At 41.7% G+C, this 72,089-nt stretch overlaps 5 protein-coding genes across 5 annotated transcripts; 1 reads left to right on the top strand and 4 right to left on the bottom strand.

Moving 5' to 3' along the window:
- Nucleotides 1-3,343: 3,343 nt before the first annotated feature.
- On the top strand, nt 3,344-8,818 carry tacr1b (tachykinin receptor 1b). The gene is made up of 5 exons (XM_030768139.1): nt 3,344-3,735; nt 5,381-5,575; nt 7,639-7,789; nt 8,231-8,427; nt 8,542-8,818. The coding sequence occupies exons 1-5, from the start codon at nt 3,344-3,346 to the stop codon at nt 8,816-8,818; spliced, it is 1,212 nt and encodes a 403-aa protein (XP_030623999.1).
- Nucleotides 8,819-17,186: 8,368 nt separating this feature from the next.
- scarb1 (scavenger receptor class B, member 1) lies at nt 17,187-28,111 on the bottom strand. The gene is made up of 13 exons (XM_030769172.1): nt 27,992-28,111; nt 27,124-27,284; nt 25,358-25,499; nt 25,046-25,249; nt 24,804-24,899; nt 24,550-24,665; nt 24,227-24,393; nt 23,830-23,948; nt 21,137-21,210; nt 20,777-20,828; nt 20,532-20,678; nt 18,491-18,566; nt 17,187-17,216 (listed from the first exon to the last, which is right to left on the bottom strand). Exons 1-13 carry the CDS (start codon nt 28,109-28,111, stop codon nt 17,203-17,205), a joined length of 1,488 nt encoding a protein of 495 aa, XP_030625032.1. The 3' UTR covers nt 17,187-17,202.
- A 4,794-nt stretch (nt 28,112-32,905) lies between these two features.
- Nucleotides 32,906-35,138, bottom strand: ubc (ubiquitin C). The gene is made up of 2 exons (XM_030767330.1): nt 35,064-35,138; nt 32,906-33,703 (listed from the first exon to the last, which is right to left on the bottom strand). Exon 2 carries the CDS (start codon nt 33,694-33,696, stop codon nt 33,007-33,009), a length of 690 nt encoding a protein of 229 aa, XP_030623190.1. The 5' UTR covers nt 33,697-33,703; nt 35,064-35,138; the 3' UTR covers nt 32,906-33,006.
- A 1,510-nt stretch (nt 35,139-36,648) lies between these two features.
- On the bottom strand, nt 36,649-38,604 carry tpst2 (tyrosylprotein sulfotransferase 2). Its single transcript, XM_030768138.1, has 4 exons — nt 38,108-38,604; nt 37,258-37,575; nt 36,793-36,991; nt 36,649-36,699 (listed from the first exon to the last, which is right to left on the bottom strand). Exons 1-4 carry the CDS (start codon nt 38,602-38,604, stop codon nt 36,649-36,651), a joined length of 1,065 nt encoding a protein of 354 aa, XP_030623998.1.
- A 3,964-nt stretch (nt 38,605-42,568) lies between these two features.
- sez6l (seizure related 6 homolog (mouse)-like) lies at nt 42,569-62,852 on the bottom strand. The gene is made up of 17 exons (XM_030768137.1): nt 62,672-62,852; nt 59,327-59,764; nt 55,846-55,985; nt 52,345-52,540; nt 51,743-51,928; nt 51,332-51,503; nt 51,072-51,241; nt 50,759-50,953; nt 49,661-49,799; nt 49,195-49,391; nt 47,394-47,588; nt 45,356-45,547; nt 44,331-44,525; nt 44,191-44,226; nt 43,112-43,226; nt 42,883-42,988; nt 42,569-42,598 (listed from the first exon to the last, which is right to left on the bottom strand). The coding sequence occupies exons 1-17, from the start codon at nt 62,850-62,852 to the stop codon at nt 42,569-42,571; spliced, it is 2,883 nt and encodes a 960-aa protein (XP_030623997.1).
- Nucleotides 62,853-72,089: the final 9,237 nt, after the last annotated feature.

The raw sequence follows: 72,089 nt of genomic DNA, 5'->3' as shown, positions 1-72,089 counted from the left end.
TAATTCTGAGGAAGCCTGGCTTCCCCTGGCTGCAACTAGTAGTCGCCAATGGAATATAGAGGGTTAGATGTCAGCAAAACACACACACACAAACTTGAGAATCCAATGAAGCTTGTTATTTTCAAGCATATTTCAAAAATGCTTAAAGCAGCCTAACAAGACTCAGCCCTACCTGACTCAGTATGCCACCCAACTCCTGGTACAGGCCATGGTTATCTCTCGGCTCGACTACTGTAATGCCCTTCTAGCAGGTCTCCCAGCTTACACAGTGAAACCCCTACAGATGGTCCAGAATCCGGCGGCGCGTCTGGTTTTTAATGAGCCTAAGAGGGCGCATGTCACACCGCTACTTATCGACCTCCACTGGCTACCCACAGCCGCCCGAATCAAATTCAAACCACTAACGCTCACTTACAGAGTGACTTCTGCATCCGCACCCATCTACCTAAACTCACTAAACACGGGCTTATGCTCCTTCTCATCCACTGCGTTCCTCCAAGGAATGTCGTCTAGCCTTGCCACCCCTACACACAAGGCAGTCTCAGTACAGACTGTTTTTGCGTGTGGTTTCCCAATGGTGGAACAAGCTACCAACTGCCATCCAAGCAGGGGCGTCCCTCTCTATTTTAAAGAACTACCATCCGAGCAGGGGCGTCCCTCTCTATTTTAAAGAACTACCATCCGAGCAGGGGCGTCCCTCTCTATTTTAAAGAACTACCATCCAAGCAGGGGCGTCCCTCTCTATTTTAAAGAACTGCCATCCGAGCAGGGGCGTCCCTCTCTATCTCCAAGAACCTCTTGAAGACTCACCTTTTCCCAGAACACCTCCTCTCCTAACAACTAACACCTCTAACCCCCTAATACGCCTTACTCACACCTAAGGTGCTCTTCTCTATCTATTCTCCTGCCTCTATCTTGAGGGAAACTCGCACTTATTACTTATTGCTCGCACTTAGCGCCTACTCTCCAGTCTCTCGCTATCCTGGCGCTTGGATTGTTAGCTTTAGCTAGCTTTATCTAATGCTAACTAATCTTACTAACTGTAAATTATGTATTGGCCACAGACGCATTGAGGTTACCCTTTATAACAGTTTAAAAGTTGGCCAGTGTGAGTAAGATTCAGTGTGAGGGCACAAATATGGCATCGGATTTAATTTCTCATGAATGTTCATGCTTTTTTGAATGTTGTTCGTACAACAATATATTATAAAGACTAAAGTCTGTCTGTGTGTTTTTGTGTACAATATGCATTTTAAGACTATGAAGAGCTAATTTTTTCATTTAATGCTATTTAATAATGTTTTTATTTAATGCCATTTAGTAAACTACAGTACAGACCTACAAGAAATGAAATGCATGCAAACTCCCTTAAAACAATGGTGCACCGTAATCCCAATCGTTCAGATAAATTAATTCCATTACACTGTGTAAATTTAAAATGTCCTTATGAATTCTACTGACTTAAACTTTTAGTTGTTATAACACGTAATCAAATTTTTAGTTATGTCGACTAAGACCTTTTGATTAATTTCAAATCACTTCTTGATTAAGTAATATGAACTCCAGATTATTAAATCACTATAATTAAAAAATTTGGAGCTCCAACGTCCGATGTCAGCACCACGGTGTATTATGGGCAGTCTCCGCTTACATTCGACCTAGCAAACTCTCTACAACGATTGAAAAGAGTTTTTTAAAAAGAGAATGGTCACCACAGTCCTCATTACAACTGCTTTGCATTTAGTGCAGTGCTTGGCTGAGAAGCCAGAGGTGCAAAGCTACCATGTATGAGATGATGACTGAACGCCTCTGAGTGGGAATCTTGTACGTATGTAAAAGAATCATTTTGGGTTGTAGTATAAGAGGTTGTAAGTAATCCCTGCTACCCAACGCTCCTTTCATGTAGGAAAGCAAGGAAGCGATTGGGGAGAGGGGTCGTCAGCTCTTGGGAGAACGGGCATATCCAGCAATGACGATCTACTTCGGGGTACGGTCCTGTAGGCAATAACATTATATGTGGTTATATTAAATGAAAGTACTCGATGAAATCGTGTAAAATTAACAACATTTATGCAGTGAAATTAAATAAATCTGCTTGACTCATTTGGTAGGTACTGATTTTCACTAATCAGTTTCACACTATTTTTTTGAGGGACGCATTTAAAAATTACTCAAATAATTTGGGTCATTTTATGTGATTTATCTTGAGTGTATTTAAACACTATACACTTGCTTAATATTATTGCGTATAATATAGCTGCCTCACCTTTTGGAGTAGTTCCAGCATATAATTTTTTTACAGTGTAGCGTAAACTGACTATGATGTAAATCCCCGGTTCAATTTAATTCTGTTAATTTAATAGTCATGTATAACGATGTGTATGTTTTTCCTGTTTGTATTTTCAGTTCTACAACAAAAACATTGCTTCAGTAAAATCAATAAAAGTTATGTCTTTATTTGAAAATGCTTAGCTGTTCGTTAGCTGTCTAGCTACGCAGCATAGTAACGCACTTTGAGGGCAGAATACACACCACAGACAAGATGCTTTGACCACTAATTTACTCACCAAAGCAACAATGCTTTGAACATTCCTTTCATATATAAGTTTGAGTAAAATAGTATTACCCTTTAAATAACTGATTCCCCTAAATAAAAATTGAATGATTTTAATATATGCATTTGATTTTAAGATGGCAGCCTTTCCCTTCTGCTCCTATCCCAGATGTAAGAATTACATTTAAGAGTTTAAGAATATAAATTTAAGAGTGAAATTAGAAGTTATTTTAATCCACTTGGTGTTTAACATGAATGACATGGCTTGTCATTGCACTACTTTCCTGACACACTGTCTAACTAATCAGTTTAATGCAGTTCCAGACTGAATGCTACCCCTCATTATTCTCTGATTTTCAGATATAGGCCCTACCTACCGATGTGTGAAACAGAGCATGCGCCAGTTCACAACAGAAATGCTCCCAAACATGTAACTGTTCAATTTGTCAGTTCAAATTGACCACTTTCTATGATTAGTTTGAAATATGTTCTACTTATCTCATGATCTGCGTCAAGTGTGGATTGGGGGTGGTGGGGGTTTAGGGTGACAGCTGGGAGACGAGGGAGCGCGAGAGTGAACAGAACAGTCTGTAGCCTATGTGGTGTGCGTCCCTGTTTCTTGGAGTAGGCATTGCCTGTTATCACGAGGAGTTTTCAGTTTCAGATTAACTAAAGGATATCGTATTTCGTTAATAATTCTATAAAAAAACAGGCATTTTATTAATAATTTCAGGCAATTTTTTAATTTCATTTTTTGATAAGGAGAGGACTGGTATACCGAGCAAAATGATGGATCCCCTTTACGCAAACGGAAATTGGACCAATGATTCTCTTGCTAATGACACCATAGTAATTTCAAATCAGTTTATTCAACCAGTGTGGCAGATTGTTCTATGGGCAATCGCTTACAGCATGATAGTTATTGTGTCGGTAGTTGGCAACATCACAGTCATATGGATCGTTTTAGCACATAAACGGATGAGAACTGTGACCAACTATTTTCTGGTCAATCTTGCTTTTGCGGAGGTGTCGATGTCAGCGTTCAACACCGTTATCAATTTTGCTTATGCAGTGCACAATGAGTGGTACTTTGGGCTGGTATACTGCCGTTTCCACAACTTCTTTCCCATCGCCGCCGTCTTCGCAAGCATTTACTCTATGACTGCAATAGCACTGGACAGGTAAGTTATTCCAGTATGTCCGTGTTTAGACGTTTTTCCCCGACTTTTTTCCAGGAATCACAAAGGAGGTGTGTAGCAACTCGTAATGTAATAACTGCGCATAAGATCATGAAGGTAAGCCTACATAATGTAATTTAAAAAAATGTAATTAAAAACTCATAATGTAATAATATGCCTATAATGTAATAAAAATGTTGATCGCATAATGCAACATCTTTTTGCGCATAATGTAATACGTTATTACGTTATATGCCAGTTACTACATTATAAAGTGAGTTAGGGTTAGGGTTAGAGTTGGTAGAGCCTGTGTCTACCAACCCTAACCCTAATTCTAACCCAACATTTTTATTAGGCCTACATTATAGGCATATGATCATGAGTTTTATTACATTTTATTACATTATGCTCAGTTATTACATTATGAGTTGCTACAAGGTGCCATGAGCTGAATGGTCGTGTAGGCTATAGTTACACAAGCAGTAAACATATGCGTGCTAACTTTCGTGCCAAATCGTTGAAAGTAAGAACCCACAGTGCGTCTCGCATTGGTCGCTGCAGTGACTGTGCCATCCGAAAATTATATTTTACGGTTGCTCCTGTAAGGTTCTGTTCTGTCGGAGCCAGGCGAATGACGTTTTTAAAAATGACCGTAGGGATGTAAAGATGCAGACAGTTTCAGTGCATGTACATAAAATGCTTCAAGTCAGACTTTAACCCCGTGGCACCTCAAACCTCATCATTTTTACGCTTGCTTCGACCACAATACGCCACCGAACTGTGGGCTCAGTCACTGACAGGGGAGCAAAGCTTACAGCATATCCTGTGCTCATGTCAGAGCAAAACACATAACATGACCAGAATAATACATTCACCCATCAAATGATTGTTTGAAGGAGCAGCAGCAAATATCCAGTTCCCAGACTGTAACTAAGATTGATTAAATAATGTTAATGTTAATGTTAATTAAATAATAATGAAGCTGTGTCAGATTATCAACTGTCTCCATCCTTGGCAGTTTCTGTCATAGCCTGTCAGGGTCGTTTGGGAGTTGACTGGGTGTTAGATTTGAGTGAAAACAATTTTATCCTCCTTAATATTCTATCCTTGTAATTTTCATGACCAGTAAATATGAAGAAGTGATGTACACCTACATTCCATTGGTTAACATTGAGTTCACCCTAACCCTAACCCTAAACAAATACATTTAGTTAAGGATGTCGTGAAGAGTCTGCTGAATGCTAAAGAATTTCATTACATTTCTACACTGCTGTTAAACCCAAAACTGACCAGAACCTCTCAGAAGGGAAACATATCAGGCTCTCCTACACAATGGACATTAGGCGTAACAGCAAACCTCCCAAAAGAAGCATTATTGAAAACAAACAAACAAACAAACTGGTGGCTCCTGACAAACAAAAACAATTCAAAGAGGTAAAAATCTACTGTTGATACACATATAATAGAGTGTCACACCTGTAATGTCAGTATTACACGCCATGCTAATGGGGCATATAGGAGCCTTAACTTTCTTATCTTGCCATATTAGACTACATCTAAAGATGTCACAGCACTCACAGCAGTTTAAATCCAAGCACTTAAAGACATTCAGCTCAGCTTTAACTGTGCAGAATGTGTTCTTCCTTAGGTATATGGCTATAATCCACCCTTTGCAGCAGCGGCTGTCATCCACAGAGACCAAGCTGGTGGTGGGAGTGATCTGGGTGCTAGCTGCTCTCTTGGCTTTCCCTCAGTACTACTATTCCAGCACAGCCCAGCTGCCTGGGCGGGTAGTCTGCTACATTGACTGGCCTGAGTACACTCTATGGGACTTCAAAAAGATGTGAGTTGCTTATACACACCAGCCATGGATAACTTTATTGCACTAATTTGAATGAATGAGTTTATCCCATTGATAAGTTATCGATTTTGAAAAAGTACTGAGTGGACTGATAATTGTGACACTTTGTCAGAGTTCATACTAATGGGGTCATTTAAGTTGGGTTATTAATCCTCAATCGTATTAATCCTCAATCGCACATGGACTCTAATCTTTTTGAAGTGAGTTCAGACTATAGCAGGACTGGAGAATACCAGTTGGATGAGTTTACTCCCATCATACACACTGTGTCATATTAGTTGCCCTAAGACAGTCTCTCCTTGTAATGTTCTATTTATATTAGAGAGAGAGAGAGAGAGAGAGAGAAAGAGAGAGAGAGAGTGAGAGAGAGAGAGAGGGGGGGGGAGAGAGAGAGAGAGAGAGAGAGACAGAGAGAGAGAGAGAAAGAGAGAGAGAGAGAGGGGGGGGGGGGGAGAGAGAGAGAGAGACAGAGAGAGAGAGAGAAAGAGAGAGAGAGAGAAAGAGAGAGAGAGAGAGGGGGGGGGGAGAGAGAGAGAGAGAGAGTAAAAGAGGCGATATACAGTGGTAAAGAAAATCACAAATATGAAACCAATGACACAATGTTCATAGTAGACTGAAGCAAATATTCAAGAGCGGACTTTCAAAAAACAACATCAATGTCTAAAAATGTTTAACAAGTAGACTGACATGATCAAGATGAATACAATGAATAATTTTCAAATGCTTTTTTTTCCCTGTCTGGAACAAAACCCATTGCATTTGGTCTGACTGCGTCATGTCTGATGAAACCAAATTGGAGCAAAGACAATGTGTACCTCAAGCATCCATTTGATCTGGGTTTTTTCTATCTGTCTTTACTTGCTGTAAATTAACATTTGGTTTATCTGTACTCGTAACTTGTATTTCTTGCGTATAACTCAGCTCCTGTCTCACATATAGTGTCAGTGACCTCTCGGTGCAGTAGGGTGTCAGGTGTGCATAGAGTGGGCTTATTTTCATAAATCACTGAACCATTTTCCACTCAGTGCAATCAATCTTTCTGCTGGCTTAGTCTGGCCTTCAACTAAACGAATATGTTCCCCAGCAATCAGCTGATCTACATTATTTACAATATCTGATTGCATCTTAAATATTCTCTCAAAAAGATCCTCTGTCACTTTCATTACCATTTCCCAAGTTTTGTAAGCCTTTAAATAGGTATTTTGTGCAGCTGTCAGGAAAAAATCTATTTAAAAAAAGCTATAAAAAATTTATTACTAAAGCAGAATCTTGGGAAATATCCCTGAAGGGTATCGATACAAGATTAGGTATTAGATTTGGGGCCTTATTGACATAAATAGATCATTGTTCATGTGTGTGTGTGTGTGTGTGTGTGTGTAAGCCTCTCACCGTTACCTGCAGAAACACGGTTGGACTGAGATGCATAAACACTGTGAAATCTCTGTGAAAGAGGCATTTTCCTCATCTTCCTGGTGAAAAATTAAAACAACATTAAGAATGAAGAGGACATTGTATAAGGCTGACTGTTGAATATTTTGACTGTCCTTCCTGTAAGTCTAGAGTCCTCTGAGAGAAAGCGCCCAGCTGAATTTGCATGACTGTAGCAGCCAGTCAGTCTTCCAAACCAGTGATGCATGAACTTTTTAGTTTGCTTGTTTTTTCAAGAGATCCCAAACGCCAGAAAATGTAGTACTTATTTATGTTATCTGTTGCAGATCCCACCATTGTAGTCTATGCTTCCCCTCTTCGTCTATATGTCGCCATGCCGCAAATAAACGTCTTTTATACCAAGTACTGAGTCAGTTATTCATTAAATGTGGGAACAGACAGTAGCTCTGTTACAGTCAGATTCAAATGATGTTAAGCTTTTAATTATTAAACATAATCTACTGTAGAAGGGGATGATGTGTCCCTCTAGGAGCTTTAATCTGATCTAATATATAAATTTACCTGCTTTTGCTTAGCCCTGTTTGTCATACTCTCACCAAAGAGGTCTTTCTTTGTTTTTTCCTTTCTCTCTCTCTCTCTCTCTCTCTCTCTCTCAGGTACTACGTCTCTTTGGTAGTGTTAATCTACTCACTGCCTTTACTTGTAATGGGTTGTGCCTATTTGGTGGTGGGACTGAGCTTGTGGGCCAGTGAGATCCCAGGAGATTCCTCAGATCGCTACTGTGAGCAACTTGCTGCTAAGCGTAAGGTATCCACCTATGGTCCTCACGCCTCGTTTGTAGGTCCGGGGGTTGGACAGTTTGCAATGCCACACCAGTTTGGGAAGTTTATAAGACGATGTTTATACATAAATTTATCTACATATATGTCCTTTTTCACCAGTATTTATAAGTTTTGCTAACATGGTTCATGACATGAGCTGTCCTGTGGCTGTAGCTGCAATCTCCTATTTCCATTCTTGGGCAAAAGCACCAGTAAGACACATTACATGGTGCAAGAGTTGCAAAAGATGGCATAGTAAAAAGTCAGGAATGAAGTAGTTTTGCAAACCACACAGCATTGCAGTTTTACAGCTCCCCCTTAATCTGCTCTTCCTCTCTGATAATGTTAATGATATTCTTGTTTAGGCCATGAGCATTCAGCTGAACATTCAGCTCTTTGACTATCCTGCTTTACCTGTACCTCTCAGGTGGTGAAAATGATGGTAGTGGTAGTGTGCACCTTTGCTATCTGCTGGCTGCCCTTTCACATCTACTTCCTACTGCACCAGTTCTTCCCACACTTGTTTGAGGAGCGCTTCATCCAGCAGGTGTACTTGGGAATTATGTGGCTTGCCATGAGTTCAACTATGTACAACCCCTTCATTTACTGTCTCCTTAATGACAGGTATCACAGTTAGAAGGTCTTCACCTGTAGACCATGCTTTTTCACTCATAAGGTATGTATGGCTCTCATGTGTCACACTACTGCACATAGTCTGTGCTTCCTGTTCCATTGCAGGTTCCGTGCAGGCTTCCAGCGAGCGTTTGGCTGGTGTCCTTGCATCTCTGCAGGTTCATACGAAGGTTTGGACCTCAAGTCCACCCAACCTCTTCAGAGGCAAGTTAGCATGTACAGGGCTAGCCGCATGGAAACCACTGTCTCCACGGTGATACAGCCTGTCGGGGAGGATCTTCAGGGAAGCCAGAATCATCATTCCCTGGATTTGACCTCAAATGGCTCCTTGCACAGTGCATCTAAGACTGTTTCTGAGCCATCCAGCTTCTACCCCCAGTAACAATACAGTCTTTTAAGGGTGACAGCTGTGCCCGCGCTAACTTGAATCTAATGATGAGAGTGTGAACGCTACAAAACTCAAGATCTTCCAACTGAAGCAGTTAATGATAGTTCATGTCTGGCCTGGTCACAGTGCTGTCATTTTAGACTATGCCAGCTCACATTGTAAATGGGTTGAGTTAAGGACAGGTTTTATGCAATGTTAGACATATGTAGTTATATTTCTGTTTGAGTACAACTCCTATATGTGTTTAATTTTATATTTTATTGTATATTTACCACCTAAATCTGTAGTAAATCCCTTAACCTTCCTCGCCCCTTCACACAACAGAGTAGAGTGTAACACCATTTTCATCATTTCAAAATGGCAATTGTGCATATGTCAGACACTCTGAGCTGAACAGAGGGTACTACTGAAACAGTCATGGGTTAGGGTTAGGGTTAGGGAAAACTGAAACAGTCACGGGTTAGGGTTAGGGTTAGGGAAAACTGAAACAGTCTCGGGTTAGGGTTAGGGTTAGGGTTAGGGAAAACTGAAATAGTCACGGGTCTGCTACTCCTGCTTGGCAGCCGTTCAGTGACTCTACTGTGATACAGCTGACTCGGGGCTCCATTTGTAGTGTGGGAGGAAACTCAAACTTAATATGTCCTCATCAGTGGCCATCAATCATCAGTCACCTACCCAGACATTCTAAAACCTGCTGGGTTTGTTTGGGAAAACTCAGCCTTGTGCCTCCCTTAGCAACCACTCTCAGCTGTCCATCAAGGTTACTGTGGGTCATTGTGGACAGAACAGACAGAATGGTGGTGAGGAATGGGCTGCACCTGTTCTAACAGATCACTGAACTGTGGAGGTGACAATACGAGCATCAGACTTGACTGCAGGGTCATGGTATAAATAGCCAAGAAGGGAGGACAAAAGTTAGATAAAAAGAACATAGTGTCTCCTGCTGCTCCTTTAAAGTCTACAACACTAGGACAAACAGAGATATTCTACAGTCAATGTATGCTGTCTCTGTTTTAAAGGTATCTCTCTTTATAAGCTGTGTAGCAGTCTTTATGTCTCCGCTTGTGTGGTGGTAATGGTTCAGCCAGTCCATTTTTATAGTAGAAGTATGGCATTTGTAATGAAAAGTTTAGTCCATGCACAGAAACCCTTCCAGGTTCCCATCAACCTCGTTAACATATTGATCATATGGAGCCTAGAAGACCCCTTCACTTTACATCCTGTTGAGAAAGTCCCAAATGACTTAATGTGCATTTTTACTGTGAACAGATCCTTTAGACCCCAACTGCATTCGGATCACATGGATCTTTCTCAGCCATACTGCTTGGCATTCGTTATTACTGTACAGATCCGACATCCTTAAGATGACCTATGACATATAATAACTGTAATAATTAAATAATAACGATTTTCTGAGGTGCTCTTCTCCAGGAGAAGATGGTAGACTTCTATTTTAGATGAGATTACTAGCTCTTTCCTTATCAGATAAAGAGTTTCTATCAGTTGTATCAGTTTCCAGTGACAGTCTCGTCAACTTCGTACTAATTAAGCAAATATAAAACAAATATTTTCATCAGTACAATCTGTTATTGCCTCAGTAGCACAGCAGAGGCATTTGGTATAGGTGAATTGTTTGTTCTTCACAACAGACTGTTTCTGTGGATATCCTAATGAATATACATATAACCTATTCTTTCCATTCTATGTGTATGAATATACATATAACCTATTCCTGCTATTCTATGTGTATGAAAATACATATAACCTATTCCTGCCATTCTATGTGTATGAACTTTGTACATATACTGTCTGAATTACTAGTACATATAAGTTAATGCTTTCATTGTTGTCTCTTGGACATAGAGAGATCTGTATGTATATGCTTTGTCTGTACTTGTTTATTTGTGTGTGTTTGTGTTTGTAAGGCTCTCACAGCTGTTACAGCACAAATTATGGATTCTCTTCATCTGCTGGGCAGGTGTGAGTAATGCTTTGATCCTCACAATGGAACAGAAGGGGCACCATCGCAGCCGCACTGCCTCTGAGGGCAGATGCAGCCTTGTGAGAATCAGCCCCTGCTCTGTCTCACAGCTGTATTGGGGTCACCACAGCAAGACATTCCTGTCCTTAACTGATGTCTCTGGTATTATAGCATTAACAGAATAACAGGGATAGTGTGGACAAGTCTACTTGGACTGCTCTCAGTTGTCAGACTTGTGTTTGACCAGTTTGACCAGTGGAGTCTCTCCAGGCCTGGTAACTGGTAACTGCTATTTCCAAGCCCGTCATGCACCCAGCGCATTGAGTTTCTGTAAATTCACATAAATTGTAAATCATTTTCTGGAACAATTTCTGTAAGAAACCTACAGACCATGGCAGAACCAAAAGACCACTCGTTAACTGTTACTTACTCTTTAGTCATGAAAAAGATTTAGTCATTTGAACATGACTTTGAGAATTAGAATTGAGAATGGCTACGCCAACTATGAAAGACCTGTGGTCTACTGGGAATAGGTTATATGCTTCCACTTTGTGAATAAAATGCATGTTGTGGCTCATAAATGTCAATAAACCATTTTAAACCTTTTTTTATCATTGCTTTCAGCTGATAATGAGAATGAGAATAAACATGCACATACGTTCTCACAAACACACACACACACACACACACACACACATTCCCGAAAGTAAATTCAGCTGAAAGCTTAGAGTGACCAATACAAATTTTCTGGTAAACTATCAAACATACTGTGCGACAGTATGACAGTATGACTGGCTGTATGACAGTATGACAGTATGACTATATGTGTGTAGGACTGTTTGACTGTGTGATAGTACAACTGTATAACAGTATGACTATAAACATTAAGACTATATGTCTATAGGACAGTATGACTATAAATATTATGACTATATGTCAATAGCACAGTATGACTGTATTACAGTATGACTATATAACATTATGACTATATGTCAATAGCACAGTATGACTGTATTACAGTATGACTATATAACATTATGACTACATGTCTATAAGACAGTATGACTGTATTACAGTATGACTATATAACATTATGACTGTATGTCAATAGCACAGTATGACTGTATTACAGTATGACTATATAACATTAGAACTATATGTCTGTAGGACAGTATGACTGTATTACAGTATGACTATATAACATTAGAACTATATGTCTGTAGGACAGTATGACTGTATGACAGTATGACTCTATAACATTATGATTATATGTCTATAGGACAGTATGACTGTATTACAGTATGACTATATAACATTAGAACTATATGTCTATAGGACAGTATGACTGTATGACAGTATGACTATATAACATTAGAACTATATGTCTGTAGGACAGTATGACTATATAACATTAGAACTATATGTCCATAGGACAGTATGACTGTATGACAGTATGACTATATAACATTAGAACTATATGTCTATAGGACAGTATGACTGTATTACAGTATGACTATATAACATTATGACTATATGTCTAAAGGACAGTATGACTGTATTACAGTATGACTATATAACATTAGAACTATATGTCGATAGGACAGTATGACTGTATGACAGTATGACTATATAACATTAGAACTATATGTCTGTAGGACAGTATGACTGTATTACAGTATGACTCTATAACATTATGATTATATGTCTATAGGACAGTATGACTGTATTACAGTATGACTATATAACATTAGAACTATATGTCTATAGGATAGTATGACCGTATTACAGTATGACTATATAACATTATGACTATATGTCTATAGGACAGTATGACTATATAACATTAGAACTATATGTCCATAGGACAGTATGACTGTATGACAGTATGACTATATAACATTAGAACTATATGTCTGTAGGACAGTATGACTGTATTACAGTATGACTATATAACATTATGACTATATGTCTGTAGGACAGTATGACTGTATTACAGTATGACTATATAACATTAGAACTATATGTCTATAGGACAGTATGACTGTATGACAGTATGACTATATAACATTATGACTATATGTCTATAGGACAGTATGACTGTATGACAGTATGACTATATAACATTAGAACTATATGTCTATAGGACAGTATGACTGTATTACAGTATGACTATATAACATTAGGACTATATGTCTATAGGACAGTATGACTATATAACATTAGAACTATATGTCTGTAGGACAGTATGACTGTATTACAGTATGACTATATAACATTAGAACTATATGTCTGTAGGACAGTATGACTGTATTACAGTATGACTATATAACATTAGAACTATATGTCTGTAGGACAGTATGACTGTATGACAGTATGACTATATACAACATTAGAACTATATGTCTGTAGGACAGTATGACTGTATTACAGTATGACTATATAACATTAGAACTATATGTCTGTAGGACAGTATGACTGTATTACAGTATGACTATATAACATTAGAACTATATGTCTGTAGGACAGTATGACTGTATGACAGTATGACTATATATAACATTAGAACTATATGTCTGTAGGACAGTATGACTGTATTACAGTATGACTATATAACATTAGAACTATATGTCTGTAGGACAGTATGACTGTATTACAGTATGACTATATAACATTAGAACTATATGTCTGTAGGACAGTATGACTGTATTACAGTATGACTATATAACATTAGAACTATATGTCTGTAGGACAGTATGACTGTATTACAGTATGACTCTATAACATTATGATTATATGTCTGTAGGACAGTATGACTGTATTACAGTATGACTATATATAACATTAGAACTATATGTCTGTAGGACAGTATGACTGTATGACAGTATGACTATATAACATTAGAACTATATGTCTGTAGGACAGTATGACTGTATTACAGTATGACTATATGACATTAGAACTATATGTCTGTAGGACAGTATGACTGTATTACAGTATGACTCTATAACATTATGATTATATGTCTGTAGGACAGTATGACTGTATTACAGTATGACTCTATATAGCTTTCATAAAAAGGTGATCACTATTATTGTTTCCTCTCAGATTGCGGCCACTTCCCAATCTGAACATAATACTGTGCAGAGCAGGAGCAGCAAGAGCAGAGACCAGCTGAGGAGCACACCAGCAGAGACCTATTTATAGAAAGCTATGGGATAGCTTTCATATAGCTGAGCTATATTTTTTGTACAGTAACTGGTGGCTTACCTTACTACATGTTATAAGTAGCTTTCCCAACAGGGCAAATGGGTCACTTATTGGACACCATGTTGATACTGTTGATTGGAAAAGGAATGCCTGGATGTTTTATGGGCTTTTACTTCAGGCTGTGTATAGAAGGCTTTGACTCTGTGTTCACCCACTACAACAGACTGAAATATTCCATGTCACATAAATTTCCTTCAGGACATTTGACCAGGTGATGTCTGAGTCTCCAGGATTTTTTAAAGTGTTCAACAACGCTGACTTTACAAATTTAGGGAAGGTCCTCGTATTCAGGAATCCAGTGTAACTTTGGGTCCCAGTTAGTCTCTTCCATCATTATCCAACAGTGGGTTATCTAAAATTGAGACACCAACCATTTCGAACTCTGGGTGAGAACAGGCAGCCCAAATTGCTTTAGATGAGACAGTCACTGAACTTCATACTGACCCTAGTCCGTGCAGCCCCATTTTCACATATACGAGGACCTTCTGAGCCTCTTGGTTTTACCCACGGACAAACCTCAGATTATAAAAAACTCTGGGATGGACAAGACTGGACTTCTATAGAACTTGTATACTGGACTTGTGAACAAATATATCTTGTCATGTGACATTAGTCAGTTCACAAAGTCAACCAGCCTCAAACACACAAATTTGATAGAGTTAGCCCAGGACTCCTACCCACAGGTTTGGTTTTCTTGCGCTGCTACCAAGGTTTTTGTGGGTCGCTTTCAGCAAACTGGACTCTGTAAACTGTTTTAGTGCACATGAGCTCCTGAGTAATATTAGTACCACGATCAGATAATGCTAAAACAGTGTTAGTACCACGATCAGATAATGCTAAAACAGTGTTAGTACCATGATCAGATAATGCTAAAACAGTGTTAGTACCACGATCAGATAATGCTAAAACAGTGTTAGTACCATGATCAGATAATGCTAAAACAGTGTTAGTACCACGATCAGATAATGCTAAAACAGTGTTAGTACCACAATCAGCCAATAATGCTGTCACGGCGTGGAATGGTGCAGGACCCATGCGCAAGACACGAAGACTGAAGGTGACAAAAGGAGGACTTTACTTACAAACTAAAGATCAAAATACACGCGCAAACTGGAACAAAACCGATAACAAAAAGGTGCAGCCAAACAGTGTGCGTATAAACACAAACAATGATAGACAAAGGACAGGTGAAACACAAGGGCTTAAATACAAGAGGAAAACTAAACAGGGAAAACATGATTGGATAAACTTAACAAGGGGAGAACGAGGTTAATAAATGCAACAAACAGGATCAGGTGAGGGGTGGAAACACACATGGAAGAGGAGCACAAGACATTTCAAACTAAAAGTCCAAGGATGAGGTGCAGGCTGTGACAAATGCTGAAACAATTTTGGAGTAATAGCTGTGTGTAATGCCAGAAGTGTGTGTAAATATATAAAACATTATATAATATTAATTATACTATATTATCAGTTATTACAATTATATCAATTAACAGTTACATCATTATCAATTATAAAAATTATATCAATATTACATGTCCATGAACTGAAGCAGGTTTACATCAGATTTAAGATACTCTTTGAATCTGTGGCTGGAAGTCAGCATTCAATACCAACTGTACGACAAGCAAAACTGACCTCAGAGTAAGGCAGAGGAGGGTCACATGTACAGTAGGTAAATAATTGTTTGCTGACAAAGTGTGAAGAAGTAACTGACAATAAAAGTGTAATTGCCACAAGAGGAAGATAACTTGTTATTAAAGAAGTGCGTGCATATATGCAGATACAGAGTAGTAGAGTTTTATAAAGCTCAAGGCCATAGTGGGAGGACACCCTCACCTGACCAGACAAGAGAAATGAAGTTGAGATAATACAAAAATGAAATGCCAGAGATGGCACTGTAGATAGTAATAATAATAATTATTATTATTTTCGTTATTATGATTATTATTATTATTATTATTATTAAATAACAATAGTCTCTGTGAAACTGCTATGTGACCAATGGTCCACTAGAGGGCAACAGCTAACAATTCATACTCGAACATTGCGCTATTTTAACATTGGTGTCAAGGTATCTTTTTCTTTGTAAGCATACAACGCTCACCTCATTTTGCTTGAAGAAATATCTTGATATCTTGATAACTTTCAAATGTCCTTAATTTTTAATTTGTATTTCGTATTTTAATGTTGTGCAGGAAAACTATAGTTATGGAGAAAGAAATGCATAAAAAGAAAGGGACAAATGAGCATCAGTTTGCATAAATAATTATGAAACCAATTATTCATTGATAATATCATTTTAATAAACAGTCAGAGGAGAATGCCAGCAACAATGTTTTACATCCAATACATTCAAAATCTCATTTAGTGAAAATACAGCATGTGAATGTTCACCAAGTGTTCCAACAAAAATGTTCACCAAGATCACTTATATTTATCTGGTATTTAATTTGCTTCAGAAATTTTATCTTCTCACATTTCAATCAAACCACGGTTTAGAGCACGCGGGGGCAATTCTTTCAGAATAATATTCACATGTGTCAGTCATTCCTTTACTCTGGCAGGAAGGTTGTGCTAAAAACTTCACCCTTTCTCTCTTTCCTCTCAAAGGAAATCAGGGTCTCTGAAGCACGGAACAATAACAAAAACATTCTGTGCGTACAGTTCACTTTTCTGGTCTCTTTATGCAAGGCTGAAGACTGACCTGACTAGAGAAGGATCTTGATAAAGTGCAGATGAAGCAAATGGCACTTTAACACTACTCCAGCAATCCTGTAACACAGCACTTCAGACCCAACCCAACAGCTGTATCAGCCTCTCCACAGCCAGCATTGTCCAGACATTCTAAACTCCCACTCTGGAGGCTTTGGGAATCAAAGTCCACAAGATCATACGTCTACATTTATAATACACAGGCCCTAGAATTGTAAAACTCTATCCACCCCGTTTCGACCAGTGAGGGACTTAACAGCTATCAGAGCTGTGGTTCTTCCTGTCCAGGCCATAATGACAGAGGTCCAGAGTTGGAGTTAGTTTATAGTTTTAGTCAATCTCCTGTAACAGGGGGGTCTGTTCACATGCTGAGCTGCTTGGATCCACATCTGGGCAGGGTCTGGCCGCGTGATTACATCTGATCATCTGTGATGACATAGGGAATGACATCATATTGTTAGAATTTCTCTTTTTTTTTAAAAAAAAAAAAAAAAGTATCCTATGGGCTAGATTGGATAACCTCTTGCACTTGTAAAATAAATATAACATCACGTCCTGTGCAAGCCTTGGATCCTGAATGTCTTAAACCGCTCTCAATTGAAACATACCTCTCTGGAACATACTTAAAGCCCAGTGCACTTCTACTCTCTGTCTTTCTCTCACACTTCACCGAAGCTCCAGGAGGCCTCATATCACAGCTCAGCGTCACCGAGAGTCAAGCTGATACCCCAGCACTGACTGCCTTTCAGTTACATGTTGTTCTCCCAGTTATTGAATATGGTCAAACAACGAGCAGCACAAAATGTGATTCTGAAACCAGTGACACCAGTTGTGGTATTTTATTTGAAAAATAATTCATTAATATGGATCAGCTTCAGTAAGTCTGAGGATCAGACTAATAAACCCAATTGTATGACAGAAGTTAATCGTGTTAAAACCACATTTACTTTAGTCTCTATTTCTTCTCAGAGAAATGCACTGAAGTACAAACTCCTATCTCCACAGTCTACTAACATCTGCACAGCCTTTACATTCGTCCTGAAGGCACGGCACTGGGACAAAACCAAACACAACTGCATTCCACCACCACTCTGCATTCAAAAATGATACCACATTGTTCGTAACAAACAGCTCCTATTCCAAGTCAGAGGTCATACAACCATCACTGTTCCAGCAACATCCAAATGGAATTGAGAAAGAAAAGTTCTCTGGGCAAAACCAGTTTGACCTGACAACCCAGTTACCAGTTTAACTGGCCAACCCGGTAACCAGTTTAACTGGCAAACCCGGTAACCAGTTTAACTGGCAAACCCGGTAACCAGTTTAACTGGCAAACCTGGTAACCAGTTTAACTACAGAACTGGGACTGGGAGAAATTTAAATACCTAACAGGTTTTTTTTGTGCATGTGTCAAATGATCAAAATTTTGTTTGAGAATCAGCAGATATTTTCTCAGTATACATTCATTCAATGGGGCTTCCTGTTGAGCAGTGTAACCAGCATTTGATGTGAAAGAGCTATGAGAGGTGAGAAAAGTGATGTGACACTACATAAGAATGAGTGACTGAGAGTGAGGGGTGGGGGAGCATGTGTTGTTCCAGTGGCACCAAGAATCTTAAGTGGAGAAGAGGATATGGAATAAGCTTCCATTGGCTGAAAACAGGAGTTGGAGAGGAGACATGTATGAGCCAATGACCCACCTGTGCTGTTCATGATAAATTTTTCAGCTTGTCTCGCAATGGCACTTGGGTCGTTTTTAGTGTCTTTTATGTCGTCCTAAAAGATAATCAAACTTCTTTTAATACTTCAGGTCGGCAGAAACGGCTCTGATTGGCCATCACGCTGATTGGAATAGTTTCAGCCCCTCGGCTGTTCTTGGATTAGTTGTGTGTTAGGTGTTTGGTTTGGTTGCACATGCAGAATGTCTTTGAAATGAGGGATTATGAGAAACAAGAGCATGCGATTTCATTCAAGATCATGCAGTAGTTAATCACATGTCCTCTCAGAGATCCTTCTGATCATCATTTTCACTTGTGTAATTGTTTCCGGAGAGAATCAGATATATTTCTTATGCAACACAGCATCTTATCCTATCATTGCCTTTTTATAGTCTTCGAAAATCAAAAGAAGCATCGTTAAATGACTAATCTTACTCTGATTAGATTCAAATCGACTCTGAATGTTACAGATTCCTGTGACAGACTGAATCACTTCAGGACTTAAACTTGATCAGTATGTTGTCAAAATATGCAGACCTCATCGTCTTGTTTCTCGCTAAGAACTACCTGTCCTCTTGATCCCTGTAAAACAATTAAGCAACTTGTTTCCTAGTTTCCATCCAGAATACTGGAATAATGTCAATATGTACCTGCTGTTATATCATTAAAATGCTCAGTAGGCCTGAAGTACCATTAAAAAACAGACAAAAAGGAAGTGTGAGGTAATGAGAATATCCAGTGCAGTTTAGAGGCTTTGTTTTACATACAGTCACGCGCCACGTAACGGCCGTTCGGGCAACGTCTGATCGCATATATGTTCGTAGTCCCGTAAAGTTATAACAGAGTTCAGAAATCCCGATCGGAGAGCAAGATGTAGCGGATGTAACCGGACATAACGAACGCAACAGCTTCCGGCAGCCAACAAGTGTATTTCATGTCCCTTGTATACAAAGCGATTGCACTGCTAGGTGTATAATGGTACAGTACATATATAACTATAATACGTCTTGATAGTCATAATCAACGCCCATGTTATTGGCTTATGTATGTACTGTACTGTACTGTACTTTCTATCGTTGTTTTAATGTGAACTTTCCCTTCTTACAAATACAATGTTTACCGTATAGCAGCGTATGCTTCGACTTGTAGGCAGCAGCATCTTATCTCGTGTATCGCGCATTTCTTGAGTGCTGTAGCGCTACCTCTCTGTTTAATTTTCTTTTGAAAATATTACTGTGAAGTGCATCATAACTCCCAAACGCAGCTGTTTAGTCAATACAGGTGCACTGCAGTGTCCCATGTGACTGTGCTAAGTATATAAAGTGGCGTTCGCACAATGTCTAAATCACATAGCGTCCTATTTCACAGAACGTATTGTGGACGTCAAGTGACGCATGACTGTACTCAACATTTTTCACTACTTTTACACTGAAAAATTATGGTTGGGCTCTTATGGGCTGGGCTTAAAAGTTATGTCTTCAGACCTTCTTCATGGCATTCAACCTCAAATCCTAAAGCTATGAATCATGACACAGCTCTCGGGGATGAAAGTCTATGAATCCGTCACCACCCAATCCCAGGGTCCAGGGCCTTTGGTATTATTGTCATAAAGTAATAAGAAACCTGATCTCATTGTGTTATGTCATTCCTTCTGAGAATAAACTGGAATCCTTTGTCTTTCTATCTGTTTATGCAGCAAATGAAAACTGACTTGGTGACTTTCTCGTTAGTTTGATCCCTCATGTGCACTCGTGGTGAACTCTGCCCAGCTGAGTGCAATGCATGTGTTAGTGAATTACAGGGAAAACTGTAAAATGACACATTATTTATTCCAGTCATCTTAATTAGATATTTATCCCCTAACGAACACTGACCGTCTAATGCATGCGTGCCTGTCACCGTGCCATACAAAGACAGACAATTAAGGAATCTTTCTCCCTCTCAAACACACACACACGCACATGCACACATAGGCCAACCACACAAATAACATAAACATACACAAAAACACTTTACACCCTACCTTCTCCCACAGACTCAGAGCCACAGACAGCAGGATTGTGGCTAAGCCTAGCGCAATGAAAACATACTGCATATACTCCATCACTTTGGGTAAAACCACCAAATTTGTGTGGAAGGTTTTGAGGACAGGACCATCAATGTATCCACTCTAGCGAGATATGAGAGAGATAAGAGGTCAATCTTTTTGCTACTGCAGACATCTACAAACAATAAAGTTACGTTTTTAAAATGATTATTTATAGTTACCTCTCCGAACCATATCATCGGCATCACCACCTCAGAGATCTTCCCTGTTTCTCTGTCAGGAGACACCAAACAATTTCAAATAAGGAGTTCATTATCAGCAAAGAAAACGATACATTTATCAAAGCAAAAGGAACCCCAATTTAGTTTTACATTTTATCTCAGAGCTCAAAGTGATATTCAAATTCAACTTAGCTGCACCACTGGTGTAAGAACAGGTTTTTCAGGAGGGAAATTAGGGTAAGACAACACTGCAATGTGTTTCATTAGGAATACAGTAAGGAGAAATGCAGTTCCAGTTGGAGAGGACATGGCATTCCTGTTTGTCCAGTTGGGCTCAATCAGGAGGTGTCTGATACTCACGAAATCCCTGAGACTTTCTTCATAAGCAGGTTGAGCTGCAGTCTGATCGACACATTCATAGGAACCCCGGTCTCCTGTCATATAATTCACACAATAAATGCCTTACTGGATGTTTCAGGGCTGAAGAAAAACATTTAATGAAATGCATCACAAGTGCTTGGTGGCACAAAGTCTACAAATTCAAAAAAAAGATCTGCATCATTGGCACTTGAGTGTGAATCTGAGTGCACGTTTGCATTTCTCAATATGTAAAGAAAATAAATGCATCTTGGCTAATGAGGGTGGAGAACCCACTGACATGTGGAGAAGGAATCAGCCAATACGGGTAATTTAGGGTACGTCCTATTTAGGGCTTAATGTTTCCTCTCATGGTAGAAATATGTATTTGTTGTATGAATAGGTTTCAGTGAAGATAAGAATAATAATCAATTCAAATTTTCATATGAAATACCTGATTCCTATTACAGGAACACAGACCAGAACAACAGATGTATTTCATAAGATATGACCTATATGACTGTTTAATGCTACTGCCCTGGTGAACTTTATACTTTGGACTCTAGCATCATACTGTTAATGTTTGAGGAATACACTACACAGCCCTCTTCAGATATATGTAAGAAAAATGTAAACATGTTATATGCAACTGAAAAAAAATATAAAAAGAAATGCCATGGCTTAATTAGAGTCAGATGTGATGCTGGACTTCATGCACTGTTCAGCTAAACTGCACAAAAGATATTTGAAGCATTCCATATTTAACTAAACTGAACACATAACACACAATTTTTCACAAAAATATAATTATTCTGTCATAGAACACAAGCACTGGACTTTGATCAGTAATGATTTTGAGTGTCAAGGTCCTGTGCAGTCTGACCGAACAAACAGGGAAGATAAAGGCTTTTATCATCAGTGTCCATTAGCTAACTAAAGTATCATCAGAGACATCCATGTGAAGAAAAATTTGGCTTCCCTGACAAAACAAGATGAAGAGACATTTATCTTCCACGTAATGGTACAAATTATCCATAAAGAGTCCGTTCAAAAATGAAAAGCACACCCGTCATGGTTTTGTCAGTAACTCCTACCCATCCCAAACAGAGAACTTTTCCTTCATTTGTGAACCAAACATCATGGCTTTTCACCATATGCCGTATTTTCCCATAATTAAACAACGAAATGCAGAGGTGCTGCTGGATGAGTGGGCAGACACATATTTGGCTTGGGTAGATCTCACAGTTGTTTTCCTAAATTGACTCTCTTATTTGGCCTCTGGAACCAGATCTGGGATCAGTCACAGCAGAACAGAGGTCCCCAGAGGCCTATGTGGCGTCATGCAGTGAATTGGTCCCAGATGGACAATCCCTGCTGAGGAATTGCATAAGTTTCTGATTTTTGTGGCATAACCAGGCTCATGAGAGGACTGCTCAAGTTACTATTAGAGACAAACATCATTACAAAAATATTAGAGAACCTGGAGTCCTGATGAGCCACACGCGGAATCAACTGAATCAGGATTGCATAATTTAGTCCATTGTTTGAGCAGAGACCTTTATCTAAGCTAATAAGCCCTCATAAACAGACTTTATCTTATCACATTAAAAGCTCTCTGTGGCAAAAGGGTTTTTGTGACCAGCACTGGCACGAAGTCCTGACTAAACAGACACTTACACCTTACACACTGTCTCTCTCTCTCTCTTGTTCACACACACACACACACACACACACACACACACACACACACACACACACACACAGACTTCTAAATTATCAGATTACTCTGTCAGTCAATAAGCAAGCTAGGCTTTCAGCTGGTTATCAGCTGGGAATCCTATTCCTATAATCTGATTTCATGGGTAAAGAGGAGTCATGAGCAAAGTTTACTGCATTACCCAATCAGGCTGAGTTTTAAGAAACTCCAATGTGTTTATAATGGGTAATTTGTTTGGTGCTGTCATATAATCATCATAACAGCAATGATAACAGTTATCATATCGTGGTACTCACAGCAATTTCCAATTAGCTTATCAGATGCCCATACAGTTAAATTTTGGCATTATGAGTAACAAGCACCAATGTCAAAGCCTGATCAGTAACAATTTTACTGTGACTTCTCAGCCAGATGCACAAGTAAACTGTGTGACTGTTCACGTAACAAATTTAGATAAGACTAGTAAAGCCTCAACTTTACAACCCATCTGACAGATAAAACAGAGAGGACTCAGGGCCACACGGCCCACTCAACCTATGGCAAATAACCTTGAATGATAAAAACAAAGAACTCGACAAATTCCCTGAAGCATGACATGGAGTGCTGCTGACAGAATCCACTGCCTGGGCAACTCATACACGTTTTTTGGCCCTGATACCAAAACATGACAAAGAACTTGGCTATAAAATATAAAACCAAGGGGAGTCAACACTCAACCATGCCACTCTGTATCATAGATCTGCCCCCCCGTACGACAGATCTGCTCCTTTCTACTATGGCAGAACCGGCCCTGGAGGTCCAACTGAGCACTGCGCTCTGTGAAATGATGGATGGGTGCCAAAACACGTTTTATGCATAAAATGTAGCCCTAAATAAAATCAAATTAAACTAGATGAAAAAACTTACTGGATACCAGACCTCCAGGAGCTTATGACATGTGAGTGAAAGAGCATGTAAGTGAGTGGCTAGCATATTTTACCGGGTGAATGTCTATAAAGAGTCCGTGGTCACGTTCATTTGGGCTGAGTCCATTGACCGTGTTGAGCAGGACAGGATCGGCATTGTAGAAGTGTGGGTGAGAGATGAAGACTGGTGAGTCTGTGAACAGAAACATCCAAAATGTCTGAACAAGTCCAGTTTCCAGTGTAAGACTGAGCCGTGGATGTCCGACTGACTGACTGAAGTTTAGTAAGTTATACAACCAAAAGAACCATTTGTATCAAGAAATAGGTCGATGTCAGAAGACAGCAATCTTACTATAGAAAGATTTCATTTATTTTTTAAATATTTCCACATAGAGACAAATACTAGAGACCTTAAAAAGACTTAAACTAATTTGGCCCTAGTTTGCTACACCATAGCTTGTTGACACTGACTGTGTCTGCAGGTGCTGACGTTGAGCAGGCCGGACTCTCTGCAAGGGCAGAAGCCTTCATTGGGGGCGTAGTCTGAACCGTTAGCAAACAGAGTCTTTGGCGCAACAAAACGGTACACAGGGATCCCCCTCATCACCCCAGGCCTCTGATACACCAGCTCCATCGATCTGTAAACGCCAAGCGTATCAAACACAGCCGTCAAAGATGCAAACCTCAGCACTTATAGTAAGATTGCTTCAGTGAACACGTACTGAAGCTCCCTATAAAGTCAAAAGTAATAGTTTACCATGAAAGATGGGTTGTATCTGTAAGCATGTAGGTACCTGCAGGCGTCTGGGCTATAAAACGGCAAGGTGGATTCAGGGGTCATGAAGGGTGGCCACATCTGGCCCGCTGTACCATTGATCATATTGCACTGTTCAGTCCTCCAGTAATTCACCTGCAGTGCATTAGCGCATGGAATGGACGTCCATATAATTCAGTAGAGCAGATATTCAAATAGCAGAAAGCAATACACTCATACCGCAAAAAAAACTTCGCCCCACCCACCTCCCCCAACATGACTTAGTCAAATCACCTTTTTCAAGCCGTTCCATGAGTCCACCTTGTGAACATTCCTGATGTCATCTTGACCAGTGAACACCGTGAACAGCCCTGTGTTGGAGTTATTAAACTGGATTTGGACAAGAAAAGACAGAGTATGTCCAGTGATCCTCACAGAACTGAAGGCTAATTATTTCTCTCCTAATCCCATATACTATCTGTCTTAAATATTACTGTTACAGTAATATTTAGAGAACGAGAAATAAAGACACAAACCTCAGCAAACAAACCAAATTTTCCACTGGAGGGAAGCATTCCTGGCAGGAACGTGTTGAGGAAGTCAACCAGCTTGCTGTCATAGCCCCACATCAGTTCACCTACAGGTTTGGTGAGGAAGGCACCCTCTTTAAAAGTCTTAAAGGTGGCGCTGACCATTAACCGCACAGCATAGGGCATATTCTCCATCATTACAGCTGCACCCTGGTTTGGGATGGTGTAGACAGATTAATTATGATATATTACTTAAATGCATAAGATTTAGAATTATATCAAACTGTTGGCGGTGAAGTTCAAAGTGAAGCATCTTACCAACACCAGCATGTTGGGGATGGTGACCACATCAGACTCATCACCCACAGACATGCTCCTCTCAAAGAAATACTGACGATATTCACGATATGACACTGTGTTGTTGGCGTGAAATGTGATGTTGTCCTTCCAGCGTTTCTCACTGGACCAGCCCAATGTGAAGAGGGAGGAGAGAAAGGGAGTCCAGTCAAACAAAGTCTGTGTGAAGTCTTCGGTGTGAACTTGAACGTGGTGGGACTGTTTTTCATTTTATCATTTCATTAAGTTGATGCTCTTATCCATCCAAAGTGACTTAAACCTTTCTACTATGTCAGAGGTCACGAGTCACGGGATAAACCCTAGCGTAAAATGGCAGATCAGCATAAATCACAGTTTATTTTAGGAAAGATGCAGAATACACACATGACTTCTTAGCTTGCAGAACTAAAGCGCGTGATCAGAGGGGTTCGGTGGGGGTTAAAAACAGGGGAAACGAGGGGGGGGGGGCTTCCTAAAAGACATAACCTTCACTGAACCAAAATCAGGAAGCAATGACTCAATATTAGTGTAGAGTCAACCCATTTAACCAACAATAATCTTCACCTGGATTCTCAAACATATTAAAACATATAAATGTATATGTGTCCATGTTAAATAGCAAAACAACACAGGAATGAGTGTGGAGAGGTTTAGTGTCAGGTATATGTAACTCTTCTCAAAGACAAAAACAGTCCAACCCTTCCTCAGGGAATCCTTTTGATTAAGACTTTCTCTGGCCTACTGAGCATGGTCATTTTCAGGCTGATCAGTTTGACTAATTTCTCAGAATTTTTGCAAAATAGATCTGTGACTCATTGCAAGTTTGGATCAGAACAAACAGAACAGGGTGTCCTAGTCAATCAATATCCCCGCTCTAACACTGGGAACAGACTGGGGGCCAAAGCCAGAATTTCTGCTGCAAATCACCTCACTGTTTCAACATCCCCCACTGCTAAATGTCCCCCACTGCTCTGAATTTTTAACCGAATGTCGAAGAGGGAATTTTTTTTGTCTCTCAAGACATACACCAGGACATATGATGCAGGCACTGAATGCTGACTTCTTTACAGAGGGAATGGACTTCTATTTTATCTACCACACTTCTCCCACTGTCCTGCTGTGCAGAATGATGACTGAAGAGTGTTCCTCATCAGACCACTCAGGCAGGCCACAACAGGACTCCAAACATGCTCTTTTCTGGTATCTCAGTTATGTCGCCAATAGCCTACAGCTACCAGCAAATATGGACGACAACAATTTAACAAAGAACAGTCCTTTTCTTCGTAAGGTTCAAAAATGCCTCATCTACAGGTCCATCTCATCCCAAGCAGATTTCTGTTCAAGATTGTTATGCCTTCAGCTAATGGCAGGACCTGATCACAGCGGCTCTCAGACTTGTCTTCATTTCCATATGGTGCCAGGTCTGGGCAGCAGAACTCCAAAAAGTGGCCTTTGTAACATCTATGGAAGGCATGCTAAGCACTCATGACAAAGTCATCTCAGACAAATTTCTCTCTCTGAATTCTGTCTTCACAGGTACAGTTTGTGCATCTCAGCTCAGCGGGATTAAAGACAGCGTTATTGTTCATGCATTCTGAGCACAGACATATTCAGTGAGAGTTAAGTCTCACACTAGAGTCCAGACATCTCAGAGTATGGCTTTAAATACATATGGCCTATATTGGGGCATGATCGGAGAGTGTGCATTTACTTAACCTACAAACCTTGAGTTTACCTTGACTGCTTACCTGTAAACATAAGGCCCCTTTTGTTCAATCATGGGCTTTTCTCCTTTCAAAATTTCGTTGGGGTTGACGACGTTGAAAAAATACACAGACATGAAGAAGGGCACAGGGATGTCCCTCCACATCGTGTAGGAAAGGTCGTTCTTGGGGTTAATCTCTACATTCTGATGAAATGAGAGATAATGAAGTGGGAAACAGACATATGCAGGGACATACAGAGACTAATGAGATCATTTCATCACAATCCTAAGCACAGAATCCCATTCATTCATTTTATCCCCTGATAAAACACTCACTTTACTGCTTGTGGGACTGTGTAAGGAAAATATGATCCACTGAATCTCTATAAAATAGGGAGTTTTTTTAATAGTTTTTTTTAAAACTATACTCCAGTGCAAGTTTTTTTTCTTTTATCAGATAAAATAGTGTATTCTGTCAAGGGTCATTGGGACTGTTTGATTCAGTTCATTTGGAAATATGCAATTACAACAGATGACGCTCAGATGAAATGGGGCTTGGGGCCTCTTTAGGTTATCTTCCATTTCCTCCTCTCAATACTGAAGCAATAATTAACTGATTAAATTAAAAGAAAAGGTTTCCCGCATTAGTCTTCAGAGATGTACTGACCACACTATAAACTGAATGTAGATAAATATTCGCAGACAATCTTAATTAGACAACACAATTCTTTAAAAAAGAAAAAAGAAGAAGACGAAGAAAAGAAACAGACCAGGGTAACTAGGTCAAGTTTGTAAAGCCAAAGCGAAAAGTAAACCGACCCATGGCACCTTTCATATGACAAAGTGATTCGTGCTAATATGACATCCATCAACAGACATCATTCTATTACCCATAATCAACATTCACTTACCTTGACTATTTGATCGTCGATAATTATCGGTCCCACGAACACAAGCACAGTGCCAAATACCACCGTCAATATTCCAGCCACCAAAAGACCTACTGCTATTTTGGATTTTGATAAGGCCATTTTAATAACTTCGGAGTGAAATTTGACGAACAAGTACGAAATAAAGGTAATTTGTCCGGAAAAATGAATGACCGTGAACTGTTTGCAGATTTGTTCTGCTCAACATTCAGAAAATATCTACTCGGAAAGACTACAAACTCTGGTTGCCATTTAAGCTGACTGTGAAGTCTCGACGAAACAGGATGTCTGATGATTTAGATCAGCAGTACAATATTCTTGAAGTTCAAACCGTATCTGAAAGCGCACGAAGAGAAGTCCGATGTAATAAAGCCACAGAGTCATGTTTATGAGTCTACTATGACCCCACCTCCACAGCGGAGACTTATGGGGATTGTAGTTTAAATGCCTCCTCTCGTTCTTGCTCTCTACCGGTCCACAGTGCGCTCAAAACACAAAAACAGTTCACACTTAAGAACGATAAATCCTATCTTCAGATGTTAGAGACTGCAAAGCGTGAGATTTTTCTCAGACCAAGTGTAGACATAAAATGAAAATTTATGAAGGGGAGATTCAAGATTCAAGAATCAAGATTTTTATTTGTCACATACATAGAAAAAACAGTATACAATTGGTAGTGAAATGTAAAGATGAGAGAATTGTAAATATAGGGGTTAAACAGCAACCCGTTTGGCAGTTGAATACTGTCAACACAGTAACTAGGATTGAAAAACACCAATAAATTATATTGGAATGAATTGGTTATTGTTTGTATGCAATCTGACTGTAAACTCATTAAATTACAAAGTTATCACGTTAAACCGGAATGCATAGTACTAGCCTCAAGGGGTTTTGAGGTAGGGTTGGGTACAATGATGGGCTGAGTTGGGGTTCAGGTGGGTTTCAGAGGGAACAATAGGGTTGAGAGAGAATAGAGGGAGTGCTACAGAACACAGCCTTGCCCTCGAGCGGACAAAACTCTCTCCCTAAAACTCTCTCACTGAAAAAGTCTCCCTAAAACTCTCACTGAAAAAGTCTCCCTAAAACTCTCTCACTAAAACCCTCTCACTGAAACTCTCTCACTAAAACTCTCTCACTGAAAAAGTCTCACTAAAACTCTCTCACTGAAACTCTCTCACTAAAACTCTCACTGAAAAAGTCTCACTAAAACTCTTTCCCTAAAACTCTCTCACTGAAAAAGTCTCACTAAAACTCTCTCACTGAAAAAGTCTCACTAAAACTCTCTCATTGGAAAACATTTCAGTCCTGAACATTTTCACCTTTGGTATATTTGATATTAAATGATTTTACAAACAAAGAGAAAAAAATCAAAATTGCATCAGTATTTCGCTGCACTGCACATTCCTTAGATTTCACGGACATTTGAGAGCTTGCCTGAGCTTGCATTACAATGAAAATATCATTCACATTGTCCCTAAGCACTGGTCTGTCAGTCACACACACACACACACACACCCAAGCCAGGGCCTCCTGCCTTTCAGTTATTACATAAGCATGTTTCCACTCTTCCCATTTTCTCTTTCGAACTTTATGTTCCTGATTTAACTGATGATAAGACGGATAGTTAAAAATAAGATGGTAAGGAAATGAATCATTTATTCAGGAGAACATGGAGGATATCCATACATACCAGTCTCACCATCTCATCATTCATCAGGTGGTGCATATCATGGTCATTAACTAACTACCTGTTACTATCTAAGAATGTTCGACTGTTTGACTAACAGTCTGTGACTCAGTAAAACTTACCATTGACAATCATGTCATAAGTATTTCTGAGACCTGCCACTGTCAGTGACAGTTGTATCACCTATAAAACTTCAGATTTGGTCCAGGGTAGCTCTTGACTGACTACCCCACAAAAGACAAACCTGTAGAGGCTGCTTCACCAAGTCAACACAGGGTGTGACCAGTCTTCAGTTACCCCAAAAGCCAACTTCTTGACAGCAAATGATCACCAAGCATTTCTTGTGAGTGTTCCCACATTATTAATATCATTGACTGATGTGACTGTATGAGGGCTTTGTGCTCAGAGAGAGAGGAGACAAGGCTGGATGGGTTTAAAGTAGTTAGAAGACATAGTCCTAACCACAAAATGTTAAAAAGGAGAAAATCTGATTAAGATGAAAAATTCGAATCATATGCTGTATTCTCATATGATCATTAGCTAAATGAGGAATGAATTTGATTCAAACAGATGAACACTTGCTTATGGGAAATTATTCACCATTTTTAACCCTTGGGGTTCACTGCCCTTACATCACTGATAAGCCTCAAATTACATGTGATATTTGTAGCCGCTAACATCTTTCTCCTTGGACATGGCAGATGAAGTGAGACAGACTATTTCTTTTCAATCTCAAAACACATGATTCCCAGACACCCAGTCCAAAACCAAAGACCCCATCCTCAGGCCTCATCAGATGACCTTACTGTGAAATCTGTGGAGGCCCTGATCACAGTACTACTCATAAAATGTCAAGTCTTTGCTAATACATTTCATAAAAATCCAAAGAAATGACAGTTATATAACTATACTTGCACAGTTTGATTTCTTCACCAAAATAAAAGACCAACAGATTATTTTACAAATTATGGTACCTGTAAATATCAGCCAACCCTGTAAATATCACACTAATCCTATGAACATTAGACCTGCCTGGGGGCAAAGGTTGGGAACAGGCTCCCAGTATGAAGCTAAACGCAGATAAACCACACAGTTGCTAACAGCTCCATCAATTCAGCCTGGACTTTATCAATCTCCTGTTTTTTATTACACCTCGCTCATTCCAAGACATCCAGTGTTCCAGTGTTCCCTCCAGCCCGCATATTGTACGCAGACATTTGGCATTCTTGTGGATATGTACATGTAGATCTCTAATCCCCTGTAAATTAGGTCAACTTCAAGTAGGCGACATGTTTTAACCAAAGCAAACCTTAACCTTTAAGTGTGTGGCAGATACACTGAATCTCATTGTGCGTCATTTTCAGTTTGTCTGTTTGCAACTGTTCAAAAACCATACAGTAAGTAAGTATCTCATGTTGTATTCTCTCCTGTTGTATTCTGGATTTATGTCCTTGCAGTTGCATGACCCCAGGTTGTCGCCATGCCGTCAGGTGAGAGAGTGCGCGCGGTATGAGCCCCTGCACTTCTGATCACCAGGTCCATGTCCTGTGATATAAACATCACAGCGCATGACCACGACCTTCACTCTGCAGTTATCTAGGACCAAGTGACATAAAATCCTTTTTTGTTTAATAAAACCATTTTAACTTAATCAGCCGCATTTACTTCAGTGATTGTTTTCCAGCCTCACACGTTTTAATAGTCAAGTCGTGTTCAAATGTGTCGTAGACTGCGTTTATGCAAGTGCGATTTGTACTCGCTTCTTTCAAGCAGGTTTACACTAGCGCTTGGCGATCTCTAGCGGTATATGCCTATCTCTGAGATCTTTTGTGTCCATATGTTACCGTTAAGGACAACGCGTCAGGATACTTCCGTTTCGTTTAAAGTGTCATAGATTTATCAGCTTTTTATTCATCATTTTAAACCGACCCAATATGACGTGCACACACACACACACACACACACATATGACACGTCACAGAAACGCACTGAACAACAGTTAACTCCATGTATGTGGTTTTGATTAGGGCAGAACCTGACTTGGCTAACGGTCAAAATTAAAGCAATAGGTTGAAATATTTTAACATTGTACACAAGGGATGACTTCGGTGTGTTCTCAAGTCTGACTTGATTGTCGTGTAGAAGAATGACTCAAAACGACAGTACGTTCTGCAACGCCAGCGTATTCTGAAGATGAAAACGCAGATGAAACGCATATATATGTATGACGAATTACTTTAAAACATAATACTCTAAAATATTATCATACTTCATATGGAAGAAGTTACAGCATGAACGTAGTTAGTTAAGAACGCCGGGTTACTCTTTCTGACATTCTGTGACGTAGCCATATTTACTGTAGGCTGTTTATAGTGATGAATCCGCTAATGGGGTGCAGGGTTATATATTACCGAGACCTTGAAGGATGGGGTTCTTCCTAGTATGTACCGCAGTCGTGTGTAAATAACTGTATTCTCTTGTCAGAGTAACTGAAATAAGTATTGTTTGTGAGGAACTGGTGTTTCAAGGTTTACTCTTAATATAATGTGTATTAAACTAGCTTTGAAAAGACAAAGTTAGCTCAGTTTGAAAAGGGCAATATTCTCCACTTGCATTAAGTCACCATTCCAACCTGTGATATGTATGTATAGAGAGAGAGAGAGAGACAATGACCCCTACAATGACTATTTTTAGAATACCTGTAACACACACCTCAAAACTCCACAACTGTTTCTTTAAACAGACCTCCATCTTTCTACTCAACTTGTACTAAGTCAGCTTTTAAGATTGTCCTATTCCAACCCTTTTTGTCTTCCACATATCAGTGTAACGAACAGATTAATCTCACCACGCCCTGTAAATAAGCAAGAATCCACAAAGAACTTGTCTCACACTTTTGGTCTTAAAAACAGTTCTTCACCTACAGTGTCAGTAGCTGTACACACATTTCAACAATATAAGACAATAAATACCTCTGGATGTACAATTATTGAAGCAGGATTAAGTGGTGATTACTGAGGGGTTACTCTGTTTGTCTAGCAATAATTCCCTAAGTATGTAACTGTTCACAGAATGCTGTTTAACGTGGTTTTAGAGAGAATGCTAGTACTGACAAAACATCCCAACTCTAGCAAGACCTGGCATGACCTGCTATTGGCTGAGTAAAACATTGGCACCATTACTTAAGATGACACACACTAAGAGACAAGTAAATGAGGAATGCTTGAACTTTATTGAACAGGGAAAGGAACGAGGTATTGGTCATGGTTTAAGACATCTTTAAGAACAATACAGCTAATGACTAGGATAATTACACACCCCCACGCAGACGCAGGACAAGGTGGAGGGTGGATTCCTTCTGGATGTTGTAGTCAGAGAGGGTACGGCCATCTTCCAGCTGCTTCCCAGCAAAGATCAGCCTTTGCTGGTCTGGGGGAATGCCTTCTTTGTCCTGGATCTTGGCCTTGACATTCTCTATGGTGTCGCTTGGCTCCACCTCAAGGGTGATGGTCTTGCCAGTGAGGGTCTTCACAAAGATCTGCATACCACCTCTCAGACGCAGGACAAGGTGGAGGGTGGACTCCTTCTGGATGTTGTAGTCAGAGAGGGTACGGCCATCTTCCAGCTGCTTCCCAGCAAAGATCAGCCTTTGCTGGTCTGGGGGAATGCCTTCTTTGTCCTGGATCTTGGCCTTGACATTCTCTATGGTGTCGCTTGGCTCCACCTCAAGGGTGATGGTCTTGCCAGTGAGGGTCTTCACAAAGATCTGCATACCACCTCTCAGACGCAGGACAAGGTGGAGGGTGGACTCCTTTTGAATGTTGTAGTCAGAGAGGGTACGGCCATCTTCCAGCTGCTTCCCAGCAAAGATCAGCCTTTGCTGGTCTGGGGGAATGCCTTCTTTGTCCTGGATCTTGGCCTTGACATTTTCAATAGTGTCACTTGGCTCCACCTCAAGGGTGATGGTCTTGCCAGTCAAGGTCTTCACAAAAATCTGCATCTTTACGCTGGAGCATGCAGATGAAGAAATAAGCATTAGACCATAACAATACAGCAAACCATAAATTGCTACTTTAAATCATTCCGTCTTGTTTATTTACTTAAAACTGAAGTATTCAAGTAAAAACGATACAAAAACATTGAAATCACCAGTGAAAGTATTACTGAGATCAAACCGTGCAAGTATGAGTAAACCATTTCAAAGTGGCTTACAGGATATACTTTGTAAAGAAAATTGCACAAAGACCAACAAAAACTACCCAAATAAGAGAATTTTAAACAGACACTTCCCCCTTAATTTCCGACACAGTTTGCAGACTGCCGTCTTTTGAGCAACATTCGTTTTTTCAAAGCCAAACCACCTCCATGCGAGTGAGGATGATCCACGTCTTACAATTAAATCTAGCGTCGTAGACTGCGAGGCTGTTGGTGTCTGTATTTTGTCCCCTGGCGCTTTTTGCTGACTCATTTTTAACTTCAGTCGTGCATTTTTAGACAGCTACGCTGGCTTAATTTGTGGTGCGGCGAGGACGCCTATATTAGCACACTGCATGCAGTCTCAATGCGCACGCGCAGTAGCCTATCCTACTGAGCTACATGACGCAGTGAATGCGTGAACTCTCAAGGCGTGTTTTTTATTGGTTTTTGCAAAGTGAGTGACATACTCGATAATGTCAACTCACACATCGTTAAAACAACAGTTAAGATATTATCGTAGACGATACATATCGCACACTCCTGCTGCCCACCAATCAAGTTCAGAACATATTGAAAACATTGTGATTAAGACGTCAGTTCATGTCGAGACGCATCGTTTACCATCGATGTAGTCTGTTTACAACTCAGTAATGTGGTGAACCGTACTAGAAACAGAAATGGCGAGCTCATTCACCAAGGCCGAAGCTCCAAAAGGGTCCAATAAAGAGAAATCAGTTAATTAGTACAGCTTGTGCACGCTTGTTAAATTTTTAACTACCTATGGCAAGTATATGGGCTACATGGATAGCACCGTCCAAGACAAATCCATTTGCTCACAAAAACGGAACGGAAAAATGGACTGACGGTACCGCCCTGTACGCTGGGGAACTATCCATTACTACCTGTGCGCTGGAAACCACAGCAAATTGTCAAATTTAAGTCCATTTAAATAACAGAGGCTACATAAGACGGCAAACCGTCAATTCAAAGTCCGTTTCTTGTGCTACAAAAACAAACAACACACAAGACTGGTGAACTATAACGTACTGTGAGCTAGCCGAAAACGGCTAGTTATGTAGATGGTCAAAGAAGTAAGTAACAGGGGTTATCTACAAACAAATTCTCAAACCAACAACTGCTTCAAGTGTGTTCGTTCTGATAATTACTTACAAACAAATGTTCCTGTTTTGGTTGCGACAACTGGACCTCCTGATTTCTCTGCTCTCCTCCACAAACCGCTCAATGCTGGAAAAACAAAATGTTACTACGTTTATAACCTTAGTGTATCCTTCCACTGTTACGCCCGACGCACTATATTCGCTGGGTTCGACAAGTAAAATGGGGTTTTCACAATAAAGCTACTAATAATATTGAATTGCCCCGTCTCAGTTTAACCAATATAATGTACTAACCGTTTATTGTGATGATGAAACAAAGATGCAATGTGAATAACCGAAGTAAGGGAAAAATCACCGCGGAGTGATTCTGTTCTTGACAGTTGTGACTATTTTCAAGAATTCAATCATTTGGTTTTTAAACACAGAAATGAGGGGACTATGAGTGAATGATTTGCTTATTTGTCGACGTTATAGCACTAGGATGTTGTTTTTAATATTCAAGCCGTGACTGTTACGTATAGCTCTGAGAAACAAGTCGTTAATTACTTTTACTCAGTAATAAGGCCAACTCCGAGAACGCTGAGCGCTGTCTTTACTGAGAAGATAGATGGCACAAGGTTGTTTTTGTGTTCACCGTCCGAGTGAAAGCTATTTCGGACAAGGCTTCTCATTTATATTCTATGATGTAGAATTAGGATCAGACGTATTTACATGTAACCTGCTCCGACAACATACCACAACATGATTATTTGATTAGGACTGCGTATTTTATCAGACGCTATAGCATAAACTGTGAACACAACGACAGCAGAGCGGAGAGATGGCAATGGTTTCCCAGCCTAAATTTGAGAACTGTTCTGGGCACGTAGCAACATCTATTTGATTGGACAAGGACGCCTGAGTATGGTATAAAAATAGACAGAAACCCTTTTTGATTTTGAGTTGGCGTTTGGCAGTTGATTAGACTTATGTGGGTATGGGATGTAACATGCAAAATCAAAGAATCCTATAGGTTTACAGAGCAGTGTTATAAACAGCTTGAGCTGTGTGGCGCGCCTAAGCAAATGTTAATAGAACAAATCAACATAAATTCTTGAAATTCTCAGATTCTCATCTATATGATGAGACAAATAATTGAAATTACACCAGAATACTGAGTTGCAGCGAAACAAAAGTGAACTGATCTTTTTCGCGTGTGGCATACGTGAATGTGGCGTTGTGTTTAAGCACTAATCCGGCATCAAAAGTAGCTTCACCAACTCACTAATTTTATGTGCCATAAGTAAAGGAAATGACAAATTTCACATCATTCAACTTTAATTGAAAAAGGAACAGTTTGGTTCACATTTTATACAGTACCGAGCAACAATTGGTATGGAAGTGCGTGAATACAAACAACAGACGTATGGAGATCAAAGGTGAAACTCAAGAACCTGTATGAACCGCGTTCATGTACCGTATTCCTCGTATTGCGTTCATCAATATGGTCTGCAAAAGAAAATTGTGAGGACCTTATGAGCTGCAATAAACAGCAGTTTATACCAGTGCTAACCTCCAAGACTTGATCTTTATAATTCTTTGGTGCTTTTACCTATCTGTTGTGGAGATTTAAATATGAACTTCATTGGATACTTACATTAGGCTTCCCTTTTTAAATGTGTTGGGGCTTTGAAGTCTCCTCTTAATATCTGTGAGCAAGTAATATGCATGGGAAATGAGCCAGTTAATGCATGTAGTAATACGTATGAGGGCCACTTGTGTGTGAAATGCTCTTTAATTACCTTTTCAGTGTTTTTTAACACCTCAGGATCTGGTTGACCATAATCTGGGGGGTTGGCATTGGGATCATAGCCTAGCCTGCTAAGCATAGGGGCTATTAGCCCCATGTCTTCCAGCACATCTGCTGGAATGTGGCCGACCCAGCGTGTGAGTGCCTCCAGGTTAACTGGTTTGATAACCTGATCAGTAGAGCGCTCAATTCTGAAAACAGGAATGTTAAGACAGAGATGGGAAATGAGCTGGTAATCATGGCAGACTGTACAGTGCACAGGGAATAGTCTTTCTCGACATGCTCACTTGTAGGAACCGTAGTGTGTGTGGTTCCTGTGTGACAGCTGTAGTGTAAATAGGATACAGGGGGGAAATTTAAAGCCCTTTCATTAAAACATGGGAGTGGTAAGGTACATGATATCCAGACGTTGTTTCTGCATAAAGAAGCCGTTGTTTCTGTGCGTCAGAAGCCTCACCGAGACAGGGACACGCCTCCTGGCTGTCCTATGGCCTCTTCATGGTGTAGCACCCCTTCATGCCATGACACACCCAGGAAACGTAGTACATTCTGCATCGTAGTACGCGGTTGCAGCACCAGATCTTCATAGTGCACCATTAGACAGCGTTTCGATCCCACCACGGTACACTGAAATACCATTGACTCTATGGCCCGACTCCACTTGGTGAGACAGTCCCTGTAACTGGTCAGATCAAAGCCTGCGATTGTCACTCGCCTAGAGATCATAGAGTGTACAGATGCTCGACCATCTCTAACCATCAGTAAAAACTGTGACCTGGAAAGACATGTTCGGGGAGTGAGGTCAGAAAGAAACAATAAATATGAGAAAGGATGACGACAGAAAAAGATTTATGACAATAGCAGCAGTTTTTCTGATGGTAATGATCTGAAGGAAAGGACATTAATGGAGGTGAGTGGAGAGAAGGAAAGATGACACAGGACACAATGAAAAAAAAAACCCCTAACCCTAACCCTAAGTCTGACCAGACATAGGAAAGTACAAACTGGAATGTCTTAAAATGAAAATGAGAAAAGAACTATGACTATGAAAAAAGACTTGTTAACTTGTTAATCAGTTAAATCATTTAAAAAATGTATAAAAGGAAAAGTCTGGCATGACAATAGTGCCCAGTAATAAGAAGAAATAAGAGAGTGAAAAGGCCCGCCCAGCTTTAGTTAACAGGGCGGTGATTTAATAGGGCAGGAATTTAATAGGGCAGTAATTGTGAGCCCTGTTGCCTTTAGAAAATGTTTTCCTTCTGTTTGATTACACAAGCAACTTTAAAAGGAGCTATGTAAACGCGTACTTGGGGAAGATCTGGGACAGATAGATGGCGCTCTTCAGTGTAAAGGGATCTTTGTTACACAGCAGTGAGGCAGGCTCTCCGTGGCGGGAGATGACTTCCAGCAGGAAAGCAGTGAAGGCAGAGTCCAGAATCTCCTGACTGACTCCTTCCTCCTCCAGCTGCTGCCGCCCCTCACTGTCACGCGCCAGGCCCTGCCGCAGAGCCAGGAGCCTGGGGATTACCCTGGTCTCCTCCCCACAGCGGATGGCTGGGTGAGCGTCCAGCATGGCCCGCATTAAAGTGGTTCCTGAACGGGGCACCCCACCTACAAACACCAGCGGAGTCTCCTGGGTATAACGGTACTCCGTCCCATTCCTGTGCTGCACAAGCACAGAGACACTCCGGTGTCTTGCCCCTTTCCCCTGGCAAGCCAGTAGCTGCTCCAGGAGCCTGACCAAATTGTAGACCCCAATCAGGCACAGCAGAGCAAGGGCTCCCCGCCGGGCTGACAATCGCATGACTACGGCACTGCGTCCCCCCTCATCCTGTTTCAGTTAAAGAGACACACACAATTCATTTCCTTCATAAACTCTCTAAAACTGATTAGGAGTGCTGACATGGGACAGACCTGTCTGTAAATGGAGCACATTACAATATATGTACATGCAAACAGTAGAACGTCGTTCATATTTCAGCTCAGTTGCATCTAAGTGAATATCAAGAAAGATTAGTGTTAGTGCATGCACTGTGTTTGAGCTACAGCAGCTACAGGTCCCAGATTCTACAACATTAAAGCACATTCCACACTGTTACCATTAATACACTGCAGACAAATTCTACAACATTAAAACACATTCCACACTGTTACCATTAATATACTGCAGACAGATTCTACAACATTAAAGCACATTCCACACTGTTACCATTAATATACTGCAGACAGACTCTACAACATTAAAGCACATTCCACACTGTTACCATTAATACACTGCAGACAGACTCTACAACATTAAAGCACATTCCACACTGTTACCATTAATACACTGCAGACAGACTCTACAACATTAAAGCACATTCCACACTGTTACCATTAATATACTGCAGACAGATTCTACAACATTAAAGCACATTCCACACTGTTACCATTAATATACTGCAGACAAATTCTACAACATTAAAGCACATTCCACACTGTTACCATTAATATACTGCAGACAGACTCTACAACATTAAAGCACATTCCACACTGTTACCATTAATATACTGCAGACAGACTCTACAACATTAAAGCACATTCCACACTGTTACCATTAATATACTGCAGACAAATTCTACAACATTAAAGCACATTCCACACTGTTACCATTAATATACTGCAGACAGATTCTACAACATTAAAGCACATTCCACACTGTTACCATTAATATACTGCAGACAGACTCTACAACATTAAAGCACATTCCACACTGTTACCATTAATACACTGCAGACAAATTCTACAACATTAAAGCACATTCCACACTGTTACCATTAATATACTGCAGACAGATTCTACAACATTAAAGCACATTCCACACTGTTACCATTAATATACTGCAGACAAATTCTACAACATTAAAACACATTCCACACTGTTACCATTAATATAGTGCAGACACTGAACAGAGGAAGGGAAGGACTGCATGCAAATAAATGAATAAACAAATAAATAAAGGCGTGAATGAAAAACAGACCAAAAGATAAATAATTTCTAACGATGTTCAAATACTGAACAAACTTGTCAAAAATGTCTCTTAGTTACACAGGAAGGCACAGCAGAAGTCACATTTGACTCATACAAATACCTGCTCTCATTGTCTCCCCAGAAACATGACCTCTCAAGTTTGCTTCTTCACAAAACCTGTTTTTTTTGTGAATTCAAAATATGAAAGACAACATGTCATGTTGTTCTTTTTTTCTTTTCATCGTTCTCTCATTCACAGTAAATGTTACAGCATTAGACAGATACAGGAAATAGAGAGAAAACAGGAAGAGAAGTTTAAGACAAAAAAAAAACATAGAAAAGCAAATCAGCAAACACAGAACACCTGCAGATACACAACATAATTTACCAACATGAACATGTGAAATAAAGAAACAGACTGGCCGTACCTGCAGACCTGTGTTACAGGGCTCTAAATTCACACACACTCTGAGACCTCTGACCAGGAAGACGGAGAGAGACCACAACTTGCAAAGAGGAAGTCAAGGTGCTTTCACTTTCATTTTGCAACACGCATTTTAAGGCACTGAGACTCCACTGAAAGACGGCTTATAAAAAAGTTTCTCTAGTCACTGTGAATAGTTTCTGACAGAGCGTGAACTTTGTCTTAAGAAGTTTCCACTCTTTCAGACTGACCATGTCCCCAGTGTGTTTTCTAGGCACAGTTTTTCAATGTGTTCACACATACACATACTGTAATACTTCCACATGAATTTGGATCTATTTTTCTTTCATGTGTCATGCATGAGATGCTACTGATCTTTCTCAGACTATGATGCCAAAAACAAAAAAAAGCAACGTGTTTGCATAGGAGAGGGAGGAATGTTAACCCTAACCCTAACCCTAAACCTAACCACTGACATTCTAGTCATTGATTTCATTCCATTTATTCTCATTGTGTTTGAGACAGGACCTTGAGGACAATCAGGTGATCTACGACTAGACAAGCAAGTAGATGTCTGGACTGTGGGAGGAAACGTCTTTGTAAGTGAATGTGTGTGTGAGAATTTATCACTGTTTTCTATATGTCAAAGACATGCAGGTTAGGCAAATTAGAGACACTAAACTACCCCTAGGTATGACTGTGTGTGAGTGTGCTTGTCTGCGTGTCTGCCCTGCGATGGACTGGCGACCTGTCCAGGGTGTTTCCCACCTTTTGCCCTATGAGCGCTGGGATAGGCTCCAGCACCCCCGCGACCCTAATCAGGATAAGCGCCTTAGATAGTGAACGAGAGTGAGTGATTTCTAAAATACTTCAGTTCATCATAAGAAATGTTTTTCTTCAATATCAGTACATGATTGTTGCTAGGGCTGCCACTAACAACTATTTTTCTATCAATTAATCTTTCGACTAATTGAGGCATTTTCTAAAGGCTGTCCTTAGGCCACGGGGAAAAAGTCAGCAGTGGACTAACATAACAAATGTCATCACTATGTACTTGTTCTTAAAATACCTCTGTACTATGTGAAATATGTAGTACAGTAATACAGTTAAGAGGACGGTAATAACTGCCATGCAGTTGCCACACCAGTGCTTTACCTTTTACAGAAGGATTTATACTGAAATTTTAAGAGAAACTAATATACCATGATATATACCGTTAGTGATATATACCGTTAGCGATATATACCTGTGGCTCGCGAGCAGGGAATCTCAAAGTTGTGGTATGGATGGCATGAAAGCACCTGTGGAGGGATTTCATGACAATCTGTTCTTCACTCCTGATCAACTTATTAAAGTGTTTAAGGACAAATTGGTTTATGTCTTTATCTGTGCATCTGTTTTATGGCTGTGTTTGTGTTTGTGACTGAACCCTGCTGACATGCTGTCTCAATGGAAGACCACAGAGAACACCTGTCAGCTCTGCCCAGTCAGCTCCGCCCAGTCAGATCCATCCAGTTCGACCCTATCATTCACAGACAGCCTGAACCATTCATCCACACAAAACCATTTCAAAGATTTCACTGTCATTTTATTTTCATATTTTTTCAGCATTTCTTTAGGGAAATGAATTACATATTTCTTTTAATTTCAAAAATTAAATTACAGTAAGTACATTAATCTGCAGAAAACATCACATATACATCAAATTACATACATAATCTGATCTGCACTGTTTTATGATGCACAGGGAAAATCCTACTGTAAAACCTGTACTACAAATCATTTAGAGTACAAAGCCTATGGTAAAACCTGTACTACAAATCATTTAGAGTACAAAGCCTACGGTAAAACCTGTACTACAAATCATTTAGAGTACAAAGCCTACGGTAAAACCTGTACTACAAATCATTTAGAGTACAAAGCCTTAGAAGTGGCAGCAGGCAGGGAGTAGGGATGGTTCAAAGAGACAATTTCAGTTCATTAAAACTGAGGATAATCATTTAAAACTCTCTCTCTCTCTCTCTTTTTCTCTCTCTGTCATCTCACACACACACACACACTCACACACACACACACAGTGATACATGAGATCCTGCTGCTTTAAGTGCATTTATGTTTAAATCATATTTAATTTAGACCCATAATCTCCTCCCCCTCCACCCACGCTGCAGTCTTCACACCCCCGACCCCGTTGCTCAGGAGACTGGGTCCTCTGGACCTTGACTACGCTGCTCTGAGCAGCCTACACACATATGAGTGAGTTTGGGGAGGTGAAGAGGGAGTAACGGCAGCAGTTATCAGACTGCTCCTCTGAGGGTCACACGTCACTGGCTTCTCATATTGATACCTCATATTCTCTTGTGTCCTGAGAAATCAAAAATAAAATTTAAACTGATATTACCTCACTCTTAAATATACCTCCTTAAACAGACTAACTTACAATAAAATTAGGTTTCAGGTTTATTAAATTAATAAAGCATATAAAAAACAACAGCAGCATATATATATATATATATATATATATATATATATATATATATATATATATATATATATATAAAATATAATATAATACTAACAATACTACTCCTACTAATAATTACAGTACATGCTGGTCTTAATAATTTTAGGATTACTTTATAATCTTACCCCTCCTGTCTCATACAAAGGATTGTCAAACTCTGTCTCCACGGTGATTTGGCTGTAGGGGTGAGGGTACATCAAAGGCAGGCGCAAGTTGGAGTGATAACGGCACCTGAGATAAGAATACTGGAGACTATAATTCACCAATCACAATCCACGGCTATGGTCATGTTGTCTATGATTCACCAATCACAGTCCACAGCTGTGGTAATGTGCCCAAAGAAGAGGTACTGACCTGGTCATGTAGATATAGGCTCCTCCCAGCAGGACTGAAAGAAGAAGAACTAAGATAAATATGGTGATGGCCATACTACCACCATCCAGAGATGAATCTCCCGCTGCCTCTGCAACTAGCAGCACAGGGTAAAGAAGAGAGAAAAAAGGAGAGAGTGGAGAAAGGGAAATATATGTTAAAATATCAAAAATATGAACATGACCGTGAGACTGGAAAATTTGTTTTCTTAAAGCATTTCACCACCACTGTACTACACAGTGAAACCACTTGCCCTCTCTATAGAGCCTTAGACCTGTGGGCTGTGTTCATATATGTATAGAATACAGACTAGAGCCTTAGACCTGTGGGCTGTGTTCATATATGTATAGAATACAGACTAGAGCCTTAGACCTGTGGGCTGTGTTCATATATGTATAGAATACAGACTAGAGCCTTAGACCTGTGGGCTGTGTTCATATATGTATAGAATACAGAATAGAGCCTTAGACCTGTGGGCTGTGTTCATATATGTATAGAATACAGAATAGAGCCTTAGACCTGTGGGCTGTGTTCATATATGTATAGAATACAGAATAGAGCCTTAGACCTGTGGGATCTGTGTTCACGTATGTATGTTCTTCTTCTGCATTTTCTCCTTTTTCACCCAGTCTGGATGGACATTAGCATTCACCTCATTCTCCATCATCACAACACCCATGTGGGCCAGGGAAGACTCTTTTCATCAGATCACACAGGACTTCTACAGGAAACTGTGACATCTACAGCGGTTCACACTACCCAGGTCCATCCAGCGCTAATCTGGTGCCATATCCAATCCCACCCACAAACACCACCAGTTTCCTTTATGTATGTGCCCGGTCAACCCAGAAGCACCAGAGAGACCTGGACTCAAACCCAGGACTCCGCGGCAGCGAGCTAATATCTTTTCACTGCACCACGTGAGTGCTCTAGGTGAATGTTCTTTATGAATGTGATCGTGTATATTACTTCCATATCAACTAACCAGCAATCAACCAACCAATCAACAACCAATCAACCAACCAAACAACCGGGCAGCCTGAACCCAAAGACAGACTTACCTGCCAAGGCATGGTTGCCGAAGCAGTCATGGTTAGCTGTAAGAAACCATTCATTAGTTGTTTTGAATTTCTCAGGATCAGTGCTGATAAAAGATTCTGAAGTCCTCCAAAATATGTTTTAGAGTAAATTCTGGCCACACCTTTGCAGAGAGGTAATGGCCCACTCCAATAAGAAGGGTTTCCCATGATACACTTGATGGCAGCCTCTCCTATGAGCTCATAGCCTTGGTAACATGCGAAGGTGAGAGATTCTCCAGGCAGATAAAGCCTCTTTGACAGGATTTGGTAACCATTATCTGAGAGACCAGGATTCTCACAGGAGACAGACTCTTCCGCTGTTGCAGAGAAAGAGAGAAGGAGAGAGAGAGAAAGAGAGAGAGAGAGAAAGAGACAGAGAGAAGGAGAGAGAGAGAAGGAGAGAGAGAGAAGGGGGATGAGAGGAGAAGCATAATGTGAATACTATGATTACTGTGACATTTCATAAATACTGTAGGTCTTTACCACAGTGTGTTTATAAACTCTGACCACTACAGCGCTTCAGTTTGAACTCTGATTCTTTAAAGGTTGGTAATGTACAGCGCTTCAGTTTGAACTCTGATTCTTTAAAGGTTGGTAATGTACAGCGCTTCAGTTTGAACTCTGATTCTTTAAAGGTTGGTAATGTACAGCGCTTCAGTTTGAACTCTGATTCTTTAAAGGTTGGTAATGTACAGCGCTTCAGTTTGAACTCTGATTCTTTAAAGGTTGGTAATGAACAGCGCTTCAGTTTGAACTCTGATTCTTTAAAGGTTGGTAATGTACAGTGCTTCAGTTTGAACTCTGATTCTTTGCCGTTTTCCTGTCGTCTTGATTAAATCTTTTTTTTTTTTTAATTTTTTCTTTAAGTTTTTTCATGTTTATCGTTTTTAAATTTAGAACATGTCGCTGCAGGTTGGTTAGTCAGTTCAGTGACTGCTGCCATCTTACAAAACCAAAGCTGAAATGCCGACTGTTAGATACTTGGACTTGCTGAAGTGAAAGGAAAAAGACTATTCCGTGTCTATCAGAGGAAAAAATAGAATCAAAAGAGAGTATCAAAGATTCCTATGGCCATTGCCTTTCTGAGGAACGTAGCTGAAGAGCTGATGGAATCAGAGTTAGACACACTGAATAGGAGGTCACCCACAGACGCAGTGTGGCAGGCGTGACGTCCACACTGGGGTTCCTGGCTCTCGACCATAGCATGTCAGAGTGGCGCCGCCCTGCAGGATGAAGCCTGGACTGCAGGTATACTGGATTGTGGTCCCCACCAGGAGTTTGGGGTCAGACAGAGTGCGGGTGGAGTGCTCCACATGTCCTGGGTCTGAACAGTACATTACTGCGAGAGAAGAGAGAAACACAGCAAACACAAAACCAAACTTCATCTCTACCACAAATATGCAACTAAAGCAATGCCCTAATACAAAGACACACACACACACATACACACAACCAAAATGACTCCTACCACACACACGCGCACACGCGCACACGCACACACACACAAACACACACACATACATGCACACACACACAACCAAAATGACTCCTACCACACACACTCACACACACACAACCAAAATGACTCCTACCACACACACACACACACACACAACCAAAATGACTCCTACCACACACACACACACACAACCAAAATGACTCCTACCACACACACACACAACCAAAATGACTCCTACCACACACACACACACACAACCAAAATGACTCCGACCACACACACACACACACACAACCAAAATGACTCCTACCACACACACTCACACACACACAACCAAAATGACTCCGACCACACACACACACATACACAACCAAAATGACTCCTACCACACACACACACACACACAACCAAAATGACTCCTACCACACACACACACACAACCAAAATGACTCCGACCACACACACACACATACACAACCAAAATGACTCCTACCACACACACACAACCAAAATGACTCCTACCACACACACACACACACACACAACCAAAATGACTCCTACCACACACACTCACACACACACAACCAAAATGACTCCTACCACACACACACACACACACACAACCAAAATGACTCCTACCACACACACACACACACACACAACCAAAATGACTCCTACCACACGCACACACACAACCAAAATGACTCCTACCACACACACACACACACACAACCAAAATGACTCCTATCACACACACACACACACAAAACCAAAATGACTCCTACCACACACACACACACACACACAAAACCAAAATGACTCCTAACACACACACGTGCGCGCGCACACACATACACACACACAACCAAAATGACTCCTAACACACACACACACGCGCGCGCACACACACATACACACACACAACCAAAATGACTCCTAACACACACACACACACACACACACACACACACAACCAAAATGACTCCTTCCTCACACACGCACACACACACACCCCCGCAAGGACTCTCCTGCCAAACACACACACACACACACACACACACAACCAAAATGACCCCTACCTTACAAACACACACACACACACCCGCAAGGACTTTCCTGCCAAACACACACATACACACACAAAGAACCAAAATTACTCTCCCCCCCCCCCCCCACCCACACACACTCACACACACAGACACACACACACACACACACACACACACACAACCTAAACAACTCCTACCACATACACACACAAAAACACACACACACACACACACACACACAGAATCAAAACTGAATCCCCACCACACTCACACACACACACACACAACCTAAACAACTCCTACCACACACACACACAAAAAAACACACACACACACAGAATCAAAACTGAATCCCCACCACACTCACACACACACACACACACACACACACACAACCTAAACAACTCCTACCACACACACACACAAAAAAAACACACACACACACAGAATCAAAACTGAATCCCCACCACACTCACACACACACACACACACACACACACACAACCTAAACAACTCCTACCACACACACACACAAAAACACACACACACACACAGAATCAAAACTGAATCCCCACCACACTCACACACACACACACACACACACACACACACACACAACCTAAACAACTCCTACCACACTCACACACACACCCCTGAGCTCTTCTGATGGGACTGACTTTTCTCACAGAAGGGCGGCTGTGTGCTCCAGTTTAGATCCAGCTGACAGGTCAGAGTCTCTCTTCCCACCAGGTCGTATCCTGGGTCACACTGGTAGGTGATGTGAGTCCCCCGGACCAGGGCGGTGTGCGATGGGCTCTTCCAGCCATTCTGGATCTCGGGCAGGTCTGGGCATGAGTCGTTACGGGAAACCTCTGACACAAGGAGCCCAGACAGAAAGTCAAGCTCTTAACACTCTTAACACACAGTTTAATCTGCACTGCTGGCCATACTGTGAGTTCCTAAAGTGTAAAATTATACGATTATTATAAATTATAAGCCCTTTGCTCTTTTCTAATGTGTAAACGAAAAACAAGAGAGACGGAGAGACAGAGAGACGATAAGACAGACAGAGAGAGAGAGAGAAAGAGAGAGGAGAGTGGGACAGAGAGTGAGACAGACAGAGAGAGAGAGGGAGAGAGGGAGCGAGAGAGAGGAGAGTGAGACAGAGAGTGAGACAGACAGAGAGAGAGAGAGAGGGAGAGAGAGAGGGAGCGAGAGAGAGGAGAGTGAGACAGACAGAGAGAGAGAGAGAGGAGAGACAGAGAAAGAGAGAGAGAGAGGAGAGAGACAGAGAAAGAGAGAGAGAGAGGAGAGAGACAGAGAAAGAGAGAGAGAGAGAGCGAGAGAGAGGAGAGTGAGACAGAGAGTGAGACAGACAGAGAGAGAGAGAGAGAGAGGAGAGACAGAGAAAGAGAGAGAGAGGAGAGAGACAGAGAAAGAGAGAGAGCGAGAGAGAGGAGAGTGAGACAGAGAGTGAGACAGACAGAGAGAGAGAGAGAGAGAGAGAGAGAGAGGGGAGACAGAGAAAGACAGAGAGAGGAGAGAGACAGAGAAAGAGAGAGAGAGAGAGAGAGAGAGAGAGGGGAGAGAGACAGAGAAAGAGAGAGAGAGGAGAGACAGAGAAAGAGAGAGAGAGGAGAGAGACAGAGAAAGAGAGAGAGAGAGAGAGGAGAGTGAGACAGACAGAGAGAGAGAGAGAGAGAGAGGAGAGACAGAGAAAGAGAGAGAGAGCGAGAGAGAGGAGAGTGAAACAGAGAGTGAGACAGACAGAGAGAGAGAGAGAGAGAGAGGAGAGACAGAGAAAGAGAGAGAGAGAGAGAGAGACAGAGAAAGAGAGAGAGAGAGATAGAGAGAGAGAGGAGAGAGAGACAGAGAAAGAGAGAGAGAGATAGAGAGGAGAGACAGAGACAGAGACAGAGAAAGAGAGAGAGAGATAGAGAGGAGAGACAGAGAAAGAGAAAGAGAGAGAGAGAGGAGAGAGAGAGAGAGAGAGAGAGAGGAGAGAGAGCGAGAGAGAGAGAGAGAGAGAGAGAGAGAGAGAGAGAGTCTCTGGTGGTTGGAGTGAGGCAGATAAAAAGTGAGTGAATGAGGACAAAGAGGCTGTGAAAGTCAGAAGTGTAAGACATCTGATGCAGAGAAAGGCAACACTGTGGAGGAAGAGGAGACACAGAGGAGTAAAAAGAACAACATGTTATATTATTATTATTATTATTATTATTATTATTATTATGATTATCATTATTATTATTTGTAGTAGTAGTTATAGTAGTATTAACAAGTCAACACCATTAGTGCTACTACTAATAATGATAACTATTATACAGGTCATGTTTTGTTAAGACGTGTTTTGTAAGGACAGATTTTTGCTGCATGGTTCTCTCTCTTTCATATCTGTGGGTCTGTCTGTGCCCCTGTTCCCTGGATCGTTTTCATATTAGTTGGTTTGCCTGTGTCCCCGCTCCCTGTCTGTTTCCTCACCCATGTAGTTGATAATGAAGCCCTCTCCCTTGCCAAAGACCAGTCCAGCTGGGTCAGAGTGGAATGTGATAGTCAGGTCAGGGCTGGAGGAGTAGAGTTTAAATGGGCTGGTGCCTCCCAAGTACTGGCCAAGAATACGCGTAGTAACTTCATCACCATCCAGAATAGTCACCATATCACTGTTACTAAGGTTCAGTCTGTGGAGAGTGGGTTATTGAGAGAGTGAGTGGGAGAGAAAGAAGGAGAGAGAGTGAGTTTTAGGTAGACAGGGCAAGGGCAAGAGAGGGAGACAGACAGAGAGAGAGAGGACAGAGAGAGAGAGCAAGAAAGAGAAATGAAAGAGTGATGCCTCAAAATGCAGGATAAAGAAGTCACTGTTTTGAGCAGCACTGTGTGTTTATTGCCTGCATCATGTCAGAGAGCAGAGAATTGAACGGATTCAGAGATTCAGAGAGAGGGAACTCACAGCTGCACATCCAGCAGGATGCGCTTCTCCTCACCAACGTGGATCCTCCAGCTGCAATCCTCACCCTCACCGTACCACTCCGGCCAGTTTGGAGACAAAATCACTCCACTCGGCCCAGACAGATTCCCTCCACAGAGTGCTGAGAACAAGCAAATGCCAAACACTGAGTGCTAGGAGGTGATGATAGTCCCCATGGAAAAAAAATTGACGTTTACTATATGTATAGTGGAAGTCATAATTATATATGTTGTAGGTAAAACTGATTTTTAAATTCTGTGAGTTCAAAATATAAAAAAACAGACAGACAATCATGTATGTCAGCATGTCTGTCAACATGGCAAAGTGCTGTCAGCAGACATCAGAAATAAGAGACTTCACAAACGCTCCATCTGAAAGGAGCTGGTGAGTGAAACTGAACAAACATGTTTTTGATGGTTCACAGTGACAGGTCTGAGCAGTCAACAAAGACCCAACAGTAAATCCTATTAATAATCCTATAAACAATCCTATAAATAATCCTATAAATAATCCTATTAATAATCCTATAAACAATCCTATAAATAATCCTATAAACAATCCTATAAATAATCCTATAAATAATCCTATTAATAATCCTACAAATAAAGTCTAATGGTGACTTGGAGAGGGCTGGGGTAATGGCTTCATCCTACACCATCTGCTGGACACTGAACTGAGAAAATGCTGGAAAACACAGGAAAGCTCAACTGCTGAAGGATAAACATAAAGAAATCCAGCTAAACTTCATCAGAACCTGCCCACCCAATCTGAAATCCTGAGAAAATGTTCTGTGCACTAATGGAAAACATTATAGCTTTCTGGCAATTGAGTTCAGTGCTACAGGTTACTGTAAATATTACAGACCACTGTTAATATTATAGATCATTGTTATATTATGGGTCACCATTTACGACTATGTTTATCAGTGACCCAGTGAATCTTTCAAGGAAAAGAACATTATCATCAAACAGACCTAGTTTGGACCTGCTGCAGGCCAAAATATTCATTTCTGGTTGTGAAGGCAAAATCAAGCATGAATTTTACATAATCTGTGTGTTATCTGTGTGGAATTAAGAGTACCTTTACACAGTGGTTCTGTGTCATTCCAGTAGGGGTCTCGTGTGTTGATACATTCTATCACAGGTGGGCCCTGCTCCAGAGAATGGCCTGGCTCACAGCTGAACTGCACCACCGTCCCCACACTGTAGGTCTGATCCGTGGTGCTGAAGTTCCCATTCTGAATGTATGGCTCATAGCAATGACCCTTCTCGAAAGCTGTGCATGAACAGAAAGGTATGGAGAGGCTCACGAGAGTGCATTAGCTGCTGAGAGTAATATTTTCTGAATGGTAATCGATTATAACATTTTTTGAGTAGTATGCGAGGACTGTTACCTTCATAGCGGATACTGAATCCAGTGTTCTGACTGGTGGGAAGATCCGTAATAAACTGGACCCTTACTGCTGGGCCCTCACTAATCACACCCTCAAATGGGATTGGACCCCCACGACCGGAGTCAAACAGGACAACAGAACCTGCATCCAGACCGCTCCATAAAACCAGCCTGGGCAAAAGGAGGGGGAAAATCTGTTATACCCCTTTAAAGACACCCAGTATGAGCACTGAGACCTCTCCGCAGGTCACTCACACAGACCTGTCTGAGAGTCCCAAAGTCATTCTCTCCAGATGGAGATGCAGCCTCTGACCAGCAGGAGCCTCCAGAGACCATGAGCAGCTGCGATCTTGGGTAACGTTAAGGCCAGGATGAGGCGAGGGAGACAGAATCCTGCCCACCGTGGCATTCTTCACTGATCCTCCACAGAGAGCTAAACAGCCATAAATAACCAAAGAGCAAATACAGACTCTGACACATAATCAAAAAAGTATCATAATACTCACTGAAAGACACACTTTGAATGTAATTTTGATCATTTTTCAGTTTGTTGTAGAAATTCTGCATCCATGTTTGGGTAATTTTCTCAGGATCTCAAGCTCTTTTTTCTCAAGCTCTGACTTCCTCCCTGACCGATGTCCTCCAGTTTACTACCAGCCTCCAGCCTCTCACCTCGGCAGCTGGGCTCTCTGTCACTCCACACAGGCAGAGAGGCGTTGAGGCAGGTGACGAAGGACGCCCCCTGCAGGTGGTAACCCATGTGGCAGTGGAAGTGGGCTGTGCCACCGGGGTGCAGGTCCAGTACAGACACCTCCCCAAAATGAGGGCGACGAGGCAGCGCGCAGCTCAGACGAAATACTAGAGAGGATATAAGCGTTGTGTTTGGGAGACTGCCGCAGGACAAAACAGGTCAGACAGAAAAGGACTGGGCCAAAGAGATGAATGCCTCAAGGACTTTCACTCGTAACATCTCAAATATGCAGATTTTTTTTTTGCCAGCTCGTTTTTAAGCAAGGTTTGAAATAACATTGTGTCTGACTTAATAAAGAATACCCCCCCCCCCCACACACACACAGAATAACCTAACTGTGAGCGAATGGACTCAAAGCAAGTTATACACTGCTTTGTACTGCCTAAGTCACATAAACATATGAAATCATTAATACATAGTGAACAGGCTGTAGTGTATGCGGGTCAGGTGTGACTCAGGTCTGAGTCAGGTGTGGGTCAGGTGTGACTCAGGTCTGAGTCAGGTGTGGGTCGGGTAAACTCACTCTGGTAGTGCAGCTGGAATGTGCCCACCCCACCCTCCGGAGATGAGCGATAGAAAACAGATATGGTGTTAGTTGGACTGCGGATCACCTGACCCTCCACCAGAAGTGTATGATTGGCCAGCACAAGCAAGGCTCCACCCTCATCAATCCCTCGTATTGATAGCTGTTCGCCCTCAGATAGGTTCACACTTTTGACCTATGGTGAGCAAAGTGGCATCAAAGACTGTTCTCCAGCACTAACACAGCACTAATGTTCACAGATCTTTTGTCTTCTGTTGCTTTTATGCAATATTCTATCAATTAGTCCAACTACCAGGACCAGCCAGAGGGGCGTGGCTTCTCCCTGTTAAGCCCCTCCCACCATTTCTTTTTATTTCAGCGTAAGGCAGTATTTCCTTACTACTTATCAGGGAAAAGCTGAGATGCTTCACCAAGACCTACCTAAATGGCATTAACATTATTGGTACAAGACCATTACACACACACACACACACACACACACACGGTTTCCCTCCTAGCAGGACCTTGGCTGGGGATTACAGCGGTAATTGGGGATTACATGGTGGATGTGAGGAATACGTGGAGAAACAACATTGTAGACACTGGATTACTGTTAGCTGGCAGGCTGCAGGTGGGCATTGCCATGGAGACACAGCAGCATTGCTGGGCTTCTGTTAATTAACATCTGTCTGTGTGGGACCTGCGCTAGGGGAGTGCTTTTCTGGTGGTTCAAGTGCCGGTAATGAGAGCAGTATTGTACCAACAGGGAGCACTAGAGATCAGCATAAACCCAGCTGTCAAACGGTGCTGCCAGCGGTGATCCATGATTCTCAAATCGAATTTGTCTCAGCCTAGGAATCAGAACAACCTTAAACTCAGGTCAAATTACCAGATGATGTTACACAAAACGTATCTTAATTTTCAAAGCTCTTAATCAAAGTGGATGCCCTACATGGGAGTTTGAATTTCTAGGCAGAGCATCCACTCTCGCTGTCATTAATATGATGTGTTGTAAAACATATCTTTCCGTATGGCTAAGAGCTCCCACACGCTCCTAGCCTTGATAAATATAAGTAAAGAAGGATTTGAAAAAGGACGTGTAAGTGTCATAGCAGTGATACAGTATAACTGAGAGTGTTAGAACAGGCATAACTCACACGTTCCAGATTAACCAGACACTCAACCTATCATAAAAAATCACATCAAACAAAAATGTATAGTGGAAGTATGATCTTCAGGAAACTCGTTTTTTGGAGGAGAAAAATCACTATACTGGAAAACTGAGAATAGGCTAGTACACTGCATGGCCAAAAAAAGTCGCCATTTGGATTTGGAGCCTCTGGAAGCAGTGTTATGATCTGGGGTTGACTCTGGAAGCAGTGTTATGATCTGGGGTTGATTCTGGAGGCAGTGTTATGATCTGGGGTTGACTCTGGAAGCAGTGTTATGATCTGGGGTTGACTCTGGAAGCAGTGTTATGATCTGGGGTTGACTCTGGAGGCAGTGTTATGATCTGGGGATGACTCTGGAAGCAGTGTTATGATCTGGGGTTGATTCTGGAGGCAGTGTTATGATCTGGGGTTGACTCTGGAAGCAGTGTTATGATCTGGGGTTGACCCTGGAAGCAGTGTTATGATCTGGGGTTGACTCTGGAGGCAGTGATATGATCTGGGGTTGACTCTGGAGGCAGTATTATGATCTGGGGTTGACTCTGGAAGCAGTGTTATGATCTGGGGTTGACTCTGGAAGCAGTGTTATGATCTGGGGTTGACTCTGGAAGCAGTGTTATGAGCTGGGGTTGACTCTGGAGGCAGTATTATGATCTGGGGTTGACTCTGGAAGCAGTGTTATGATCTGGGGTTGACCCTGGAAGCAGTGTTATGATCTGGGGTTGACTCTGGAAGCAGTGTTATGATCTGGGGTTGACTCTGGAAGCAGTGTTATGATCTGGGGTTGACTCTGGAAGCAGTGTTATGATCTGGGGTTGACTCTGGAGGCAGTGTTATGATCTGGGGTTGACTCTGGAAGCAGTGTTATGATCTGGGGTTGACCCTGGAAGCAGTGTTATGATCTGGGGTTGACTCTGGAGGCAGTGATATGATCTGGGGTTGACTCTGGAGGCAGTATTATGATCTGGGGTTGACTCTGGAAGCAGTGTTATGATCTGGGGTTGACTCTGGAAGCAGTGTTATGATCTGGGGTTGACTCTGGAAGCAGTGTTATGATCTGGGGTTGACTCTGGAGGCAGTGTTATGATCTGGGGTTGACTCTGGAAGCAGTGTTATGATCTGGGGTTGACCCTGGAAGCAGTGTTATGATCTGGGATTGACTCTGGAAGCAGTGTTATGATCTGGGGTTGACTCTGGAAGCAGTGTTATGATCTGGGGTTGACTCTGGAAGCAGTGTTATGAGCTGGGGTTGACTCTGGAAGCAGTGTTATGATCTGGGGTTGACTCTGGAAGCAGTGTTATGATCTGGGGTTGACTCTGGAAGCAGTGTTATGATCTGGGGTTGACTCTGGAAGCAGTGTTATGATCTGGGGTTGACTCTGGAGGCAGTGTTATGATCTGGGGTTGACTCTGGAAGCAGTGTTATGATCTGGGGTTGACTCTGGAGGCAGTGTTATGATCTGGGGTTGACTCTGGAGGCAGTGTTATGATCTGGGGTTGACTCTGGAGGCAGTGTTATGATCTGGGGTTGACTCTGGAGGCAGTGTTATGATCTGGGGTTGACTCTGGAGGCAGTGTTATGATCTGGGGTTGACTCTGGAGGCAGTGTTATGATCTGGGGTTGACTCTGGAGGCAGTGTTATGATCTGGGGCTGCTTCAGTTGGTCAGGTCTACGCTCAGCAACGTTAAGTGGCAATAAAATGAAGCCAGCTGAGCCCCTGAATGTACTGAACGACCAGCTTATCCCATCAATGGATTTCTCTTTCCAATGGATTTCTCCTTCCTTCGCGTCACGGGTATATTCCAAGACGACAATACCAAGATTCAAGAGCCCAAACTGTGAGAGAGTGGTTCAGGGAGCATGAGGAATCATTTTCACACATGAATTGGCCACCACAGAGTCCTGACCTTAACCCCACTGAAAGTCTTTGGGATGTGCTGGAGAAGACTTTACAGAGTGGTTCGACTCTACCGTCGTCAACAAGATCTCAGCCAAAAATGAATGCAGCTCCGGACGGAAATAAATGTTGTGACGTTGCCTGAGGTCGTCAAAACAATGTCATGGTGAATGCGCACCGCAATCAAAGCTAAAGGTGGTCCAAAGAAATATTATAGTGTCTGCGATTTTTTTTTGGCCAGGCAGTGTACAACTCTTCTCAGCTACAAGAGCGATTTTAACCACAACATAATTACCAGAGCTCTCCCTTCACAACAACTGGGGCGTTACCATTGTTAGTAAAGAATTTTAAAATCTGAAAGTAACTGAATTTGCAGGGGATATATAATTTAGAGGGCTTTTGTAAATGTAAGACAGAAAACTTTAATGTGTACCTGTAGTTCCACTCCATAACCCGTGTATACAGTCACTGAGTATGTACACTGTAGGTAAGCACCATCTGGTAGCGGTGGATCATCTGATGAATCGATGTAGCCCTCTGGGCCAGAGAAACTGACCATGCAATTCGTTGTAGCTGCAGAGATGTGGGGCATTCAACATTTTAATCTTTAATCTACACAAGTTGCTTATTGGCTAATGTCTGTAGCACTTAGGACTGAGGGGACATTCGAAAATGCTTAAGATGAAAACAGTTGAACGTGGTTTAACATGCCAAAACAACGACCTAGGACTACCAAATATCTCTCAGACCTCACTAGTAACACTCTCTTCTGTCAAGAGTGTGAATTTGTAATCTATAGATAAAACAGGAAGTTATACATTAAGCTTTTTCATAATTTAAATGTAAGGACATGGCTAAGTGTGGCTTAATGTACCAAAAGAATGGCCTATGAATGCCAAATTTCACTCACACTTTACTGGTCATAAATCTTCTCTACAGCCAAAAGGCTGACGCTGTAATCTAAAGACAGAGCATTTAAGCTTAGCGTTTGAGAAATATAGGAATAGCCTGGAGAAACCTAATCTACCAAAAAAACAAAGGGTAAGGACACCAAATCTCTTTCACACCTTTCTCCTTACAAACAACCATTTACTTTCAAAAGAATGACACAGAAGCACAAAGACAAAGCAGTAAGTTTGACACTAAATGTTTTCCATTCTGTAGTATGTATAGTTCACCTGTATATAAGATGCCAAGTCAAACTTTTCCCTCTTTGTTTGAGAACACTTTCTGTTTGGTAGTTCATTTTCAAGAGTCTGATTTACAATGACCTTTTCAGTTGTCAACACTGTCCTGTTATTTTAGAGATACCAAGAACACATATACCATCCTATTGCCGTTATTAATCCTGTCAAAATGCACATTGCTGTCATCTACTGTCCTTCAGGTCAGTAACTTAGGGAACTATGCTGAAGAACTGGACATGCTGCTGGCATCCATTCTAGAAGATGGCATCCACTCAATCCTCTGGAACACCAACATCATCCTGCTGACTCCCCCCCCCCCCCCCCCCAAACTCAGCCACACATTCACAATGCACACATAAGGCAACAAACTGGACCTCATCCTGACATATAAGCATATCACTAACAACCCACCTGCTGTTCCTTTACACATATCAGATCACGGTCTCTCGCCCCTTCCTCTCCTACAGTGTCCTCTCCCCGTTTCCCTCCGCCACAACCGATGCTCCCTCTCTGTCCTACCCGCTCCTGCTCTGTACTTTCCTCCATCCTTCCCTTTCCCAAACAGTGTTCCTCACTCAATGCGAACACCACCAGAGACATACATTGCTCCACCCTTACGTAATACTTCGACAGCTCCTGTCCACTCACATCCATACTGCCATGCACGGCTCCCTTGCATCCCTGGTTTTCCAGGGCTCTCCACAGCCAAAGAACAAAGCTCATGAGGGCTGAGAGGAGATGGTGTAATTGATGTGTGTGTGCACTAATTGTAAGTCCAGGATTTTCTGTGAGGGAATGGCACTTGGTGATTCCACCACTGAGGAGCAGGAAGTCAAATACTGGGCTCTTCTCATGCGTGGTTCCTCAATGGTCCCATGAGTTACCCAATTCCACTGAATCTGCAGACTTTCCTCACAGCCTTTAATAGGACTCTCTTCTGCAAAACTCTTACCTGCACAGCTATGAACTAAACCACTCCCTTACACTTCACCCCTACCTACTGACTGGCAGCTCAAAAGACCTATGTTCCACTGTGTTACTTGTCTCTGTTTGATGTATATTTCATAGCACTGACTTATAAATACTCTCTGCTGATGCTCAAGCTGTCCTGTGTCCATTTACTTTTTATGATGTAGATTTCCAGACACTCTAAGGTGGCTATTACCCAGCACTGACTTTTGAGATTTCCCAAGGCAGACTCTAGCTTTAGATTATGGTGCAACAGACCCATCCACAGTGAGCTCCTTAACAGCTCCATGCTTGGATTGTATTTTGCCTCACTTGTAAATCACTTTGGATAAAACATCTGCTAAATGAATGAATGTAAATATAAAAGAATTTTTTTAAGCTATAATGAAAAATTTATCCTGTAGTAAGATGGAGCAGGGAAATCAAAAGAACACCTGTCATTTTGGTTCCGAAATAGAACTTTTATTTTGACATCTTTCGAGTGGTGACTTGTTAACGTGTCTATGAACGTTAAATCTTTGTGAGTGTCCAGTCGGCTTAATCCACCTTATTGAAACTCACTTCATTTTTGGTCAGGGTGACAAAGTGCAGTCTTCTTTGCTTTTAGGTGGCATAAGTATATTTGATAAGAAACATAATAACAAACATATTTGTCAAATTCTTCAAAGTAAAAACAAATTGCTCCTAGGGGAAAGTTTTATTGGAGGTCCTATGTGGAGGACGTAGATTATAAAAGGACGTAACTTTTACCTCAGAAGTACTATTTTTTCTATAAAGCCAGAGTAATTTATTTCAAAATATTGAACAACATATTAACTGTGAACGATACCATCTCCATATATGTAGATCTTGACATCCACCTTTTGTGTATGTGCTGGTGAAACTACAGAGACTATAAGCTCCTAACATATGATGTCACTTTATTCATTTTATATGGTAAATTATTGAAACAAAATTTTTAAAGTCCCTGCCTACTCTCCCACTTTTTTAAAGTTAAAAAAAATTCCTTCCTCAGATTTTGCAAAAATGTGATAGATTCTAAAATTGTTATGAAAATGCCCCTGAAGACCAATGACAGGTAACCATGTTGGGCAATGACAGGTGTGTCTATGTGTTATTCCATTTTTTTAAACATCAGTATTGTAATATCAAGACATGTTTACCAAGACCTCATGTTCACTGGGATGTGTACTCAGTCTTATTTGTAGTTACTCAAGGGCTGAGTGTTCTTTTCCCTGACACTGTTTTGCACATTATTGTTCAATGAGTCATTATTTTACGAATATAAAAATAAATAAATAAATTGTAAATGTACTCCCATTTCCATTGTTTCAACATACAGATCATGTATGGCATTGCTGTTGAATAGCATGGCATGTCACTCTTAAGAAGATGTCAAAATAAAAGTCCCATTTTGAACAAAAACAGCTTGATGTAAAATTTACTGCTGCGCCTTTAGATTACAGCTTCATCCCTTTGGCAATGGAGAGTGTTTATGACCTTTAAGGAGTAAGAGACAGTTGGTGTCCTTAGGTTGATGTTTTAGTACACTGTGCTACATTACATTTAATATAAATATTATTGTGTTTTTTCTTGGATTATGATTTCCTTCTTTTTGTAATCTATAGTATTTATGACAAGTTAAGTGTGTGAAAAACTTGGCTTTCCTAAGTTGTTGTTTTGGTGTTGTACAATGTCCCTGAGAAGGTTGTTCTTTTATAAAACAGGGACAGGAATGAAGCCTTTGCATACCAGGGCTTGCTGCGCCTGAATCAGGTCTTGTGTCTGAAGTGGTGTGAATGAGAGGAGTGATTGAGTGAATACTGTAAGTTGAAGAGCTGGTAGGAGCCTCAGTGTCAGGGGATGGTGTGTTGGAGGACTGAGGCTCTGTGACCCTCTCAGCAGGAGGTGATGTGGTTGGGTGTGGAGCTCTGCTGCGGGCAGAGAGCACTTTCCTAAGAAGCTCTGGCTCGGGGGAGAAGACTGCAGCCTCCAGGCCTTTCCCCAGCCTGGGCAGCAGGTCAGCAGGCACGGCAGTGGGAAACATCACACCCTTCTGGGCCAACAGCTGGTCCCTTTGAGCAAGAACTGACTGTAAGAAATCCTGTCCTGCAGAGGCTGGTCCTCTAGAGCTCTCTCTCGCAGATCCCCCTGGTGCAGGAGTTTGCAGCCGAGGAGCAGATGGATTCACATCATCTGGTGAAAAAAAGAGAGAACCATTGTAAGTGAGGGAGTAATTTTGAATAGGTTTTGATTTTGTTTCTGATGTTTCGGCTGAGAGTGGACTCTCATGGTTTCTCCTTTGTAATGAGAGACCATAATGCAATCTGCATGAGCACATAATTACACAGATAAATCATGTGAAGCACGAGCCTTTGAGAGGATTCTGAAAGATTCTGGAATTGGAGAACATTTAGAGAAAGAAGTTGTATTGAACTTGAGAGGGGCAGAGTCCAGATACCTCTTCTCAGCAGGGTGCAGTCATATTTATGACGTATGTGTGAACCCTGCCATGTGCCTCATTTTCAGAGCACGGAGGAATGGAACGGAACACAAACTGAATATGTAGGAAAATGCATGCACACTGCAGTTCACGGGTAATGATAAGTAAGTTAAATATGAGTGAAAGAAATTGGAGGAGGTAACAACCATGTCTCCTCTTCCTGCCGCTTCAGCCATTCAACGTTCAGTGTCGCCAGTCTTCTGATCACTGGTCTGATCACACCAGTCATAGAATTATCTTTGTTTCTGCTCCTTTCTTCAGGTCTCGACCTGCTTTCAGTTATACCCCTACTGTTTCAGTTATACTTGGCAAAGTCTTGCCCTTGTAAAGATTAAGCCCTGTCACTCTGACTCTTGGTAATCAGAAGCAACAGAAGGTAAATACTGCCAGTCAGAGACTGTGTGTGTGTGTGTGTGCACATGTGTGTGCGTGTGTGTGCATGCCCACGTGTGATTTGTATCACACCATTACACAGTGTCTGATACAGGAACAGATTGATTTGCCGCATTATATGATGCTGATGTCAGTCTCATCTAAGGACATTACACTCTCTTAATCTCAAATGTTTCACTTAAGGACATTACACTCTGACTCTGAAATGCTTAAGGAAAACATTCTAAAACTTAACATAAAAGAACAAAGGTTAAAATGTCTCGAAATAGTTAAAAACACAAAAGAATATTTGAAAGCGGCTTGGTGATCCTTTGCAAAATAGTCTACTTGTTTTGGCAAAACACAGCTGTCAGTCCGTCATCACTGTCATCACTGTTATGAGTCTGTCATCACTGTCATATCTGTCATCACTGTTATGAGTCTGTCATCACCGTAATATACTGCACACGGAACACACTTCTTAGTTAGGGACCATTTGTTTTTATTGTATATGATGTACCTGTGTACAGAACTACGGGTGCTGAGTAGGGACAGACCAGACTGCAGCTATGGGAGGTGAAGCGCTATATGAACTAGTGCGATTAAACACGACAACATGCTACGTCTCCCCTCCTCAGCAAAGGAAACATCTTAACACATAAATCTAAATACTTAGTCTGCACTGTTAGTGGTTCTTGAAATCAAAAGACATAAACAGTCACTGAACTTTACATTATGCAATTTCACACACAATAACTAGGAAGGAGTGTTTACTAGCATATCACTTCCTCAGTGTTTATATAAGTAATCAAGCATAAATCAGTTATAGAGTCAGTCTATCAGGAGGCTTCACTATTCTGGCCAGCCTAGTAGTAAGCTGTTCGACTGGCCGGACTCAAGTGGGGCTTGTAGCTTTTTCTCAGTTGGCGGACCTGATGGTTCAGTCCATAGTTCATCACATACCCAGTGGTGTGGACGGTTGGTGGCTACAGTGCTTTTGTGGAGGTGTGAACTGTTGCAGCGGTATTCCTTGTTTCCACAGTCCACCACATAGAACAGCACAGCACTGTGTGGTTTAACTACAACTCCAGGGGCCCATTTGTAGTTGCCAGGATACAGTTGCATTCTAACCTCATCTCCAGGCTTAAGGGCAACACGAGGCGTACCCGCTCTCTTGCAGTCATATTTCGCTTTTCCATGGCATGGTATCGAATCGACTCAGCTCGACTCTACTTGCTTTTTGGTACCTGGTTGGTTTTCCACTGCAGTTGGTACCCCCTCTATGTAGCTGGAGACGCTGCTAGAAACTGTCGTGGCGTCATCATGTCACATGACTGTCTGCAACGAGGACCTGCAACTTTGGAATTTCACACTAAACATTAGAAAGAGAAGCTAAATAATTCTGTTTGGCTACCAAGCTATGTTACATACTTGTTCAGCTCACATTTATTATCCCTTCTGGTGACTTTAGCTCGCTTTGTGGGTAACCGAAGTGTTTGTTTGGTGCTTTACCCCAGAGCCTCTTCACAGTTTGTACTGCATTCTCTGCTTCACCGTTCGAGTGTGGCGTGCGTGGTGAAGATGTCTTGTGTGAAATACCATAACTCTTACAGAAGTCCTCGATTTCCTCTGAGGAGTACTGCGGACCACTGTCTGTCCGTAGAGTGGCGGGAATACCATGTGTGCTGAACTAAGCTTTCAGGGTCTCTATGGTGGTGCGACTGCACATGTCTTTCAGTTTGTCTACTTGAACGAATTTTGAGTAGTAATCCACTAGTAGGATGTACTGTTTGCCTTCAAACTCAAACAGATCGGATGCCACTTCTTCAAACGGTAGCTCTGGTATTTCTGGCTTGAGTGGTTGTCTGGGCAGCTTATTTTAAAAATCAGCACTTGCTGCAGTTTCTGACTATTTCTTCAATTTCTGCATTCATACCTGGCCACATATACATACCTGGTATAGCACTTCACAGGCTCACTGTTTGCTCTTCACCATCCCTAAGCGAGACTGGTGTATAAGCCCTAGCTTGTCCTCTCGCGTAGTGGTGGGTACTACCATACGTAGACCTTTGTAGACAACTCCATCGAATAAAACAAGTTGGATTCTTGAGTCCCAATATGGCTGAACAGGAATGGGAATTTCCCGTCTGTGTTCTGGCCAGCCATGCTGAATTGTCTGTTGGAGACAGCTTAGCTCTTCTTTTGTGTGCTCCTGCAGTTCTGTGTACTTCTGGTCGTTTCCTTATTCGGAGCAGACACTTCTGATAGTTGTGAATCTTCCTCTCTGACAATTTTTATCTGTTTCTGTGACATTTCAAACTGCTGAGGGATTTCTATAGCTTTAGGTAGCGTCAGGTCCTCACCTTTATCCAGTAGTCTTTGTTGGACCTGCTTTTCTCTTACTCCCATGATTACGGCATTAATCAACATATTGTCTGGTTCCATGTACTCACAATCCATGGGTGTGAGTCTCAAATCCTTTACAAAGTTATCAAAACTTTCACTTTGCCTTTGTTTCCTTTGTTTGAAACAATGCCTGGCAATTTGCTTTAAAAGGATCCTTTTCCTCACCATCAGCAAAGTCTAATGTCTTGTAGATTTCTCTACCTTGTTCGCTGATCCACATGCCTGGATAACCTGCCTGATGTTTGGCCAATAGCCCAGAGAGAGGACCGTTGAAGATGAACGTGATGTGATATTTATCAGGAGCATCCCAGTCGATCTTGGGGTGTTCAGATTGCAAGGATTTCATCATTACTCATTTTTCTGTTCTTGACAGACTTCTGACACCATGTAATATCTTGCACATGGAACACACTTCGTCAGAACTATGGGTGCTGAGTAGGGACAGAACAGACTGCAGCTATGGAAGGTGAAGTACTATATGAACTAGTGTGAGTGAACACAACAATATGTTACAATCACTGCCATTACTATCATCACTGTTATCAGTCTGTCATCATTACTATCACGGCCATCCGTGTTCTCTCAGTCATCACTGTCCTCGCTCTGTGTCATGTGAGGATCTAAACAATGTAATACACAGGCTTGCACATTTATAGTTGTTCTTCTGAGCTAGTGCAGTCTGACAGCAGGGCCAGCCCAAGCCTTTCTGGGCTGGCCCTGCTGGCCCCCGCCCCCCCCCCCCCCCCCGCCTTTTTCTCATCTTCGGTTTTCTTCTTCTTTCTTTTCTCTGCTTCAGAAGGATATGTCTTTTTTGCAACATTATGCTTGTGCTGCTTTTTCCATCGACGCAGAGGAGAGGACTGCAACCTAATGTCAGTCTGACTGACTGTGCTTGCGTCAAAATGCAGTTAACGTCTGTTACACACATGCGCATGAATGTGACACCAGCTCTGAAAGAGGCAGCAGGAACTGATTAAACCAGTAGTATTAGCCTAGCCAGCCCGTTAACATAATGTTGCATTTAGATATATTGTGTCATTTCATGATTACCAATGACACAATATATCACACAAAAAAAAACATTTCAAGTTCACTTGTGTTACATTTCAGGCACTCTTGGGGGCCCTCTGGTGGACACAGGGGTTCTAAGCAGGCACACAGTTTGCTTATGCGTTGGGCCGGCCCTGTCTGACAGAGTAAACTGCAAGTCCTCCCTACTCCTCACTTGTTTAAAATAACACAGATTAGACAAAGCCAACACAATCGGACCCCAAAACTCCAGCAATGCTCACAGCGGTGCTACTTCCTACTTGTTTATCTCCTTTCTCCCACAGACATTAGTGGTGACTTGGAAGCATCAGTTTTACACAGGATTCATCTATTAGTACATCACTTCCTGCTGTCAAGATGATTTAATACGGGGCTTGACTCTCTGAACCTCAACGGCTAAAGCCATGAAAAAGACGACCTTGTGTCAAATGTCACACTTAAGACAAATAAACATTTTTGCCAATTAAACATGGTTTGTGTTTAGCACATCCCTTTTCCCTGACTGCCGCACACCTAAAACAGAACAAAGAATATGCAGGCATCTATCCACAATCAGAGATCAGCCCCAAAGTACAGAGCAATTACTGAGGCCAAAGCCCTCTCCGCCTCTCTCCACTGCACTGCCAGGGAAAGCTCTGATTGAGAAACTAATCCTCTGTCATCATCTCAAGGCTCTTTCTCTCCCTCTTATCCCCCCCCCCCCCCCCGCTTATTCCCTCCTCGCTGACTCTCTCAGATTATGACTCAGACTATTTTCCTGTCAACAGAAAATAGTACAAACGCAGTCAGATAAACGTCCCACAACAAACGTCCAACAACAAATGTCCAATCTATTAAACATCCAGCAGTGACTTATGGGAGGAGCCAGAGAAAATGAGCAGAAAAAGTGACCAGAACCTAAAAATATGCTTCTTAAAACTTGGAACAATTCTTGTTCAACATAATCCATTCTCACTGAACACAGCCTGTTCCAATTCAAACTGACGGGAAGGAGAGGAGTGTTCATATCACACCATAAACTGCCAAAGGAAAGAGCAGAACAGATCTGAAACAGAACAGACCCTGTCTGCTCGCCATAGATGTTTAAATGTGCAATGGCTGCTGTCACATTCTCTTTGTCTGATGTGGATCAGATCTGAAAACTGTCTGAACAGAAGGGAAGCATTCACTGTTAATAGTGACTACAAAAGGCGTCTAGAAAAAAACTCAGTGTTGTCTTTGATTGCCAAGTGGCTGAAAGCGCCCAATTCTTATGCTACTTCAACTATCAAATTGTTTATTGTTTATACAAACATGTTTGTACTCCGTGGGGCACAGTGGCGCAGTGGGTACAGCAAGAATGTCTTGGGTTCGATTCCCGGCTGGGGTGGCCCAAGTCCTTTCTATGTGGAGCTTGCATGTTTTCCCCCATGTCTGCGTGGGTTTTCTCCCACAGTCCAAAGACATGTAAGTCAGGCGAAATGGAGATGGAATGGTAACCTGTCCAGGGTGTTTCCCTGCCTTTTGCCCAGTGAACACTGGGAGAGGCTCCAGCACCCCGCAACCCCAGTTAGGATAAGCGGCTTGGAAAACAAATGAATGAATGTTTGTATGCTGTACTTGAGAGCAGAGAACACACACTCTGTACCAAAAATAAAACATTTTTTCACCACAAAATCACCCAGCTCTCACCCTCCAACTGAAATGACAACATTACACATTCCCATCGATGCCCCCCACAGCTCCACACGCTCTCTGCACAGCTCCTCACAGCTCCCCACGGCTCCTCAGTTTCTTCTCCTCACAGCTCCCCAGTCTCTTCTTCCCACAGCTCCCCACGGCTCCTCAGTCTCTTCTCCTCATAGCTCCATACTCTCTCCTCACAGCTCCTCACTCTCTCCTCACAGCTCCACACTCTCTCCTCACAGCTCCTCATGGCTCCTCAGTCTCTTTTCCTCACAGCCCCACACTCTCTCCTCACAGCTCCCCACGGCTCCTCAGTCTCTTCTCCCCACAGCTCCACACTCTCTCGTCACAGCTCCTCATAGCTCCCCATGGCTCCACACTCTCTCCTCACAGCTCCTCAGTCTCTTCTCCTCACAGTTCTACAATCTCTCCCCACAGCTCCTCAATCTCTCCTCACAGCTCCCCACGGCTCCTCAGTCTCTTCTCCTTACAGCTCCACACTCTCTCCTCACAGCTCCTCATTCTCTCCCCACTGCTCTTCATCCTCTCCTCAATGCTCTTCATCCTCTCCACACAGCTCCTAACAGCTCCTCACTTTCTCCATACAGCTCCCATCAGGAGAGATTAGCACTGCGCCTGTCTGCTGACTCATTAGAGGTGTCAATGAGACTAACAGAGGAGTGGGGGGGGGGGGGGCGGTTCTGTCTGTGGTGCATGTGTGTGAGAAAGCACAGCATGGAGGATAAGAGAGAGAGAGGGAGAGAGAGTGGGGGTGTTAGGGAGAATTCCATGGTAACAGGAATGGCTTTGGCCTCAGAGTGTAAAGGAACACAAAAGGAACAGTGACAGTCCAGTATACACACAGGGCTGCTTTCACATCCCTCTCAATCAGGGAGTCATTCTCAATACATTTTAAAACTGTGAAGCTAACACTGACTGCCACTGGTAATCCCAAAATAGAGCATTTCCTTCCTGCCATTAAAATCTCTGCACTTGTATTACTAAATATAAGGGACAATTCAGCTCCCCAACACCGCAGATCACTGACACTTGCTCATTTTAAAGGTCTGTTCCTACTGAATGATAAAAGGAATCATAATTCCCCTAAAATCATAAAACATAAACAGTTACAAGACCAAATATTTGTGGTTCTTATGGACAGACTTGATTGCAGGAGGAATTTCAACAGATGTGTACATATATTTGGAATTGTCCACACACCACAAGGTGGTAGTGGCACAGGATGTGGGAGAGATGGTTGAGTATCCAGCAGGCTGTGGGATTGTGGGTTGTCTATGTATGCTCTGCGTAAAGCACATAACCCCAGGATACAGAGCCTCTAACATAGTAAAATCCAAAGTTATTGTGGATAACGCTGTTTGCTAATCAACACATGTACAAGTTACAGCTGATGTTGAAGAAGCACCATGATTTGCTGGATCATGACAAGTAGAAAACCTGTTGCAAAGACACTAATAATTCCCAGGTGTGAAAAGACTCTTCCATCTGCTCACACCAAAAGCTGCTGCTATTTTCCTGTACTCCTGGGGTCACTTATCGTATTCCAGGATTTGGAATTCAGACTGCTTGGATCCAATTCATGTCCCAATTTCATGTAGAAGGAAAATGTTAATTGACGAGGAATATTTTCTTTAGTCATCATAATCAGAGAACAGTATTTTATGCATCCTCCTAATTAGATGACACTGTATCACTGTATCACTGTATATGCTCAAATTACGACAAAGAAAGCATTGGACTGTGCTCTAGTCTGGCCACAACAGTTTGGAGCGGGTGTAATGATTTCCTCTGGGAGCGAATAAGAACTGAGACAGCGCGGTCCAGGCGGGTGGATGGAGCGGTTCTGAGAGGACAGCGCGGTCCAGGCGGGTGGATGGAGCGGTTCTGAGAGGACAGCGCGGTCCAGGCGGGTGGATGGAGCGGTTCTGAGAGGACAGCGCGGTCCAGGCGGGTGGATGGAGCGGTTCTGAGAGGACAGCGCGGTCCAGGCGGGTGGATGGAGTGGTTCTGAGAGGACAGCGCGGTCCAGGCGGGTGGATGGAGTGGACCAGCTGAAGAACGGGCCTCCTGTTGTTGTTGACTGACTCAGCTCCAGCCTCAGCACAGATCATCTTTGGCTAAATTTCTCTCACAAACATATCAGCAGTATTTTTACTGAGCTGATTACTTTTTCCCATCCGTTTTCAGTCAAGGAAAATTAAGTGTCACACAGAAACACAATAAAGCCTCTCTAGACTGTGCAAGGAACAGTAGGTTTGTGTGTGTGTGTGTGTGTGTGTGTGTGTGTATGTGTGTGTGTGTGTGTGTGTGTGTGTGTGTGTGTATGTGTGTGTGTGTGTGTGCACACGCACGTGTGTGTGTGTTTGTGTTTTGGGTCACTGTGAATACCAGAGAAGTTGTTAGTGAAGTATTTAGTGCCATTTAAAGGTCTGAGAACACAGAACTGTGGATACTATGTACCAAGTATTGATATTAATCAAAACCTCACTGTTTAAAAATCTGTTGAATGAACAAAGAATATGAACTGAATATAAGAACTGGACCAGTGAAGTTGGAGACAGAGGTTCCCAGGGCTGAAGACTGGCACTGCCCCTGTGGGGAGTTTGGCACTGCCCCTGTGGGGAGTTTGGCACTGCCCCTGTGGGGAGTTTGGCACTGCCCCTGTGGGGAGGCATAAGGCATCTGCGGTCTGCTCCTCATCAGCTGAGACGTGAGCTCCTCACAGGTGTGAACAGTCTGCTCTGACATCTGGGCAGTCCTGCTGCTCCCTCACTCTTTCTCCTCTCTTTCTCTATTCATCCCCCTCTTCTCCTTCTCTTTATCTATCCATCCCCCTCTACTCTTTCTCCTCTCTTTCTCTATTCATCCCCCTCTTCTCTTTCTCTTTATCTATCCATCCCCCTCTTCTCTTTCTCCTCTCTTTATCTATTCATCCCCCTCTTCTCTTTCTCTACTCTTTATCTATTCATCCCCCTCTACTCTTTCTCCTCTCTTTCTCTATTCATCCCCCTCTTCTCCTTCTCTTTATCTATCCATCCCCCTCTTCTCTTTCTCTACTCTTTATCTATTCATCCCCCTCTACTCTTTCTCCTCTCTTTCTCTATCCATCCCCCTCTTCTCCTTCTCTTCTCTTTCTCCTCTCTTTCTCTATCCATCCCCCTCTACTCTTTCTCCTTCTCTTTATCTATTCATCCCCCCTTCTCTTTCTCTTCTCTTTATCTATTCATCCCCCTCTTCTCTCTCTCTTCTCTTTCTCTATCCATCCCCCTCTACTCTTTCTCTTCTCTTTCTCTATCCATCCCCCTCTACTCTTTCTCTTCTCTTTATCTATTCATCCCCCCTTCTCTTTCTCTTCTCTTTATCTATTCATCCCCCTCTTCTCTCTCTCTTCTCTTTCTCTATTCATCCCCCTCTACTCTTTCTCTTCTCTTTCTCTATCCATCCCCCTCTACTCTTTCTCTTCTCTTTCTCCTCTCTTTCTCTATCCATCCCCCTCTACTCTTTCTCCTCTCTTTCTCTATCCATCCCCCTCTTCTCTTTCTGTTCTCTTTCTCTATCCATCCCCCTCTACTCTTTCTCTTCTCTTTCTCTATCCATCCCCCTCTTCTCTTTCTGTTCTCTTTCTCTATCCATCCCCCTCTACTCTTTCTCTTCTCTTTCTCTATCCATCCCCCTCTACTCTTTCTCTTCTCTTTCTCTATCCATCCCCCTCTACTCTTTCTGTTCTCTTTCAACTCAGCATCATTCCTTCAAACCTAGACCCACACTGTCCAGCTGACCTCCTCAAAGGTAATTATCAAATCACTACATTTCTCATAGTTACATGTCATCAATTAATAACTTCTCTCCACAAAGTTCAACACCAAAATAAACATCAGGACCCACCACGATCTGCTTGGTTCTTCCTGATTTAAAATCAACTTCAGAATGAACACAGATCAAAACATGAAAAAATAAAATAAACCCTCTCTCACACTCCATCTAGAAAACCCTGGACTCATGCCTGATCTGCCAAATGTCTGACTAAGAATCCTTTCTATGTTGACACGGGTATTTCCATGACAACTCACCATCTTTCCCTCATCATTCACAATTCATGGAGCCAGGCAGTCTAAAATATTTTTCTTTTTATTTATGCATGCCTCTGTACAGCGCCGGTACCTGTGCAAAGAGCCTGTGATGGCCTCAGGCTGGTACCACGGAGGCAACTCTGTTTGGACATTTGATGAGGACACAAACAGCCCACATCCTTATTGTCAATGACACATCATAATGGTATTGTGACTTCACAGCCTGAGGATGACAGAGTGTAACAATTTACACTGAGATCATGAGAGGAACATTGTCACTCACACTGCTAAGCCCCCACCCCCACCCCCCCACACTCACACATACACACACACACACACACACACACCCTCCCCCTCACATGGATGTGAACAGGGAAGAAGTGTGAGTGGTGTTTCAATGAGTCCAGCCCACTGAGAATTACAGAGTGTTCTCTACACAGCCCTGCCAAGAACCCTCTGCACGCCACCAATCATTCATTCAAACTCTCAATGGGCTTGGAGCAGCAGAGTGAAGGAGAAGCCTGTCCCCTTTTCAGTATGAGTTTGGCGCAATTATTCGATACTTCATTCCCTATTTACACCCTCTACCGCCTTTCTGAAAACATGTTTTGGTGTTTCATCCTACCACTAAAACATTGGAATGCACAGACGAGCACTTATTAAAACTGCCTGACATCTTCTTTAACTCTGTCCAGAAAGATCTGTGTCATGGTTTTATCATCACCACAGTCCACATCAAACTCTGACAGCTCTTAAAATGGCAAGAACTTACAAACGGAGTGTGAACATGTCCTTTGTTTAGTTTACTTCTGTCTGCTCATCATCGTGGAATTCTCTCTTTTTTATTTGACAGTGTTACTGCATGTTCCATGGTTCTGCCACCCTCTGTCTGAAACCTTCTGCATATGGGACGGAGGTTTTAAATGGGTCATTCTAGTGATGTCATCCTCATTATAGCCCTACAGACAATGAACTTGGCAAAATAGCCAAACTGACCTCCATTCCTGAATTTGGCCTTTGTTTTGGCGCTGACTGCAGATTGAAAAAAGGGTAGAGTTAGTGATGAACTGAAAGGCTGTGATAAACATCTGAGTCTGCTTAGGAGACATCCTTCGAGTTTTTCTCCAGGGCATCATACACCAGCTGCTGGTTTGACGGGGACACAGCGGCACTTTGGAGGAAAGCTTAAAAAGCATATGCCATGTCCTGCCACAAAGCCAGAGTGAGCGACGGAGCAGATTATTGACTGAACAGCACTGTCATCAAAACCGGTAAAATGTAACAGCTCCTCTTGAGTCTCATTATAGTACAGACAGACTCCTCTGTGTGAGCCGTGTCATCCGATTGGATCTAAGGCTCAGAGATCTTCAAACAGGCATCTAATACAAAGAGACGCTGATTACAAACTTCAGACCCTATCCTAAGCTGAACTGTCCTTCCCCTGCATCCTATTACCTCAAGTCATTGCCTGATTTTCTTTGAAATACGGCCAGGCCGCACTGTGGGATCGGATGCTGAATATCACATTATCACTTCTACCATTGCTACAGACTGCACTGAAAATGAGGCTTCTGATCAGACCGCTCTTGAGCAGATTTCCAAAAGCTTAAAAGCTTGATTGACGTGATACCCTTGATATGGCTGCACTGTTTGGGAAGAAAAGAGTTTGGGAGAAATGTGCACTGTGGTACACTCACCATGCTGAAGCTCTTAAACAAGACACATGAAAGAGATGAACCTCTGATGACATCCAGCTACAATCAGACTGTATTTCAGAGCTGAGAATGAAAGCCTGTTCAGTTACAGAAATGCTCTCAGTGTTGATAGATTATCATATCTCTGTAGTCTGACTGAGGAAATAGGAATAATTCCTGAACTGTATTTGATTCCTTACTGAATCAAAGTTATAAAACCAGCCTGGTATTATGTCACATGACCCTCATGATCCAGTGCAGCAAATTTTAATATTTTTTTTTCCATGAGAGAACAACACCCTGTTAACTAAGTCAACACCAAAGTCAAGTGAACCACTGTGGTCTAATCAAACAACTGTTAAGCTATCTACATGTGTACTTGATCTCACTCCTATATAGACAGTTAAAGAGCGCATTCCACCAAAAAATACTGTTAAATACAATATATTCAACTCTAAACCATGGGCATGAACTTAACTCTTTTAAATTTACTGTTATTTTACCACTGATTACGATACCAAACCTCGATCCAAGGTATTTGTGAAACTATTGACTTATTTAAAATCTTCCTCTTAACTCTTAGCGAAAGTTGTTACAGAAATGCTCTTTCTCACAGAGGAACTCGGAGACTTACATACACAGACAAGTGCCTCTCTGGTTTAGATATTGTCTAACAGACCATTAGCGACTTCTACATATTAGTGATGAAGCCTCTGAACACAGTCAAGTGTAATCCCTCA

Source organism: Chanos chanos, chromosome 3 (genome assembly GCF_902362185.1).
Source record: "Chanos chanos chromosome 3, fChaCha1.1, whole genome shotgun sequence".
In the NCBI taxonomy this organism is placed as follows: domain Eukaryota; kingdom Metazoa; phylum Chordata; class Actinopteri; order Gonorynchiformes; family Chanidae; genus Chanos; species Chanos chanos.
This window is presented reverse-complemented; position numbering and strand designations above follow the sequence as displayed.

Excerpts from the sequence above, each read along its gene's own strand:
- sez6l (XM_030768137.1), bottom strand. The coding sequence starts at position 62,852 with ATGGGAGTAAGAGAAAAGCAGGTCCAACAAAGACTACTGGATAAAGGT. Across the intron at positions 59,765-62,671 it reads GAATAAGGAAACGACCAGAA|ATGATGTGAATCCATCTGCT; the intron begins GTACACAGAACT and ends TTTTTTCACCAG. Across the intron at positions 45,548-47,393 it reads GCCGCCCTTCTGTGAGAAAA|TAATGTACTGTTCAGACCCA; the intron begins GTCAGTCCCATC and ends CTTCTCTCGCAG.
- scarb1 (XM_030769172.1), bottom strand. The coding sequence starts at position 28,111 with ATGGCCTTATCAAAATCCAAAATAGCAGTAGGTCTTTTGGTGGCTGGA. Across the intron at positions 24,666-24,803 it reads CATGGAACGGCTTGAAAAAG|GTGAATTACTGGAGGACTGA; the intron begins GTGATTTGACTA and ends AATGCACTGCAG. Across the intron at positions 24,394-24,549 it reads TATAGCCCAGACGCCTGCAG|ATCGATGGAGCTGGTGTATC; the intron begins GTACCTACATGC and ends TGGCGTTTACAG.
- tpst2 (XM_030768138.1), bottom strand. The coding sequence starts at position 38,604 with ATGCGATTGTCAGCCCGGCGGGGAGCCCTTGCTCTGCTGTGCCTGATT. Across the intron at positions 37,576-38,107 it reads CTGTCCCAGATCTTCCCCAA|GTCACAGTTTTTACTGATGG; the intron begins GTACGCGTTTAC and ends ATGTCTTTCCAG. Across the intron at positions 36,992-37,257 it reads GGAGGCGTGTCCCTGTCTCG|AATTGAGCGCTCTACTGATC; the intron begins GTGAGGCTTCTG and ends TCCTGTTTTCAG.
- ubc (XM_030767330.1), bottom strand. The coding sequence starts at position 33,696 with ATGCAGATTTTTGTGAAGACCTTGACTGGCAAGACCATCACCCTTGAG.
- tacr1b (XM_030768139.1), top strand. The coding sequence starts at position 3,344 with ATGGATCCCCTTTACGCAAACGGAAATTGGACCAATGATTCTCTTGCT. Across the intron at positions 5,576-7,638 it reads CTATGGGACTTCAAAAAGAT|GTACTACGTCTCTTTGGTAG; the intron begins GTGAGTTGCTTA and ends TCTCTCTCTCAG. Across the intron at positions 7,790-8,230 it reads AACTTGCTGCTAAGCGTAAG|GTGGTGAAAATGATGGTAGT; the intron begins GTATCCACCTAT and ends TGTACCTCTCAG.